The 72,089-nt window shown below is 40.1% G+C and overlaps 4 protein-coding genes and 1 long non-coding RNA gene across 7 annotated transcripts in view; all 5 read left to right on the top strand.

Moving 5' to 3' along the window:
* Positions 1–35,523: 35,523 nt before the first annotated feature.
* On the top strand, positions 35,524–35,955 carry LOC121808908. The gene has a single exon (XM_042209469.1). The coding sequence runs from the start codon at positions 35,524–35,526 to the stop codon at positions 35,953–35,955; it is 432 nt and encodes a 143-aa protein (XP_042065403.1).
* Positions 35,956–36,847: 892 nt separating this feature from the next.
* Positions 36,848–40,938, top strand: LOC121806579 (protein GRAVITROPIC IN THE LIGHT 1-like). 2 transcript variants are annotated; one of them, XM_042206683.1, is made up of 3 exons: positions 36,848–37,016; positions 37,138–37,195; positions 39,426–40,938. In XM_042206683.1, exon 3 carries the CDS (start codon positions 39,442–39,444, stop codon positions 40,681–40,683), a length of 1,242 nt encoding a protein of 413 aa, XP_042062617.1. In that variant the 5' UTR covers positions 36,848–37,016; positions 37,138–37,195; positions 39,426–39,441; the 3' UTR covers positions 40,684–40,938. The 2 variants fall into 2 exon arrangements, with proteins under 2 accessions (XP_042062617.1, XP_042062616.1); XM_042206682.1 differs by having other exon boundaries at positions 36,849–37,016; positions 37,155–37,195.
* Positions 40,939–54,337: 13,399 nt separating this feature from the next.
* Positions 54,338–56,464, top strand: LOC121807382. 2 transcript variants are annotated; one of them, XR_006051814.1, is made up of 4 exons: positions 54,338–54,746; positions 55,384–55,457; positions 55,539–55,649; positions 55,757–56,464. It is a non-coding gene; the product is annotated as an uncharacterized LOC121807382 (long non-coding RNA). The 2 variants fall into 2 exon arrangements; XR_006051815.1 differs by having other exon boundaries at positions 54,342–54,746; positions 55,574–55,649.
* Positions 56,465–57,363: 899 nt separating this feature from the next.
* On the top strand, positions 57,364–62,820 carry LOC121809747 (anaphase-promoting complex subunit 6-like). The gene is made up of 16 exons (XM_042210522.1): positions 57,364–57,704; positions 57,879–58,013; positions 58,169–58,242; positions 58,358–58,397; positions 58,598–58,643; positions 58,804–58,883; positions 58,998–59,176; positions 59,256–59,381; positions 60,094–60,168; positions 60,300–60,425; positions 61,194–61,263; positions 61,393–61,475; positions 61,552–61,665; positions 62,171–62,270; positions 62,348–62,383; positions 62,480–62,820. Exons 1-16 carry the CDS (start codon positions 57,459–57,461, stop codon positions 62,600–62,602), a joined length of 1,653 nt encoding a protein of 550 aa, XP_042066456.1. The 5' UTR covers positions 57,364–57,458; the 3' UTR covers positions 62,603–62,820.
* A 7,845-nt stretch (positions 62,821–70,665) lies between these two features.
* LOC121806523 (tubby-like F-box protein 7) overlaps positions 70,666–72,089 on the top strand; it is a 3,810-nt gene continuing 2,386 nt past the window's right edge. Inside the window, exons 1-2 of the mRNA XM_042206587.1 lie at positions 70,666–71,120; positions 71,427–71,514. Of these exons, the coding sequence (XP_042062521.1) occupies positions 70,716–71,120; positions 71,427–71,514 (493 nt within the window). The 5' untranslated portion in view covers positions 70,666–70,715. The remainder of the gene's footprint in view (positions 71,121–71,426; positions 71,515–72,089) is intronic.

Below are 72,089 nucleotides of genomic sequence, written 5' to 3'. Positions count from 1 at the left end.
AGTAGAAAAAAAATAAAGTAATGAAAAAATAAAGTATACAAGATAAAATAAGAAAGGGAATACAATATGAAAGAGAAAATTTATTAATTATTAGTATATATATGAAACAACACAATTATGGTAGCACGTCCCAAAATAGACTAATGCTTCAACGATAATGGAATAAAGGGAGTGGTTTTAGACACATTGTCATATGGTGTGTGCAGTCAGTCATAACTGCATAATAATACTCCCTTTGTCCCTATAATGTACTAGAAATATTTCCTTATTAGTTTGTCCTTTAAGAGTATGAATAATAAGGCTCGTTTCATGTATAGTTTTCATGGTAGATAATATACTGAATTGGGGTGATAATATAAAGAAAAGTGCAGTTTTGGTGTGCAGGATTAGAAATTGGCTAAGTGTTGATGCGACTTGATCAAGTGGGAACAGAAGCGAAAAACTGCCTAGAAATGGAGTAAACTGATCAAGCTAGAGAGGACGGAGCGACTGGACCTGGCAGCCGCGCGAGTTGATCAAGGGAAGCCAACATCAATAAGCTGCGAAGGATGGGTCAGAAGAGAGAGAAAGAAAAGTGTCTTCCTATGTAAGGGTATTAATGCCAAATCATGAGGGTTTACCCTAGGGATTGGTGCTGAATCCGACCTATAAATAGAAGGAAGGACTTGGGAGAATTCATCATGGAAACACGGCAAAATCACAAGTCACCGAGAAACACCTCCACTCTTCATCACTTAGGCACATCTACACCACTCCAAACCGAAGAATCATGGGGAAAGGAAGTTAGAAGCATGAAGCAAGTCAGTTTACCGAAGGAATACTCTCTACCTCCTCACTCAGAGGGAGAGAGCGTAGTTTAGAGGAATTTCGTACTCTGTTTTATATTTTAAGCCCCGAGGAGCCGATACACTCTTTATGCTTTCACATATCGTTTGTTTGGAAGTCAGTTTGTTTTGAATCTTTGTTGATATGAGTTTACTCTAGTTTAATTTCTATTTTGCTAGTCTTTGATCGGTAAATTGTCGAATCTGAGTTCCTTTGTTGTTTTGATTTGGATTACTATGAAATGTTTGAAGTTGTGAAGTTTTTGGTTGGATCCAGAGTTGGATCTAGAGTTTGCAAGTCGGGATTTGATGTTTTGCATGGCTGATCACTTTTGAATCTTGCCAATTGCCTAGATCTAGCCTTCTGAGTTTTCATTTATGTTGATCTGGATGTTAGTTTTTAGTTTTGCATGAAATAGATTAGCTATTAGTTACTGTTAGATCTGCTTCGTACGTGATTTAATTGCATGGATTGTGTTTGAATTCAGTGAATCGTTCTTTTTGAGTATATGAGTTGTTTCAGATCTAGAATGACGTTCAAGGCGTGTTTAATTTGGTGTTTTTGGGGAAGAAGAAGAAGAATAGAGTTGGTTAGGAAACAATCTGCATCACTTTTTGTTCTTTTACAGCTTTCTCGTTCGTACGCGGTGGTCCCGCGAGTTTTCTGTTTTAACATCTGCTTAGTTTATCAGTTCAGAATGCCTTCGTTTTACGCATGTTTAGTTTAGTTGATCCATTAGAGTTTTGTGCCTTGATCAGTTCAGTAGAGTAAACTTAACCCACCTTCAAAGCGTGACAGCAGCCTAATTCCAAAATGTCCACAACATATGTTCGAACACATTCATCTCTATGAGATTCGACCCTTACTTTCCTTTATTAATTCATAGTATTGTGGGTTAAGGTCTTGAAAGCCCCTGAATTCCTCAGTTTGCGCACCCAACGACGAGTTTAGTAGCTTGCTTGATCCATCAACCGATGTTTCTTGATCAAGCTACGTGAACCTTTTTTTTGCTTTTACTTGTGCGTTTAGCTGAGACGATCGAGAGTTCTTTCAATGAACTTTATAATTTTGGAATAAACTACACATTAGTTTTACACATCATTTTATTTACAACTTATATCGTTAGACTACACTACTCATTCATGATGGGGATCTCACTTTCCTATAATTTTGTTTATTCTTTATTTATTCTTTCTTTGTTTACTTTTTGTTGTTTTCATAACTATCGTAAATTTTAGTTAAAAATACTAATTTAAGATTATTATATAATAATCTTTGCAATCTAAGAATGAATGTATTAATACATCGTATTGTAATTTTGTTGTTTTCGTCTTCAATATCCACTCATATACTTTATTTTATATTTTCTTAATTCTATAGTAAATTTATGTGAAAAAATTAGTAAGATCAAGAAATAATTATCTTTGCGTTCTAAGAAATAATTAGTGACTACCGAAAATACTCGATAACTAAACTTTTGGCATTTTCACTGGCAGCACTAGAGACAAACAAGTTCCAAAAAATCAAACATAACGAGAACAAAGCTTTGATAATGATATAGATGTAGATCTTTGGTATATGCAAGATGGTGTGTTGAATTACTTTGAATGACTACCCTATTTACCAATCTAGTATTTTTATGTGATTGCGGTAGGTCGGCAAGAAACTAACGAGCTACGATCATGCAAGAATAGAAATGAAAACACACCGGAGCTTATGTGGTTCGGCCGTAAAAAGCCTACATCCACGGAGAAGATGATCCACTTTATTCAATAATACAACTAGATGAAAGATACAACGATCTACGACGATCGATCACACTCAAATCACCAACTCTCTGTAGAAAACCCTCACTCTCGGTTGAATCTAAAAGGAAGAAGATGATTTCACATAGATAGTGTGTTGTTGTAACTTGCTAACTAACTATGATATGCTAAGATGTAGTTATATATACTCTTAGCTCCACGGTTGGAGTCTCGGCCCACGCATGAGCTTTCTGATACAGACCAAATAGGAGAACTCATCCCAAAAGACTAGCCTGTTAAGAGAGAGAGCCCATTTAGTCTATATACCCCACATCAGTTGTTCTCACAACTGATGTGGGAATTGAGTCCGTAACATTCGACCCTCCTTTAAGGGCCAACGTCCTCGTTGGTCACGGCTGGTTCTTTACAAGGCCACCACTCTGTGGGCCACCACTCCGAGTTCTCGTTGGTCACGGCCACGTTGGTCACGGCGGATTCTTTGCCCGGCCACCACTCCGTGGGTCACCACTCCGAGCGGCCCCAAACGTACTCGTTGGTCACGGCGAGTTCGCTGCCCGGCCACCACTCCAAGCCGTTTGGGCTCTCAATGAAAGCACCAATTGATACAGACCAAACAGGAGAACTCATCCCAAAAGACTAGCCTGTTAAGAGCATCTCCAATAACCGGCGTCACCACCGCGACGCCGATTTTTCGCCGACGCCGGTTTGACGCCGAACCATTGGAACCGGCGTCGGCGAAATCGGCGTCGCCATGCCGATTCCCGTGCTGACGCCGGTTCCGACGCCGATCCTCACGGGCGCCATTGTGCGTCCCGGATCGGCGCCAAACCGGCGTCGGATTAAAAAATTTTTTTTTGTTTTTCGAAAACACTATATATACGCGCGTTGAACCTCATTTTCATTCGCACCACTTGTTTTAACGAGTATCTCTCTCTACCTTACTTTCTGTACAAGATCAATTTAAGAAATGAGTAATGCCGGTGGTAGTGGTGGGGATGCGGATGAGTACGAGCGTATGATGAACGAAGAGCTAGATGCCTATACGAGCCGTGAGGTTGATCGATGGATGCAGAGTTATATGCAGCCGGCGGCACCTCGCCCACGACCAGTTGTCCACCGTCGACAAGTGGTGCATCGTGATCATGAAGCTGCACATCAGCGCCTGTTCACAGATTACTTCGCAGAGGAGCCGCGTTTTGACGCCAACCATTTCAGGCGTCGTTTTAGGATGAGGCGGGACTTATTTATGCGTATTGTTAACGCATTGGAGCAGCGATATCTGTATTTCCGCTTCAGGCACGATGCGGCTGGCAGACCCGGCCACACCCCTATTCAAAAGTGCACTGCGGCAATCAGGCAGTTGGCCTACGGCACCGCGGCAGACATGTGGGACGAATACCTCCACATCGGTGAGACGACTGCCATCGAATGTATGAAGTATTTCTGCCAGGGCGTGATCGAAGTATTCGGTGATCAGTATCTCCGAAAGCCTACCCCCGAAGATTGCCGGAATCTGCTGTGGATGCACGGGGATCAGCACGGGTTCCCGGGAATGTTAGGCAGCATAGATTGTATGCATTGGGAATGGAAGAACTGTCCCGCTGCCTGGAAGGGGTTTTACACGACCGGCTACAAGGGAAAAAATCCCATGATGATCCTCGAGGCCGTGGCTGATTACCGGTTGTGGATTTGACATGCGTATTTTAGGATAGCCGGTTCGAACAACGACCTAAACGTCCTCAACTCGTCGCCCCTTTTCAACGAGCAGTGCCAGGGCGTCGGTCCGGCCATCAGTTTTGTCGCCAATGGCAACCAGCATGATATGGGCTACTACTTGGCGGATGGGATATACCCTAGGTGGCCCGTCTTTGTGAAGACGATCCGGTGCGCATCAGATCCGAAGAAGGCCTACTTTGCGACGTGGCAGGAGTCGGCGCGAAAGGACGTGGAGCGCGCATTTAGTGTGCTTCAAGCTCGATGGGCTGCAGTTAAGGGACCAACGCGTTTGTGGCATGTCGACTGCATTGCTGATATAATGTACGCCTGTATTATCATGCACAACATGATCGTCGAAGATGAAGGTGTACAACTGACTGATTGGGCCACCGACGATAATGAAGCAGGTCCAAGCCACGGCGTCACCACCGCCAACGTACGAGGTGGGGTACCGCACGATGAAGAAGCCCTCCTCCAAGCACATGCCGACATGCGTCAGACGGAGGCTCATATTCGACTGCAAAAGGATTTAGTTGAAGAGTTGTGGGCGCGGAGGATTGCAAGGCGTTAGTTTTTATGCAAATTTATGTAATTTTTTAAATGTAATTTTTTTAATTATTGTACTTTTTTTTTAAAAATTAATGTACTTTTTAAATTTTAATATTATTATTCGAATTTTCCGTATTTGTCTCGTAAATTAAATTCCGTATGTTGATACGAGTGTAAATTAAATTATATAATTGTTATTAGTGATGTGGATAGGTAGTGTGAAGGCTATGTGAGGGCTATTTGATGTCCAGTTGATGTGGCAAGCTGATGTGGCAGGAGAATTGTAGTGCTGATGATGTGGCAGTGTGAAGGCTATTTGAGGGCTATTTGACGTCCTAACCTATTGGAGATGCTCTAAGAGAGAGAGCCCATTTAGTCTATATACCCCACATCAGTTGTTCTCACAACCGATGTGGGAATTGAGTCCGTAACACTTTCACACTTCATCCAACCGTTTTAACAACTCCCATAGTTATATGCACATAGGTCCTTGAGCTTCTAATCTTGTTCATTAGCTCCCACCATGCTTCAACATTTTAGACGGGGTTCGTGGAGTACTGTTTCCTTCTAGTATATAGCGTTGAGTATTGACCATAAAAAAATTGAAAACAAAATCTGAGCTGAAAACGAGAACACGTCCAGTGATAAGTCGTATTCTAGACCTTGGTTACTGGTCAGTATGATGAGATTAACATGCATTATCTGCAAGAAAGTTGCAAGTGTGCAGGAAAAAGGGTACAAGCCAGTAGGAGAAGGATCAAACATTTCAAGTGGAAAGGGTGCCAGAAGGGTGCAATACTGATCAGGATGCAATGCCAAAAAGGCTCGAGATGGAGAAGGAGGGATTGCTAGGAACGACCAACTACACACGGGGGCAAAAGAGACAGTTCACGAGGAAAGTCAACCCTAAAAGTTAGGGCAAGCCACCCTATAAATAGAAGGTCACTTGGAGAGAGAAGAGACTACTCATTTTAGACAGCTCTAGTTCGAAAAACACTCTCTCGGATATCCTCAGTTCCAGTAGCAGTAGAGACTAGCTCCTGCACTTCTCATTCCTCGCCACAGCCATGATCACTTGAAGACTCCGGCCACCTACCGGAGAAAGTTCACCACCATTTCGGCTAGTTGTTGTCTTAGCTAAAACACTGTTTCATCGCCCGCGGGGCAAAACAATATTTAATCGCTTTTCTTAGCTTAACTCTAGTTGTTGCATCTTTTGAATATTTCGTAATTTTAGTTGTCTTTTGGATTCTGAAGCAATCTGATCTGGATCTGTTCTAATGAAGTTTGATTTCACTTTTCGTTTATCTTTTGGGTTGCAATGTTTTTATTTTGTCTTGCGTAGTTAGATCCGGAAGTCTAGTGTCGATTTCGCATGTTTAAGTTAGATCTGGTTGGCAGAGTGATTTTCATAATTGTTGATCGGTTAAATCTGAAGATGCATGAAGTAGCAGTCGTAACTTTTCTGTCGTCTTGCATGTCGTGTTAGTCAGCGTAAGTAAGGATTAGCCGTTTAATCGTCTGATTTAGGATTAATTTTTAGTTTATGTTGTTGCATAGTTTCTGTGAATCGTTAATGGAGTTGATGAAGTTGCTGAGATTCTGTGTTACTTGGTGGTGAAGACAATGACCCTTTCTGCTTTTGGGACCACCTTTTACTTTTAGTTGCTTTTTGCTTTTTGTCCTTTACTTTTCCAAAGATCCTGCAGACCTGACAGTGGCTGGCCTGAACCCACCAAATATCTTATGTTATTATGTTTAGCCATTTATAGTAATCTTCCACTTTTCACATGCCCCAGAACCACTTTGTCTTACATATTCACGTACACAGTCACATGTCGATGATTATCTTGCCCACTGGTAAGTAGAGTAGAGGTCTTAAATTCCCTGCCTAGATAAAAACTCAACCCAAGCGTGGTAGCAAACCAAAACCCTTCCAAGACTATCACCACAATCTCTCTAACGTGTCCATCTCTATGGGATTGAACCCTTACATCCACTATACTAACGAGTAGAAGTGGGTTGAGGAATTTTGTTGATACCATGTTTTAGGTCGTCGTGTCAGCGACACAACTAGGTTGGGTATCACCTCCTGATCAGTTGAATACACTAGCCTGCACAAACCTGCTCTTTCAAATGGCGTTTTTATTTGCTTTTGTGTGTGATACTTTGGCGTACATATTGTTCATAATTTTTTCTTTCTTTTATTTTTCAGTTTATGAGAAGGAGCTCAGCCTTTGACAAGTGGAGACCGAAGATACTCCTGCGAGGATCGATACTTGTTACCAGTTGTTCTGGCATGTCGACAGCCCTGTCTGACCTAGGCGTGAGTAGTGACGAGGACAAGGATATCATAGAAAAAGTAGAGCCAGTATCACCAGTCAAGTCAGAAGGGAACCCAAGAAGGATGGCTGATCTAATAGAAGATGACCCGGAGATCGGATCGCTGAACGCACACGCCGATGGAGATCCTCCACAAGCCATAGTTGTCACCCCAGGGAAGACAACCTACGATGTTAAACCACATGTTATAGCAGTTCTACCCACGTTTTACGGGAAGAGCTACGAAGAGCCTTACGAGTTCCTTCATGAATTCTGTAAGATTTGTAAGGCACAGAGGCGGCCAACAGGGTCGAGTGAAGATGATTACAGGTTGAAGGCCTTACCATTCATCTTGAAGGGAGAGGCAAACACTTGGTTTACGGGCCTGCCACCCAACCGCCACAAAACCAGTCCCAAAACCAAAACACCCAAAACCCAAGTTTTAGCTCTGTTTACATACTACCCCACCAGGGAAATTACCAGAATTACCAGAATCAACCTAACCAAGGCCCCCAACACTCACAGAACCAAAACCATTTCCACCAATACCAGCATAACCCTCATACCCAGTACAACCAATATCCACTGATAAGTCGCATTCAAGGTCTTGGTTACTGGTCAGTATAACGTGCGTAATTAGATTATATCTGCAAAACAGTTGCTAAAGTGTGCAGGAAAAAAGTCCCAGTCAGTACGAGAGGGTTCGGATAACTCAGGTGAAAAGAGCGCCAGAAGGGTACAATACTGACCAGGATGCCTGCCAAAAAGGCTCGAGATGGAGAAGAAGGATTACTGGGAAGGATGAATCACAAATGAGGGCAAAAGAGTTATTTCACGCAGAGAGTCTACCCTAAAAAGAAAGGGCAGGCCTCCCTATAAAAGGAAGCCACTTGGAGAGAGAATCATAATCGACTTTTACGCTTAGTTAGGGTTCTCTCTCTCGGTAGATCAATTCCTTCAGCATAATCCAAAATCTTCTTGTTCCTCGCCACAACCATGGTCACCTGAAGTTCCATCAGTCCACCGGAGAATCGCCTTCCATCGTTCCAGCCAGTTCATTTCGTAGTCGTAGCAGTTTCATCGCCCGTAGTGGCAAAACAATCTTATTTCGCTTTCCTAATTAATTGTTACTTGTTTTCTTACGTTGGATCTGTTGCATATTCAGCCTTCGTTAGCTTTTACAGTGTTTTGTTGGGATCCAAACGTTTTATTCAATGAAGTTGTTTTTATGCATCTCTTTCCGTGTGAATTTGTTTCATTCTGCCTAGGTAGCTTAGATCTAGTTGTTACAGTAATTTCTAAGTGTTGAAAGCATGATTTCATTTGGAGTTGCTCGATCTGAGATTGTTAGTTAAACTTGTTGCTTAGATTTATTTTCGAAGGGATTAAGTATGAAATCTGAGTTTACGTGAATTCTGTCACCTTGCATGTGGCCCAGTAAGTGTAATTCTTGTTTTCACTGGATTAATCTTCGAATTTTAGAGTGTTACATTGTGGATCTGAATTGTGAAGTTGTTAATCTGCAATTGTTATCCATGGAATCTGAGTTTGTTTGATTGTGTGCATTTTTGTTGTAGAAGACAACATCCACATCCAAGTTTGGGACCACTTTTGCTTTTTAGTTACTTTTGCTTTTGTCCTTTACTTTTCTGCTGGTACCCTACAGATCTGACAGTGCAGCCACCAACCCACCACTTATTCTCTTATATTCCGTTTATCCTTTTATAGTAACTATCTACTTTCCACATGTCTCTGAAACACCGTGTCCCCCACTCTCACTTACACAGCCACATGTCAATCACTTTCACACCACTCAGTCAGTAGAGTACCACCTTTAATTCCTGTCTAGGTAGAATCTCAACCCAAGCGTGGTAGCTAACCAAACCCCTCCAGATTATCACCACAATTACCCAAAGCGCATCCATCTCTGTGGGATTCGACCCTTACCTCCACTATACTAGCCAGTAGAAGTGGGTTGAGGAATTTATTGATACCAGGTTCAGGTTGGCTCAGAATTCTATCCTGATCAGGTGAATACAACCTTGCTTGACACGACATTGTGAACCTGCACGCATATCAAATGGCGCCGTTGCCGGGGATGGATGGCGTTATTAACTGTTATTGTGTGTGATATTTTGGCGTATATATTATACATAATTTTTCTCTTTTCTTTTATTTCAGTTTATGAGATGCAATTCGGCTCCTGACCATTGGAAGTCGAAGATACTTGAACGAGGGACTATACTCGTGACCACTCGTTCTGGCCTGTCGACAGCCCTGTCTGACCTAGGCACGAGTAATGATGAAGAGCAAGACACCATAGAAGGAAGAATACCAGAACCGGTGCTACAATTGGAAGGTAACCAGAGGAGGATGGCTGCCCACGTAAACGATGACCCAGAGATCGGATCGCTGAACGCGCATGCCAACGGAGAACCGCCACAAGCCATAGTTGTCACCCTGGGACAGACAGCCTGCGATGTGAAGCCCCATGTTATTGCAATTCTACCCACGTACTGTGGGAAGAGTTATGAAGGGCCCTACGAGTTCCTTCATGAGTTCTGTAAGATTTGTAAAGCACAGAGAAGGCCAACAGGGGCTACCGAGGATGAATACAGATTGAAGGCCTTGTCGTTCATCCTAAAGGGGGAGGCCAATACATGGTTCATGCACCTGCCACCCAACTCCATTGAGAGTTGAGCCGATTTCAAGTCAGCCTTCCTAGGCGAATTTTTCCCGTCGTCGAAGACGAGTGCGCTGAAGAGAGAGATAACCAGTGTGAAGCAAGAGTACGATGAACCCCTGAGCGATTATTGGGCGAAATATATGAGCCTTTTGGATGCGTGTCCAAACCATCGCATGACAAATGTAGAGATACATCACACCTTTTATGAGGGGATGAATAAGGCAACAAAGGATCTGGCAAACTCATCGTCATGAAGAAGCTTCACGCAACTAAGGGTCAGTGAAGCGAAAAAGGTCCTAGGGATGTTTTTGAGCGCGAAGAAGGAGTACGACAATTCGAGGGATGGATACAGCAGAGAAAGGATTGCGAGTGCTTCGTCCACTGACCAGGAGCAGAAGATAGAGCAGAAGATGGACTTGAAGATGGAAGAGCTGAAAAAGACGCTCCTGAGCGCGATCGAGAAGAACACGCCACCACCTTCCCCAACTGGGGGCTATAAGGGTGTAGAACAGGGAAATCAAGGGCTAACCTACGATCACCCAAATGACTTGGTCAATATGGAGCAAGTAAATGCTGCAGGATACTATAACTCCAGTGGGAATTGGATTCCGGGGTGACAACGGGACACACCATGGAGGGACCATCCAAATTTTCGATGGGGAGATGGGAACCAAAATCAACACCAAGGTCAAGGTCAGAACCAATACAACCCCCACCAGAACCAAAATCCCAACCGTGGCCCAGCAAACCCCGACCACCAATCCAGCTGGTCAGGGAGGAACCAACAACCCCAAAACCAAAACCCACTGAGCCAAAACTCAAAACCTGTTTATATACCACCCCACCAGAGGAGCTACCAAAATTACCAGAATCAGCATAGTCAAGGTCCACAACACCAGCAGAACCAGAACCAGTTTCAAAACCAGAATCAATATCACCAAGACCCATACAACTCTCTTGCCCAGTATAACCAATATCCACCTAACCAGAACCAGCAAAACTTCCAGAATTACCAGCACAACCAAAACCCCCAGTATAACCAGCACCAAGGACCAAATCAGTTCCAATATCCTAACAGGTCAAAGAGATCTATGGAGGACATGATGGGAGAAATGCTCGCTTCGCAACAGAGTATCAAGGGTGAGTTGCAGTCCAATAATGAAGTAGTGCAGGGGATGCAGAATGACCAGAAGGAGCATAAGGCGAACATGGATATGATGAATAGGCAATTAGCCGAGCTGGCAAGTTCAATGGGTGAATTGAAGGGGAATTCAGGGAAACTCTCATCTACAGTCCATGTACCTGAAAAGGCAAATGTGAGAAAGGTCACATTGCGGTCCGGTACTGCCTATGATGGACCCCAACCGAAGAAGCCCAGTGGAGAGCCCAGTAAAACGAAGGTACTGAGCGACATCGTCTCGGTGGGAGAGCTCAACAGACCTCTGCCTCAGATGCAGGATCCATTTTTCTTGGAAGAAGCGCCATTGGAAAAAGATGAAACCAAAGGCGTACAGCCCAGGGAAGACCCTCCTAAAGAAACGGAACTCACCACAGAGACTCCAACCTAGAATGTGCCCAAGAAAGACTCCAGGAAGGCTGTTGAAGAACCGGTAGAAGAGGCGAAAGGGAAAAAACCATTTCCTTACCGTTTCGTGACAAGGAGGAAGAAGGAGAACCCAGTGGACTACATGTCCATTTTTGAGAAGCTGGATGTCACCATACCATTCCTCCAAGCCGTGAAGCTACCCCCGCTTGAGAAATTCATCAAGGAGTTCATAGCCGGGAAGGCCCAGGAAGATGGAAAAATCATGGTGGAAGGGATAACGTCAACAATTGTGCAGGAGAAGCTACCGCCCAAAAGAGCCGACCCAGGTATGTTCACCTCACCCATAACTATTGGAGAGGTAAAAATCGAGCATGCGATGTGTGATGTGGGAGCATCTATAAATGTTATGCCATTATCTATCTATAATCGGTTGAAGGGAGTAAAGTTGTCAAACACTAGGGTGTTAATCCAACTGGCTGATAGGTCATGCATAAATGACCTATCAGCCAGTTGGAAAATGTATTGGTGAGAGTGCATAATTTTATTTACCCTGCTGACTTTTCTGTGATCAAGATGAGTGAGTCTGAAGCTAGAGAGCCTAGCGGTATATTGTTAGGGAGACCGTTTTTTAGAACAGCTAAGACAATGGTGGACATGGCTGAGGGGACAATTTGCATTGATTTTCATGGAGAGAAATTCACTTTTGATATTAATGAGGCCATGAAGAAGCCTATCAATGAGCCCCTAGTTCAAGATTTTCTTGAGACTGAGTTATTGCAGGAAAAACTCCAAGCGTTGGATGTGTATGGACAGGCTGATGTCGAAGCAGCTGCATGGTGCGATCTGACCAGCAGCCAAGGGTTGACTGATGAAGAGATAGAGGGAGCAATTAAGGACTTTTGTCAGAAATCCGAATTTATTGGCTCCGCAGGGGCTCAACTGCCAGCCAGTACAGATGAATTCTCAGATGATAAATTAGAGAAAGAGGGGGATTTTGCAAAAAACCTTCTACCCGCAGACACACTTCCCCCACAGGTTGATTTAAAGAAACTGCCAGCAAACCTGAAGTATGCCTTCCTTGGGGAAGAAGACTCATATCCTGTGATTATCAGCAACAGCCTTACTGAAGAGCAAGAGGCAAGGCTTCTGACTGTGCTGAGCAAGAACAAAAGAGCAATTGGATGGAGCCTTACAGATTTGGTGGGAATAAGCCCCGATGTCTGTATGCACCATATTAGGTTGGAAGAATGAGCGAAAGCACATCGAGACTTGCAGCGGAAGGTGAACCCTAACATGCGGGAGGAGATATTGAAGGAAATTTTGAAATTGCTGTCATTAGGAATTATCTATTCGGTGCCCGACAGCGAGTGGGTCAGCCTCATTCACATGGTCCCCAAGAAGTCAGGGGTCCAAGTGGTTCAAAATGAGAGGAATGAGCTGATACCAACAAGGCTAGTCATTGGTTGGCGGATGTGCATAGACTACCACAAACTGAACGCCGCAACCAGGAAGGACCACTTTCCCCTGTCGTTCATCGATCAGATGTTGGAGCGACTAGCTGGGAAGAAGTACTTTTGTTTTTTGGATGGGTACATCGGATATTTCCAAATCTACGTGGACCCTGAAGACCAGGACAAAACCACCTTCACCCGCCCATTCGGAACCTACGCGTATAGACGCATGCCGTTCGGTTTGTGCAACGCCGCGGGTACATTTCAACGATGCATAATGAGCATTTTTTTCCGATCTTATCGAGGATTGTATAGAAATATTCATGGATGACTTTACGGTCTACGGAGACTCTTTCGACTCATGCCTACATCACTTGGACGTAGTCCTGGAGAGGTGTCAAGCAAAGAGCCTAGTCTTGAATTTCGAAAAGTGCCATTTTATGGTCAAAGAAGGGATCGTCCTAGGACACGTGGTGTCGGAGAGAGGTATCCAGGTAGATCAAGCCAATGTGGACGTCATATCCAAGCTGCCATTCCCTACTGACCAGAAGGAAGTAAGGGGCTTTCTGGGGCACGCAAGGTTTTATCGACGATTTATTAAGGACTTCGCCAAAATCGCCCAACCCCTTACCAGACTCCTTCAAAACAAGGTAGAGTTCATTTTTGATGAACAGTGCAAGGCCGCTTTCAACCTTCTCAAAGAAAAGCTGATATCCGCACCAATCATCCGGGCTCCTGACTGGGATCATCCTTTCGAAGTGATGTGTGATGCCAGCGACTATGCAGTGGGTCTGGGTCAGAAAATCAAAGGAAAAACGTACGTGATTTTCTATGCATCCAAGATCTTGAATCAAGCTCAACGGAATTATGATACCACTGAGAAGGAGATGCTGGCCGTGGTGTATTCATTCGAGAAGTTCCGGCAGTACTTGTTAGGATCCAAGGTCATCGTCTATATTGACCATGCGGCCATTAAGTACCTGATTTCCAAGAAGGAATCAAAACCCCGACTGATCCGATGGGTACTCCTGCTACAAGAATTCGATTGGGAGGTGGAAGACAAAAAATGAGTCGAGAATAAAGTAGCGGATCACTTGAGCAGAATAGTGCAAGATAGGAGCAGCGAGGAGGTGCACGATCGGAGGAACACTTATGTGAAGTAATTTTTTCCGTTAGAGAAATTGATTGGGAAGAGGTAATGAAGCTCACTGGCCAGGATACAACAGCAAAATGGAAAGAAAAAGTAGTGCATGAGTCATGGTTTGCGGACCTAGCCAACTACCTAGTGACAGGAGAACTTTCAAAAGTGCCAAACGTCACCAAGGCTCAAAGAATAAAGATCAAAAGTGAGTCAAAATACTACTTTTGGGACGACCCATACCTGTGGAAAGTAGGAGCAGATCAAGTGATAAGAAGATGTGTTCCTGACTGGGAGCAGAGGGACGTACTGACACATTGCCACTCCTTGGCATGTGAAGGACACTTCGGTCCCAAGAAAACGGCAAGACAGATTCTGGACAGTGGATTCTATTGGCCAACTCTCAACAAAGATGCTTATGAATTCTGTAGAAGCTGTGAACGTTGCCAACTGACCGGTGGAATCTCTGCACGTGATGAAATGCCACAAGTACCGGTTATTGTTTGTGAGCTGTTCGACATATGGGGGATGGACTTCATGGATCCTTTTCCCTCATCCTATGGAAACCTGTATATTTTAGTCGCAGTTGACTAAAAGCCAAGGCCACGAGCACGTGTGAGGTGAAAGAGGTGGCCAAGTTCCCCAAGAGTAACACTTTCAGCCGTTTCGGGATACCAAGGGCCATCATATCCGATCAGGGAGCCCACTTCTGTAACCGCACTATCGAAGCCTTGATGAAGAAGTACGGTGTTCACCACAGATTATCTAGCCCCTACCACCCACAAGCGAACGGTCAAGCGGAGATCTCTAACCGAGAGATAAAGAGCATTTTGGAAAAAACTGTCAACCCTTCCAGGAAGGACTGGAGTGTGAGGTTAGAAGATGCTCTGTGGGCGTACCGGACAGCCTACAAAATGCCCATAGGAATGTCCCCATATAGAATCATTTTTGGGAAGATGTGTCATTTACCAGTGGGGATCGAACATCGAGCATACTAGGCACTACAACAAGTTAATATGGATGCTAAGTCCTGTGAGGAGGAAAGGAAGCTGCAGCTACAGGAGTTAGAGGAACTTAGATTGGAGTCGTTCAATTTTGGCATGTGGTATAAAGAGAGAACTAAATTGTGGCACGATAGAAATCTAAGGACCAAAGACCTCTATGTTGGCCAGAAAGTACTACTCTTCCAGTCAAGATTAAAGCTAATGCCTGGGAAGCTCAAGTCGAAGTGGACAGGACCATATGTCATAACTGCACTCCGTTCTAATGGAGCGGTGGAGATTTCAGGGAGTACCCCTAATTCTGAACCTTTTATCGTAAATGGACATAGGCTGAAGGTGTTTAGGGATAATACTGATATGTGTGTAGTGGAAGAGATTCCACTACAATCACATACTAAGGTCGCATAATGACCAGTAGAATGGGAATTTGGAGTTCCACTAGGCTAGCTTTCTTTTTGGCAAAGTTTGCATATGCTGGCCAAGTAGAATTCCAAATTACCTAGAGTATATTGTAAATATTGTAAATACTTGGTAGTTAATAGTTAAATTTTTGCATGCAATTGAAAATTAAAATCAAAAAAAATATTTTTCGACCTTAAATATTAATTTGGAGTAGGTACTGACCACAAGAATACCAATTCGGTGAAACTCCAAATTATATTTAAGTGTCATTTTCACTTTATTTCCATACTTAGAAAATATGGGGGGGAAATGTTAAGGGAGAGATTTGAAAAGGAAAGGGTGAAATTTGAATTTAGCGTGTGGTGCAGCTTTGCAGGAAGGGGCAGCGACTGGGAGGATGCGTGGTGCAGAGACAGGACAGGCGACGTCCAATCAGAAGGCAGTGCTCTCAACCGTCTTCCACCCAAAGTGGCACGACCTGAAAACCAACTATTGCCGGTTAAAACCCTCAACTGCTCAATTCCACTCTAAAAGCTCAACCGCCCATTCCCCTTTCACTTCACAAACCCTTACCTGCATTCTCTCACCCAAAGTACCCACCATTATTCCCGAACCCAACATACACACCACCACCAAAAACCACCGACTCAAACCATGGGAAAGAAGAAAATGGCCAGAAAACAAGCCTCGGCGAAACCCTCTTCAAATCTCCGAGATGAAACCCCAGAAATACAATCGCCGACTGAAGAGCGGCCGCCAAACCCACAACCGCAACCACAAGAGCCGATTCCTCAGGCTCCGGCGATGATTCCCTTGAATGAATTGGCGGAGTTTCTCAGACAACAGGACTCGAATAAAGATTGGGCGGCTGCATTGGCGGGGTTTAGCCGAACCAGAGGCGGCATGGCCGGGGGAACACCGGTAATACCAACCCCAGAAACAGATGTTCAGGCTACGGTGAAACCACCAACCTCCGTCCCGACTTCCTCAACACCCCCACTAGAAAAGCCATCTCCCTCGATAACCGCACCATCGGTATCCTCAAAACCCTCCCTGATTCACCAACAAATCGAACCACTGGATGTTAGCCCCCTTTCCGCCTACCATGACTCTGAACTAGGGGAAACTGAGGGGAAAGAAAGCGAAGAGAAGAAGAGCCAGGGGGAGGGGATGAATCAGAGAAGACGCCGGTCGCGGAACCTGTTCCCCAAGAGAAGGAAATAGAGGAGATAGATCTGAACGAGATGGCCAGGAAGCAAGGCCTTATGACTGATGACGAATTCCAGACGCTTTTAGACGAGGTGAACACGATGGATGTGGACACTGCCGAGGTGGCTGAGGGTCTGGACCTCGCATCGAAGGCAGTAGGAGGAGGTAAAGAATCTGGCACAGTGAACGACTCAGACGGCCTAGCCCACCAATCAGCAGACGAGGTGATAGAGAAGCAGACCGAAGAAGAAAAGCCGAAGTCAGTGACCCCCCAACCGGAAGCAGTGGAGGATGATAAACACATCGAGGAGAAGGAGACCAAAGTGCAACCAGAGGAACCAGAGCCAGTAGTACCACCAGTATTGAAACCAAAAGCAGTTAAAAGAAAATTGGTGTTGAAGAATGATCCTAAGGCAGAAAGGCCGAAGCCAAAGAGAGTGTCGCAAAGGTGCCTCGGGAGATGGACATCCAGCGAGGCAGGAGCAAACACGGCAGCAGGCGCAGTGGAGATCTCTAGTGAAGAAGAAAGGACTACTCCTACAAAACCTGGGGAGGAATCCTTGTCAGCTACCAACCTGGAAGACGCCTCGACAACAATAGAGATGATCTCACCCACGCCGAGTGACCAGAGAGAAGAAACTGACGAGATGGCTGAGGGTCTGGACCTCGCATCAAAGTCAGTAGGTCATGAAGAGCCAGTAGATGACAACACCAATATCCGCGTGGAGACCCGGCCTACTGCCCAGAAGGAGCCTTCGACACCAATAGAGGAGAGACTGGAGGAAGACAAAGACGAAGATGAAGATAGATACCTCCAGGAGAAGAAAAGGAAGGGGAAATCCCCTGTTACAAAGAAGCCGAGCAGCAAGAAACAGCGTACGACCAACACCGGCGTCGTCATCAAAGAACCAGAATAGAGAACCCCACCATGCCGACGGGAGCTAAGTGACAGTGAGTACACCGCCAGTGAGGAATCTGAGTCAGACAGCGACGTCTCCCTAGAAGACGAGGAGCTCACGGACCACCGTAAGTTGATACATCCTCCGATGGAAAGGCTGAAGTACAGGCGTTGGAAGGTGGAGCTCACGGACGAGCTGATAGAAGACATGAAGCATTTCAGTACGAAAAAGCTTCAGGATGCATTCGATGATAAAGACGATGGCAGCAAACAGATTAAGAGCGGGAAGGTATTATATTTCCTCTCTCTTGATGAACTGAATGCCCGCAAGCCCTTCTTGTTTCATATGCGTGCGTTGGGTTTCGACTGGTTGCTAGAAAATAGGGACCCGAGTATTCCCATTAGGCTGGCAAAGGAATTTTTCACCACCTTTAGATTCAGGGTGGTGGTCACTACTGACCTGGATGAAGGGTCGATAACCTTTCGGGTATTCGGGAGAGAAGTGAGGATGGGCTTGATAGAGTGGACGGTCTGGTTGGGCATGTGTAGCTTAGAAGAGGCCATAGGGCCAGAATGAAGAAGTAGGGAGAGGGGGATTCCTCGGAGACATGTTGAATTTGACCCCCAGGAAGCGTGGGAGGGACTGACTCATCGAGCTGCTGGGCAGTTTGCGTCTGCCATATCCCGCTCTATTCATTTCAACAACCCCATCTTGTACCTCGTCCAACTGTACCTGGATTTCAATTTACTAGGGCAATCAAACTCTGCCGTCCGGACATCCATGACCGAACTCTACCTACTCTGGTGCGCTAAACGGGGGAGGAGAGTGCATCTTGGGTTTTGGACCGCTTATCAATGCCACCTTATTGACACACACCCTGCAAGGAATCTGTCCCTCTGCCATATATTGGGAGCCTTCGTGAGGAACAACATAACAATTGTGGAGGCCGAAGATTTGTCTCCCTTGTACATAGTGGATCCCCCTGGCCCATTTGATACGTCTTTCTTCGTCCGCACAAACACTGTCTACATTAGGGAAGGAGCCCCGCGTTTTTACGCCATGGGTGAAGAGGCTATCCCTGCTGGGCGAATAGCAACAGGCCAAGGCACACAGGTTCAAGCTCAGAGGCAAGCAAACCTGGAGAGGGCGGTGGCTGAACTAGCAGAGGACAACATGCAAGCAAGAGCAGAGTTGACCCGTCTGACGAAGGTGATGGAGAGCATACTGAAGGAGTTAGCAAAAGGAAGGACAGCTGAGGGAGCTGGAACGAGCGGCCATGGAGGCCACAATGATGAACCACAGGTAACAGAGAAGAAAGAAGAAGAGCTGGAGGAAGAAGGATCCGATGTACCAGCAGAGTCTGAGGAGAATCAATCTGAGTCCGAGGATGAAGAACCCGAGGAACCACCTGCACCCAACCCTACTCCACGGAGGAGTAGGAGGAATATGTGACCACCCACCCTACTGACCAGTTAGTTATATTTTCCAGTTTAAGTTTTTTTTTTATTATTTGTTGTCTTGTTTGTTTTAGGTAGAGTAATTATGTGTCATATGTGTATACAAACCCCATTCACAGCACTTAGACCATGCAATAGTCTAAGTGTGAGAAGTACAAGGTTTGTTACTTTGTTGCATGTGTATATGTCTGTGTTCTTTTCGTGTGCATGTTTACTCACACTTAGCCTATTGCATAGTCTAAGTGTGAGAAGTTTATGTATATATATGTTTGTGTTTGTTGATTTCTATTTAAGTCTTCAACTCTCCCACTTAGCCTATTGCATAGTCTAAGTGTGAGAAGTTTTAGACTAAGAATGTTTTGTTCAAGTTTTGTTAATGCGTCTGTATATCGGCCATACTAGTCATTCCCATTTTCCACTTCACAGCCATATCTGAGGGAAGACACTTGTGACGTGGGAAGGGGGAGACAATGGCCAGTATGCCATGTATATATGTGTGGTATGTGTTAACTGTATGTGCTAGTGTTTGTTTAGGTCTAGGATTTGTATATATGTGTTTATGAATGGGCTTAAAACTCAACTGCCTCGAACTGACGGTGAGGGGAATTGAGGGAGATAAGGCATGCTGGACAATGGAAACCCCCCTAGTATCTCCTAGTCAGTATAAATGATGCAATTATAAGAGAAAAACCCATCCTTAGAGCCAGATACAAAAGCCCTCTTAAATGGTGAGTTATAAGCCTAAGTGGAACCACTTTCCACTAATTTAGAAAAGAAAAGAGTGGCTGCCACATGATGCCTAGGGTAAGGTGACCGCGTGTAGTAAGTCCAAAAGGCAGTAGGAAACCCCCATCCGAAAAAAAACCATCCCTTAGAACCCCTCTTTCTAGCCAAATCTATATCCAGATATAACCCACTAGCCACTGGGACTGTGTGTCTGCGAGGCATAAGGCAAGAAGGTGACTGCCTAGGAGGACATACAGGAAAAATCAACTGGAGAAAGAAGTCGAGGGGCAAGGAGAAAATCGACCAGGAAAAATTCCAGGTCTAAAAAAATAAGAAGGAATAAGGGTGGCGAAGCCACATATAAAAAAATGTTGAAGAAAATGGTCGAAAACACTTGACCACAAAAAAGAGGGAAGACGGAATAAAGGTGGCAAAGCCACAAAAAAGCTACTGACCAGTTGGAGTCCAATATCAGGAAACGTCCAGCCAAAAAGAAGCAACAGCCAAGAGCCCAAATGCACACAGTTCCCCTGCATCAAAATAAAGTAGTAGTTTTTGAACCTTAGAGCCTTAGGAATAGGGATGTCAATCGGGCCAGCCCACCAGGTTTCGGGTCAATCGGGTGCGGGCTAGTCGGGCTGTGATTTTTTCGGGTTATAAAAGTTCAACCCTAACCCTAAAAGCTCGGGTTTCGGGCTAGCCCATCGGGTTAATCGGGTTGCTACCGATAAAATTAACATGCGATCAATCTAATAAATAATGGTTAAAATTAGTTATATTTATAAAATGTAAAATATTTAATTATGATAAATTTGAGAAATATGTTTAAACTCAAACATAAACATGATCAAATACTAATATTTGAGATTTATGCAAAATAAAACATAAACATTAAGAAATTTTAAAGCATGTTTAGAAATTTAAATATATTTTTTAGTGAATTTGAAGTTTCTAATCCATTTATCTATTGTTATATTAATAAAACTTAATATATATAATTTATATATTTAATATATAAAATGGAAAGTTATTTTTTCAGTAATCTATATTATAAAATAATTAATGAAGTGTCGAATTAGAGTCAAACAAATAAAATAATAGAAATTTTATCGGGTTTCCGGGCCAGCCCGTCGGGTATTCGGGTCTGGCCCTAACGGATTGAGGGTTAATCGGGTGCGGGCTAATCGAGCTTTAATTTTATCGAGCTGGAAATTTTCAACCCTAACCCTATAAATTTAGCGGGCTATTCGGGCCAGCCCACGGGTTGCGGGCTAAATTGACATCCCTACTTAGGAACATCCACTCCAAACACTACAAACCAATAGCCCTATTATAAGCCTTATGGCCCTTTAGGAGCCGTACGTGAGATCTGAGTCCGAAGCATCTATGGTTCAGCATTTTGAGAGAAAACAGTCCTAACATCCCCGGTGAGGAATGAGTGACTGAGCGAATCTGGTGTTTGGCCGAGAGTTTGGGTGATCTTGACGAGCAGATATACTGACTGGGAAGGAAAATGGAGGCGGCAGAAGTTCAAGGCTGTCTAAAGCCGGATTGCACCTGATCCCAAGGGGAGGGATGGTTGAAAATATAGCCCGTTCAATGTGTTTAAGTGTTGTGTGTCTGTTTATATGTGTTTGTCCCTCGTTTATGTGTTTTTCTTTGCATCAAAGTTTATGGTATAGTTTAGGATAGAGTCGGTCAGGGGTGTAACCAAAACCAGTTCTACCAATACCAGCATAACCCTCCTACCCAGTACAACCAATATCCACTGATAAGTCGCATTCTAGGCCTTGGTTACTGGTTAGTATAACGTGCGTAATTGGATTATATCTGCAAAACAGTTGCTAAAGTATGCAGGAAAAAGGCCCCAGTCACTACGAGAGGGTTCGGATAACTCAGGTGAAAAGAGCGCCAGAAGGGTACAATACTGACCAGAATGCATGCCAAAAAGGCTCGAGATGAAGAAGAAGGATTGCTGGGAAGGATCAACCACAAATGAGGGCAAAAGAGTCATTTCACGCAGAGAGTCTACCCTTAAAAGCAAGGGCAGGCCTCCCTATAAAAGGAAGCCACTTGGAGAGAGAATCATAATCGACTTTTACGCTTAGTTAGGGTTCTCTCTCTCGGTAGATCAATTCCTTCAGCATAATCCAAAATCTTCTTGTTCCTCGCCACAACCATGGTCACCTGAAGTTCCATCAGTCCACCGGAGAATCTCCTTCCATCGTTCCAGCCAGTTCATTTCGTAGTTGTAGCAGTTTAATCGCCCGTAGTGGCAAAACAATCTTATTTCGCTTTCCCAGTTAGTTAAACTTGTTGCTTAGATTTAGTTTTCGAAGGGATTAAGTATGAAATCTGAGTTTACGTGAATTTTGTCACCTTGCATGTCGCCCAGTAAGTGTAATTCTTATTTTCACTGGATTAATCTTCGAATTTTAGAGTGTTACATTGTCGATCTGAATTGTGAAGTTGTTAATCTGCAATTGTTATCCATGGAATCTGAGTTTGTTTGATTTTGCACATATTTTTTGGAGAAGACAACATCCACATCCAAGTTTGGGACCACTTTTATTTTTTAGTTACTTTTGTTTTTGTCCTTTACTTTTCTGCTGGTACCCTACAGACCTGACAGTGCAGCCACCAACCCACCACTTATTCTCTGATATTCCGTTTAGCCTTTTATAGTAACTATCTACTTTCCACGTGTCTCTGAAACACTGTGTCCCCCACTCTCACGTACACAGCCACATGTCAATCACTTTCACACCACCCAGTCAGTAGAGTACCACCTTTAATTCCTGTCTAGATAGAATCTCAACCCAAGCGTGGTAGCTAACCAAACCCCTCCAGATTATCACCACAATTACCCAAAGCGCATCCATCTCTGTGGGATTCGACCCTTACCTCCACTATACTAGCCAGTAGAAGTGGGTTGAGGAATTTATTGATACCAGGTTCAGGTTGGCTGGGAATTCTATCCTGATCAGGTGGATACACCCTTGCTTGACACGACACTATGAACCTGCACGCATATCATCCACCTAACCAAAACCAATCAAACCCGACTTACCAGCCAAACTCCCAGTACTACCAGTAGATGCTTAATAGCCAGTATAACCCTCACCACCAACAAGGACCGAATCAATTCCAGAATCCTAACAGGTCAAGAAGGTCTATAAAGGACATGATGGGAGAATTGCTCACCTCACAGCAGAATATGAGGAATGATTTGCAGTCAAACAACTAAATGGTGCAGGGGATGCAAAGTGCCCAGAAGAAACATAGGGCTAACATGGATATGATGAACAAGCAATTAGCCCAGCTGGCAAACTCGATGAGTGAGATGAAAGGGAATTCAGGTAAGCTCCCACCTACAATCCACATACCAGAAAAGGCGAACGTGAGTAAAATCATGTTGCTGTCCGGAACTTTGTACAAAGGACCCGAGATGAAGAGACATATGGGAGAACCCAGTAGGGTGGAGGTGTCAGGTGAATATTCGGCCCAACGAGACAACCACATGGGTTTTGGTGACACTGTCTCGCTGGAGGAACTGAAGACGTCGCTGCCTCAAATGGAGGATCCATTTTTCGTGGAAGAAGGGTCTGTCAGAATGTAAGATACGGAAGATATACCACCTAGGAGAGATGGCCCTAAAGAAACAGAACCAACAGCTGAACCTCAAACCCATTAAATGCCAAAAGGAAACTCCACAAAGGTTGCCAAAGAACCTACTGAAGAGATGAAGGGGGAGGAACCATTTCCCTACCGCTTCGTAACAAAGAGAAAGAAGGAGGACCCAGTGGACTATCTATCCATTTTTGGGAAGCTGGACGTCACCATACCATTCCTCCAAGCCGCGAAGCTACCACCACTTAGGAAATTAAATAAAGAGTTCATAGCAGGGAAAGTCCAGGAGTATGGAAAGATCGTGGTGGAAGGAATAGCATCAGCTATTGGCAGGAGAAACTACTGCCCAAGAAAGTCAACCCAGGAATGTTCACTTTGCCCATAACTATTGGAGATGTCAGAATCGAGCATGCGATGTGTGATTTAGGAGCATCTATAAATGTTATGTCATTGTCGATCTATAATCTTTTGTAGGGGGTGAAGTTAGCAAATACTAGGGTCCTGATCCAATTGGCTGATAGGTCGTGCATAAACCCTGAGGGCGTGTTGGAAAATATGTTGGTAAAGGTGCACGATTTTACTTACGAAGCTGATTTTTACGTGATTAGAATGAGTGAACTTGAAGCTAGGGAGTCTAGCGGGATATTGTTTGGGAGACCCTTTTTTAGAACAACTAAGACGATTGTGGATATGGCTGAGGGTACAATATGCATTGATTTTCATGGAGAAAAATTCACTTTTGACATCAATGAAGCCATGAAGAAGCCTATAGATTCTGAAAATCTATGTTATGTTGATGTGATTGACCCCCTCGTCCAAGAATTTATTGAGACATAATTATTGCAGGAAACACTCCAGGCACTGGATTTGTATGAACAGGCCGATGTAGAAGCAGCCGCTTGGTGTGACCTAATTAGCAACCAAGGGCTGACTGACGAGGAAGTTGAGGGAGCCATTAAGGAATTTTGTCTGAAACCAGACAAGTGCTAAGCTACCAGCCAGTACAGAAGGTAATGTTGAGCTAGGAGGCGAGAAAGAAGGAGCACCGATTGTAGAGGCTCCTGCAAGAAGAGAGGCGGAAGAGAGTGCTGTCAAGATGGCTGAGGGTCCAGACCTCGCATCTGAGGCAGTCAGAAGTGAAAGCCAAACGGAACCAACAAAAGTACCAGAAGAAGCACCTTCCGAGCCAGTTGTGAAGACAGAACCGCAAATTCCACCTGCACAGTCTGTGACAGAAGCTTCACCATTGACGAGACCAGAACCGGTGAAGAGGAAGTTAGTATTAAAGGATGAACCGAAGGAATCACGGCAGCCGAAACGTGTATCGCAAAGGTGTCATGGGCGCGGGATGACTAAGAAATTGGGGGCAGCCACTGCATCTGAGGCAGTAGAGATTTCAAGTGACGAGGAGAGGGACAATCCTACAAAACTTGAGGAGAATCCCGACTCGACCATTACCCAGAAGGAAAGCCACCAGATAAATGAACTAGAAACACATGCCCCTAATGGCCAGGAGGAATGGACTTCCACAAGACCTGGAGAGAACCTACCAGCAACTCCATCTAAGCCAGTGGGGGAGGTAATCGTTGAAGCCCAAGAGACTCAACCTACTACCAAGGAAGGACCTTCAGCAGCCAAAAGCCTGAAAAATGAGTTGGAAGAAGAAAGGTATGAGTTAGAACGGAAAGTAAGGGGAAATCCCAAGTGCAGAAGAAACTGAGCAGCAAGAAAGCTCGCGCAACCAACACTGGGGTCGTGATCCCGGAACCAGAGCAGAGAAGCCGAACAACCAGGAAGGAAGAAAATGATGAGGAATACTGCTCAAGTGAGGAGACCGATTCTGAGGACGATGTCTCTTTCGAAAACGAGGACTACCATGAACGTCAGCTGGCGGGAGATCACCGCGAACTCGTCCACCCTCCTTTGGAAAGAATGGAGTACCGGCGTTGGCAAGTGGAGATTGATGATGAGCTAATGGAAGACATGAAACATTATAATACGAAGAAGCTCCAAGATGCCTTTGACGATAAGAAAGATAGCAGCAAGCAGATTAAGTGCGGCAAAGTACTCCATCTCCCTTCTCTGGATGAATTAGTTGTTCGTGAGTCGTTTCTGTCATATGTGAGAGTATTGGGTTTTAAATGGTTGTTGGAGAATAGAGACCCGGATATACCAATCAGGTTAGCCAATGAATTCTTTACCACGTTCAGGTCCAGGTCACAACGGACCTGGATGAGGTTTCTATTTCATTTAGAGTGTTCGCGAGGGAGTTGTCGATGAGTTTGATTGAATGGACCGTGAGGCTAGGGATATATAGCCTAGAAGAGGCCATAGGGCCCGAATGGAGAAGCAGGGAGAGAGGGATACCTAGACGGCATGTGGGATTCAATCCCCAAGCGGCTTGGGAAGAATTGACTCACCCAGCCGCTGGCCAGTTCGCCTCCACGCTATCCAGGTCGATACATTTCAACAATCCCACCCTCTGACTTGTCCAGCTGTATTTGGATTATAACCTACTGGGCCAGACTAATTCGGCCGTTAGAACATCGATGACGGAGCTATACCTGCTATGGTGCGCTAGGCGCGGCAGGAGAGTACACTTGGGATTCTGGACAGCTTACCAATGCCATCTGATCGCCACACACCTAGCCAGGAACTTGTCGCTCTGCCACATCTTGGGATTGTTTGTGCGCAACAACATCGCAATGGTCGGAACAAGGAACATATCCCCGATGTTCATGGTAGATTCCCCTGGTTTGTTCGACGTCCTGTTCTTCACCCGCACCAACACAGTCTATATCAGGGAAGGAGTTCCCCACTTCTATGCTATGGGTGAAGTTGCGCTTCCTGCTGGCAGAGCACAAGCAGGCCAAGAAGAACAGGACGGACAAGCACAGAAGAGGGGGCAAGTTGAGCTGGAGCAGACGGTGGCGAACTTGGCAGTGGAGAATAGAGAGACCAGGGCCAAATTGACAAGGATGGCGAATATGCTGGAGGAGATGTTTAAAGTGTTCGGAAATAAGAAGCAAATGAATGAAGCAGGAACGAGCGGCTAAGGAGGTCGGATAAGTGAACCACAAGTACTGGAGGAAAAAGCTGACGAACTACGGGAGTCCGAGGAGGACGTGTCTGAATCACCCAAGGATGTACTACAAGAATCACCTGCACTGAGCCTGCCCCGAGGAGGAGCAGGAGGAACATATGACCACCCGATCGACCAGTTAGTTTTCTTTTTAGTTTTCAGTTTTCCTTTTATTTTATTTCTGTTTCATTGTAGGTAGAATTAATTGTGTTTCAGTTTCTATGTATACAAACCCTCATTCACAACACTTAGCCTATTCAATAGTCTAAGTGTGAGAAGTAAAGGGTTTGCAACTTTGACCTATGTGTGTATGTTTTCTGTGTTTTTGTCATATCCATGTTATTCTCCCACTTACCCTATTGCATAGTCTAAGTGTGAGAAGATTTAGATATGTAGTATATGTTTGTTGGTGTTTTATTTGTGTTTCTGTGTATTGTCATACTAGCCATCTCATTTTTCACTTCACAGCCATACACGATGGCATGCACTTGTGAAGTGGGAAGGGGGGATAATGGCCAGTACGACTTGTATATATGTGTTAGTTTTATATGTTAGTTTTATGTGTTAGTTTGTCTTTAGAATTTTTGTTCTAGATCCTTTTAGGATAAGTTTTTTTTAGGATATGTGTTTAATGAACGGGCTTAAAACTCAACTGTTTCAAACTGACGGCGAGGGGAATTGATGGAAACAAAGCATGCTAAACAATGGAAACCACCCCTCCTAGTATATCCTAGTCAGTGTAGATGATGCAAGTATGAGAGAAAAGTCCGACCTTAGAGCCAAACACGAAAGCCCTCTTAAATGGTGAGTTAAAGGCCTAAAGTGGAACCACTTTCCACTAAAACATATAAAAAAGAAGAGTTGATGCCACATGATGTCTAGGGTGAAGTGACTGCGTGTGGCAAAACCTGAGGGCATTAGGAAACCCCCCACAAAAAAATCCTTCCCTTCTAGCCCCTCTTTTAACCTCCATATAACCCACTAGCCACTGGAAATGTGTGTATGGAAAGCATGAGGCAGGGAGGCAACTGACCAAGAAGGCGAAACTGAAGAGCCAACTGGAGAAGAAAGGCAAGAAGGAAAGAGAAAATGAACCAAGTGAAACACTCGGTCCCAGAAAGATAAAGAAAAAAAAAAGAAACGGCCAGAAAGACATCCGGCCCCCAAAAAAAGAAGAAAATCAAATAAGTGGCAAAGCCACCAAGAAGCCTACTGACCAGTTGAAGATATCCAATCGAAGAAAGATCAGGCCAAAGAAGGCCGCCCAGCCAAGCGCCTAGGTACACACAACTCCCCCACATCAGAATAAAGTAGTTTAGTTTTGAACCTTAGAGTCTTAGGAACACCCACCCCAAATGTTACAAGCCCACGACCTCGTTACAAACCTGTAAAGACCCTTAGGAGCTATGCGTGAGATCTAGGTCAGAAGCATCTGTGGTCTAGCGTATTGAGAGGAGCTGTCCTAACATCCCTGGTGAGGAATGAGTGACTGAGCGAATCTAGTGTTTGGCTGAGAATTTGGGTAATCTTGACGAGCGGATATACTGGCTAGGAAGGAAAAGAGGGGCGGCAGAAGTTCAAGGCTGCTTAAAGCCGGATTGCATTCGACCCCAAGGGGAGGGATGGTTGAAAATATATCTTGTTCAATGTGTCTTTACGTGTTTTATTTTTTGTGTTTTTTCTTTCTATGTGTGTCTGTCCATTTTATGTCTTTGTTTTCTACGCGTCGAAATTTTAGAGTATTTGTGTGTCTTGATTTAGTTTAGGGTCGATCGGGAGAGTAACCAGGCTAGAATTCGACTTATTTCTTTTTGTTTGTTCCTTCATGCTTGAGGACAAGCATGTGTTAAGTGTGAGCAGTTTGATAAGTCGTATCCTAAGCCTTGGTTACTGGTCAGTATGATGAGATTAACATGCATTATCTGCAAGAAAGTTGCCTAAGTGTGCAGGAAAAAGGGTACAAGCCAGTAGGAGAAGGATCAGACAGTTCAAGTGGAAATGGCTCCAGAAGGGTGCAATACTGACCAGGATGCAATGCCAAAAAGGCTCGAGATGGAGAATGAGGGATTGCTAGGAAGAACCAACTACACACGGGGCAAAAGAGACAATTCACGAGGAAAGTCAACCCTAAAAGTTAGGGCAAGCGACCCTATAAATAGAAGGTCACTTGGAGAAAGAAGAGACTACTCATTTTAGATAGCTCTAGTTCGAAAAACACTCTCTCGGATCCTCAGTTCCAGAAGCAGCGGAGACTAGCTCCTGCACTTCTCATTCCTCGCCACAGCCATGATCACTTGAACACTCCGGCCACCTGCCGGAGAAAGTTCACCACCGTTCCAGCTAGCTGTTTTCTTAGCTAAAACACTGTTTCATCGCCCGCGGGGCAAAACAATCTTTAATCGCTTTTCTTAGCTTAAATCTAGTTGTTGCATCTTTTGAATATTTCGTAATTTTAGTTGTCTTTTGGATTCTGAAGCATTCTAATATGGATCTGTTCTAATGATGTTTGATTTCACTTTTCGTTTATCTTTTGGGTTGCAATGTTTTCGTTTTATTTTGTGTAGTTAGATCCGGAAGTCTAGTGTCGATTTCACATGTTTAAGTAGGAGTTTTTCGTGATTAAGTTAGATCTGGTTGGCTGAGTAATTTTCATAATTGTTGATCAGTTAAATCTGAAGATGCATGAAGTCGTAGTCGTAACTTTTCTGTCGTCTTGCATGTCGTGTTAGTCAGCGTAAGTAAGGATTAGCCATTTAATCGTCTGATTTAGGATTAATTTTCAGTTTAAGTTGTTGCATAGTTTCTGTGAATCGTTAATAGAGTTGATGAAGTTGTTGAGATTCTGTGTTACTTGGTGGTGAAGACAATGCCACTTTCTGATTTTGGGACCACCTTTTACTTTTAGTTTCTTTTTGCTTTTTGTCCTTTACTGTCACGGCCGCATTTTCTAAGGATAGAAAACACGGTTGATTGCGACTAGGGGATGACTAAAGAAGCAGGGAAGAAAGGGGAAAAGCAACACAACTCGACCATAGCTCCAAACAAATGGGAAAAGCTCGAAATAAAATCAGAGTTTTGAACAAAATAGACTTGAGTCTTTTAAGATGCACAATGGAAGCAAATGAACGCGGTTCCATGTATGAAGACATGAACCTCCAAGAGTCAAAATCTGACTGAATTAAATGTCTTGTCTCAATAGCACTTCCTCCACCACTTCGCTGCTCAACCTGCACATTTAGAAATATATGCAGGGCTGAGTACAAAAAGTACTCAGTGAACACATTGCCGAAAATTACACATATACATTTGAAAATATTGTCATGCCATCATCACAGTAACACTCGGGGGTGTTATTGAAAAGACCCGAGCTTACTAAAAATATCACATTGGGTTGCAACCCCTTTTTCCGGTACTTAGCCATATCTGATCACATTGTGCCGTCGAGATAGTGTTCTCGCACGGTCACCTTCTCTGCCCATCATGTCAGAGGTATTCTTGTGCCGGGAAGGTGGCCACCTTCCACGGTCACCTGCTCTGCCCAACATGTCAGAGGTAGCTTGTGTACACTAGTCCGAGCGGGGACACCACCCTCACTGGGACTCGAATTCGACTTATATCATCATTCATAATTCACTTGGCAGTAGCTAACAGATAGGCATCATACACAAAACATTTATGGCATGACAACATCATTAAAATCACAAACATGTGTTCTTGTTTTCATAAAATACGATTTGTATTTTAGTATTAGAAAGCTCACCTTGTTCGTTTAGTTTCTTTAACTTGAATTTTCCTGACTCCACCCTTAACTCGCGGAGATAGCCTTTTGAAAACAAACAACGTACTAATAAGACTCGAGAATCTCACATACTTATAGGAATGCATGCCCCTACTTTATTTCTTTTATCATTTGTTCACTGTTAGAAAATTTTAGAAACTTGCTTACTAATTAAATTGGGAAATTTAATCAATAGCACTTCTTTATTAAACTTAATTATTTCTGTGACTTGAGAACGTCGTCTCCCTCTTTCTTTCCATTTCCTTAGCGGCCGCCCGAGGCGTCGCGGGGCGATGTCGGTCGGCCGCTTACGCCCATAATTCCTCCGTTGGCTCCTCGTATTTTCCATCATAATATCGAACAATTATAAAAGTGCACAATTGAATTATCGCAACTATTTTCCTTTGTTAAGAAAAATCATATGTTTCCCGAATTTGGGATAAATTATTCATACTTTTCAAAATTAATTAACCAATTCCCCACAATTAATTCAATTATCAACCCAATGATTTATTTACAAAACCCAAATTCTCCACCTTATCTCTCAAATTAATATTCTAAAGCACCAAAACAATTTAAGTGGAGCCCAATTTCCTTAAATAAAGCAAAGGCCCAATTCTTTTTTTTAAGAAAACAAAAGGCCCAATTTTAAATCCCCTCATTCTCCACTCTTCTCTCTCTCATTCCCTATTTCTCTATCTCTCTCTCTCGACCAAACCGAGAATTTCCAGATTCTCCGTCGCCGTCTCGAATCTCACCACAGAATCGACGGCCCAATTCCGCCGAGGGATCCGTTGCGTTGACGTCGCCGCTGCTCACCGATGGTCGCTGATGTGCAGTCGCTGTTGCTCGGCGCCGGGAGACGCTGCTGCCGCGCGTCCAGACCCTCCACCATCGCGTCGACCCCCACGCCGGCGGCCTCTGATCGTCGGTCAGCTACTGCTCGCCCCTCCGTCGCACGCCGTGTGGGGTCACCGCTGACGTACAGCAGCGCCGAGTCCGGTGTCTGCTGTCGCTGCCTGTTGTTGCTGTCCGGTGGCTGCTCGATGGTCCCCGAACAGCTCCGAAACGACACCGCACAGCCCCAAAACCAACCCGAACCACTCAAAAGGTTCTGGACAGCCCCCGATTAACACCGATTCCGCCCCGAACAGCTTCGAACAGCCCCGAAGAGTCCCGATGTAAGTTTCTACTTGGTTTCATGAGTTAAAGTCTGGTTCTTGAACTCAGTTCGCTTTGATTAAAACGATTAAAGATTGATTCCCGATTGTTCATTTAATTCCGAGTTCAGCGTGGGAGTGTTTAATTGTGTTAAATGCTTGAGTTATGCGATTAGTTCGGATGATGGTATGCTTACACATGAATTGATGATTGAAGCTTGAAATTGGGAAGGGATTTTACCTCGATAACTCGATATTGGTTGTGAAATTGTAGGACCGAAAGGATTAGCCCACTGGATTTTGCAGATTCAGTTTCTGTCAAAATTTTGCATAACGTTTGATTTCCAAAAGAAGTGAGCTCTCGGTTTCTTAAATTTTCTTGCTGCGGAAACCGATCAGAAGAAAGAAATGGATTGAAGATTTAATATTGATGGAGAATAGTTAAAGATATGAGAGAGATTTAGGGGTGAGGAGAGTGGGCGGTTTGGACGTGAAAGGAGGAAAATATCTAAGAATTTTTTTATTAAATTAATTTATTGACTTGGTGACCAAGTTAGATAAATTTGATTTTTTTTATTTTTTAAGTAATTAATTGATTATTTATTTATTTATTGGTTTATTTAATTTGGTGTAGGTATAATGGGTTCAAGTTCGTGGCCGTTCGCGTTGAAGTACCCGCTTTCTTAGAACGTATGATGTATTAAATTTTGTTGGACTTTTGTTGGATGTATCGAACATCAAAATTTTGAATTTTAGGATCTTATTTATTTATTCATTTAAATTTATTATATTCATATAGGTGTATTATATATTTGCGTGTTTTATTTACTTGCCTAACGTCAAAACAAACAACAACAAAAATCTATCGTAGCTCGGAGTTAAACGCATAAAAGTTACTTATATAGATAATCAAGCTAAGAATATAGTTTATAATAATTTCGGCTTAGCGGGTCGTTACATTTACTTTTCCAGAGATCCTACAGACCTGACAGTGGCAGCCCTGAACCCTCCAAATATCTTCTGTTATTTTGTTTAGCCATTTATAGTAATCTTCTACTTTTCACATGCCCCATAACCACTTTGTCTTACATATTCACATACACAGTCATGTGTCGATGATTATCTTGCCCACTGGTCAGTAGAGTAGAGGTCTTAAATTCCCTGCCTAGATAAAAACTCAACCCAAGAGTGGTAGCAAACCAATACCCTTCCAAGATTATCACCACAATCGCTCTGACGCGTCCATCTCTGTGGGATTCGACCCTTACATCCACTATACTAACCAGTACAAGTGGGTTGAGGAATTTTGTTGATACTAGGTTTTAGGTAGTCTTGTCAGCGACACAACTAGGTTGGGAATCACCTACTGATCAGTTGAATACACGAGCCTGCACAAACCTGCTCTTTCACTCAGCTACCGCTGGATTGTGCGCAGCAACCGCTCATTTCAGTCCAGAAGCTACGGAATGTTGGCCAGAGACTGCTGAACTTTGTCCAGTAGCCCACTGGGAAAACATGATGCATGGAATTCGCCTTATTTTCTCTCCAAGACTTACCATACTATGCTGAAGAATTGTCATATCATTGTACACGACTTGGAGGCTATAAATAACCCCTAAAGCTTCATCAAATGAACCTTTTGTTGCATATTACACCAGAGAATAATATTTGAGAGTTCATTCCACCGTTCATCGTCGTTTTCAACCATTCAAGGAGTTTGAAGCGTGGATTTAAGAGAAGATCAAGGATACGAGATTCAACCTTTAGGTTTTATTATCTTAGTACTTATGTTTTCTATGTTATCCCTACAAACTATGTGTTTAGTTTATTTGTCAATGAGTAGCTAGATTCATAGAATTATAACGATGTCTTAGTAAGGACTTTGGTTTATACAGTTCCTATTTATTTAATATTCATTTTGTTCATTACTTATTTTAATATCCATTGAGATAATGCTTCATGTGTGAGTGACACATTATGTGATGATTTATTGACTTGCAAAGTATTCGAAAGAGGATTTGCATGTTAGAAGAGTTTAGTTGAAGCTTCAATTAATTCCCCTTAAAACGCTACTTTTAATTGAGAGTGAGAACAATATGAGTCTTATGTGCTTTTGGAAGTTGCAAATCTAGGATTGACGACCCTTGTGTGTAATCTAGTTTTGTGTCGCATGGGCAATATTTATGTGACTCGTTCTAGTAAAGTATGAACTGTGCTAGGGTGTTGTAGTTGAAACTCGTATAAACTATAATTGTAAAAGTACGTCCGTGGAATTCCCTTTTCTCATCTGTTTTATCGCAATTGTTAAATGCTTTCTGTTTTATTTATTGTTTTTCATCAAAACCAATTGTGTCTCCAAATAGTGAAAGAAGCTTAGTAAGAGATAGTCAATCTGTGATCATTTTCATGTGTTTGATATCCGGTAATGACCTTTAGGCATACTAAATCTACTATGCGTACTTGCATATTTATTTAGTGCTAATAAAAAGTGCATCAATTAGCGAAATATTATCTAAACGATCATAACAATCCGCACATACAATTTATCATAATATGACCGTCCACACAAACAAAATACAGATTGATGTAAGTAATGTTGATTCAGTGAATTAAAGTAATGTTGATTCAGTGAAATTAATTCACTTCAACGGTAGTACATTCTAAGACTATTATTCCCTTATTCGGTTTGATCAAATAATAATAATTGAAATCTCCAAATATTAATAGAAATCCAATATAACCATTGCAAAAAATTGTGAAATTCAATCGATTAATATACACCATTATAGTATATACTATAATGACAATTTAATCATGTTATACCCTTATATACTGTTTTAGTACTACGTAAATAGGAGATATAATAATAGCCTTATTAATTTATAAAACTATATCATATCCCATGTAGGTACGAGATCAGCACTGAACTAATTTTAAATACAGTTTTTAAACTTAATAGAAATAGTTCATTATATGACACTATTAATTTATTGTTAGTTCAACATAGGAAATTCATATCTTAAACGACCTAGTTTATTTTTTAGATTTTTTAATCTATTTTAAAATCCAAATTGCCTATAATCAACAACTGATGTTGTAATAACCTAACATGTTGTTTTGATGAGGGGGGTTTGGGCATTCGCCATTTTCGGGAGCTGGCAGTGGCTTTTGGGTTCAAGCTGTGGTGGAGGCTTCTTGCTCAGGACTCTCCCTGGGCTCAGTTCATGACCCAAAAGTACAGTATCATCCCTTGTCATTTACATACATCTCCATGTTGGTTGCATGATAGTCTTACTCGGCGTCGTTTGCGTTGTATTCGGTCATTCATGCATGATTATATTCGCTGGTCCTTGGGTGAGGGGAAGATCAGCTTTTGGGACGATGTCTGGCTTGGGGTTAGCCTCATCCGGAGTCTGTGCGTCCCGGGATATGATCCTCCTCAATCACAGGCCGTTGCATCATATTGGTATGAGCATGCATGGGATAAGGATATGCTGCATGATTTGTCTTTCAGGTTTGTCGTACCTCTTGATACGATCGACCAGATTAGAGTCACGCCGATCGAGTTGGGGGCAAAGGATGTGAAGCGCTGGAGTCTGACTAGCCTTGGCGAGTTCTCTGTGACCTCAGCCTAGGAGAGCATCCGGATGAGACTGCCGAAGTATGAGAGTTTTGGGATGATTTGGAATGGAGGGCTGACCCCCACCATCTATGGTAGGTTGCCGGTGGATAAGAAGTTGCAGAGGCGGGGTATTGTGGTAGCATATAGATGTCAGTGTTGTCGGTCTCCTTCTGTTGAGTCTTTCAGTCATGTCTTTCTTTCGAGTCAGTCGGCGATTTCTGTGTGGGAGTTTTTCGATACCTGGTTCCCTTCCTCGCACACACCAATTCACACGAGAACTGATACTGCCCTTAGACTAGGTCACTGGCGAAGGTCCTCATTTACTAGGGCTCCCGCCATGCATATTAGTTTTATAGTTGCTTGTTTGATCGTTTGGTTCCTTTGGATGGAGAGGAACGACTGCAAGCATCGCGGTCAGCCTTTCCGTAATACTCATGTTATTTGGCAGGTCAATCATCACCTGCATACGTTCGTGCTGGCCGGCAGGATCACCCTATTCACTGGAAGGGATGTTATCCGTCGGTTGATTTCATGCCTTCTTGTCCCATACAGCGGGTTATGCGTTCTCTCATGGTCCTTTGGCATCCCCCTGACGCCCCTATGGTGAAGCTTAACACTGATGAAGCCTTCTCTACATCGACAATGGAGGCGAGAGAGGGAGGATTGGTTCGTGGTTGTAATGGAGGTCTTTTGCGGGCCTTTTGTTCTCCGGTTGCTGCATCTTCGAGCTTTGAGGCAGAGCTTATGGCTCTTATTCGAGGTTTTGAGATGGCTATGGAGTTTTCTACACGTATTTGGATAGAGCTGGACTCAGCGGCTCTGGTTACCTTACTGTCATCTGGACAGCTTGGTTCTGCGGATCTTAGACTTCATATGGCTTTGATTCGGAGTATGACTTCTCAGCGGCAGGTTCGATTCTCACACATCTACAGAGAAGGAAACCGTGCTGCAGATTTTCTTGCGGGTAGGGGATCCAGACCCCTGCCATGATCTATTATGATTCAGTTTCTGCGGCTCGGTACCTGAAGGCGCTTGTTAGGATGGACCAGCTGGGATATCCTAACTTTCGCTTCCGACGCAGAGATATGGATTGACTTTGACCTTAGAGTAGTTCTTATTATTTTACACTTGTCTTTTCCTTTTGTTCATTAAGTTTATATTTTAGATTTGATAGCATGGAGGATCCCGACTTGTGGAACCTTCAGTTTGTTTTTTCATGTTCTTGTTTTGGATCCTAATCACTTTTGAGTTAAGAACATGTTTTGAAATGTTATATTTTGATTTAATTCACGGGTTGGGGTCTACCTGACCCCACCCACTGTGGGTGTTTTTTATTTAAAAAAAACCTTATATGTTGTTTTATAAACGACCTATTTTATTTGGTTCTGCAATTTATATTAAAGGGTGTATAGCTTTTAATCAGTGTGACCATGCAGTATATATATTCAAATATAATTAATAATATGTATGAAATTATAATAATCCTATGATATTTATAAATTTATAATATTTTTAAGGTGTGATATAATAATAATAATAATAATAATAATAATATTAACATTATTGCTATTATCAATATTTTAGGTTGTTTTCTAATCACGTGATTTATAAATCAACATTTACTCCAACTATATAAGTTATTATCCTTAATCAAACTAATCACATTTGTTTTTAAAACCTTGTCCGAATTATTAGTTTTGTGTTGAAGAAAAGGTGAAGGCATAAAAAGCTAGACATAAATAAGAAATAAATAGTTTAAAAGGGAGAGGGCTATTATTTAAATTGCACTATTTGCATAATTAGTTTATTTTTCTTATTAAAACTAGGGAGTAGTATTTTAATTTTAGTTCTCCCAGTTGTACCAAAATAAATAAATATACAGAAAAGGCGCCCTTTGGGAGAAATATTGGGGTATTTATTTGCAAAGTCTTTTTTAATTTCCAATCGTAAGCGTAGACTTTTTTTAACTTCCTTATAATTTCCTCTTCCAATCCGTATCCCATCTTACAGAAAGTGGCGTTTTCACTGTAAATTCCGTTGCTCCGATTCCGGTGAGTGTGTTTTTTTGTCATTATAAATCAACTCTTTATCGATCATAAAAACTTAATCGGAAAAACCTCTCCGTTCTTCACAATCTTCTCTTTCCTGACGATTCGTCGGAATATTTTACGGTTTGTTGGGATTCACAGTGGTCGCCGCAGAGGATTATTTCTGCAGTCTGCTTTGGAAGGTAATGACGTATTTTTTTCACTGAGTAGTAGTTTTATTTAATTTTGTTGATTTCGTGTGGGGAGAAAACTGAACGGGTAAATGGTAAAAATGTTGTGTGAAAGCTTCAATATTGTTTGGGTAACATAACTCATTTGGACATTTCTGGTCACGTGCATCTATAGCAATTGTCCGATCTTATCACGTGACATGGTCCTATTTACATTTTGTAAAATTTTAAATTGAATATTTTTGCGTTGATTGAGTTAAGATGACACATTTTATGGGTTGTTGGTTAAGGTGGTTAATTGGAGAGAGAAAGAATGCGTAGATTATATTAAAATAGAGAAAAATGGTAATGAATTATTTTAATATGACACAACATAAATGATTATTTTATTAAATATGGAAATGAGACACCTTTGATGCGTGAATTTAGAAACGAAAAGAAAAAAATATGTGCATAATTTGTCTCTGGTAAAATTAAATCATTAAGAAATTTTAATTTGTTGTATAATTTACGAAGTTTAGGGACCATGGATTAGTTAATAATAGTATTTTGGGTACTGGATATAAGAAAATGATGTTTAGAGAAATGCTAATAATGCAAAATTAGTTGATTCCATGCTATTCCTATTCCATAAATATTTTATTTAAATATTTAATATCATTTGATTTTATTTTTCAGGTAAAACTAAATGTAATTTTTATACTTACATAGTAATATCAATATATCATTACTAATTAGTCTAAAATTTTTCTAGCCTTAGTAGTATTGCAACATCATAGGAATCCAATTAATTATGAAAATGTTAAATGCTTTTGGAAATTTGATGCAGATTGGGCCCTATGAATCCAATTCATTACTACCTAATTTTTTTTTTATCTAAAGCTGTTTCAATTTTGGTTTTGAAATGTTATTCAACAGTAGATGCATTTCACGTTGAAGGTAGGTTTTAGGAAAGTTGTGACATTTCCATGTCCTACCATGTGATGTGTTGTATCGTGTTATGCAACATTACTACCTAAGTATTGGTCGTCCTTTCCCACTTAAACTGATAGCCGTTTAAGTTTTCTTCCAATTGTTGAGATCCTATTTTATTTTGGTATGAAGATTTAACAAAAAATATTTAGTTAGTTAAGTTGAGTGAGGATATAATAGAAAAAAGTATATTACTACAATAATAGTTAAATTTTGTCATTTTAGTTTGTCCCATAATATGAGTAACATTTTACTTTTACCATAAATGGTAAGTAGGTCTCACATTCCACTAACCACTTCATTCATATTTTATTATAAAATTAATATTATATAAAAAATAGGCCTCATATTCCACTAACTTTTTAAACCCACTATTATTTATATTTCTTAAAACTCGTGACTACACTAAATGTGACTCATATTGTGGGACAGAGGTAGTAGGAAATAAAATAAAATAAAATAAATAATTAAAAAGAGAATAAGTACTACTCCATCCGTTCAACATTTAAAAAGTCATTTTGACTCGACACGAGTTTTAAGAAATTGTTTGACTTTGTGAAGAAAAGTAAAGGAAGAAAGTAAGTGGAATGTTGGACCCATTTTTTATACTACCCCAGTCCAAAAAAAAGACCAATTTTACAATTTAGGGTCGTCCACTAAAATTAGACTAATTTCAAAATATGAAAAGTTTTTGACATTAAATACTAATGTTTTCTCTTCGCTTAATTTACTAATTGCACATTAAAACTCGTATTCTACACAGCTATGTCTATTTTTTATGGATGGGGTTATATTAGTTAATAGATTGTGAGCGTAAAAAGTTAGTGGAATATGTGATTTGTATAACAACCATTGAAAAAAGAAAATAGTTCTTTAAATCGTGGATAATTTAATATATTAAAATGATTGTTTAAATGGTGGGCAAAGCTAGTATATTTATAAAGAATGGTCTTTGGCTTTAGACGTGCCTAAATTGAACATTGCAACGACTCCTTAGTTAAAAATGATGGTATCATATTCCTCGCATGATTGCATAACCGTTGTGAAAAATAATTAAATTCAAATAAATAAAACGGCCACATTGTTGAAAAATCATGAGATTTGAGATCTACAGAAATAGAAAGTGGGAATTCTGCTCTCATGAACTTGCAGATTGCAGCTCGCTTTACTGAAACCACGCTCACTATCCATAGTTATACTATTTCTAATCATTGCCTTTCATATTCGTCTCTATTTAACCATTCTCCCCCAATTCCGCTCAAATCCCCAGTTATTTCCACATCTCCATGGATTCCGTCACGCCGAAGAAGAGCCGCCTCGCGCGCACCTTCGCCAAGGTCCTGCACGAGGATATCAGGAAGGCCAAATCTCGCGAGAAGACGAAGAAGGATCGAGACAAGGCTGCCGGAGAAGCTTTTGTGGCGAAGCTCTTTGCCGGATTATCGTCGATTAAGGCGTCGTATGCTCAATTACAGTACGCGCAGTCGCCGTACGACGCCGACGGTATTCAATCGGCGGATCGGACGATTGTTGCTGAGCTGAAGAAATTGTCGGAGCTGAGGCAGCGATTTTTGAAGAAGGAGCTCGGTGAGGCGTCTCCGGCGACGGCGCTGCTCGTCGCCGAGGCTCAGGAGCAGAGCAGTGTTGTGAAGATGTACGAGATCACGAGCCGGAAGCTCGATTCGCAGGTGAAGCTGAAGGAATCGGAGATCCTGTTTTTGAAGGAGAAGCTGGCGGAGATCGACGGAGACTGCAAGCTGCTCGACAAAAGGCTCCACTCGAGCGGAGGAGGAGGAGAACAGCTGTCGTTTCGAGATCGAAGGGAGCTGAGACCGAGCCATTTCGTATCGCTGCTTCGGCAGGCGGTGAAGTCGGTTCGGAGCTTCGTTCGGTTGCTCGTCGACGAGATGGAGTCGGAGGATTGGGATCTGGACGCCGCCGCGGCCTCGATCCAGCCTGGCGTCTCGTTTTGGGAGCGGAATCACATTTGCTTCGCCTTCGAGTCATTCCTTTGCAGAGAGATGTTTGATTGCTTCGATCGCCCCTGTTTCTCTGATGAAAACGCGGCGGAGAAGGAGGATCGCCGCCGCGAGTTCTTCGAGAGATTCACGGAGCTGAAATCCTCGAGGCCAGCGGATTATCTAAATCGGAAGCCGAAATCGAAATTCGCGGAATTCTGCAAAGCAAAGTACCTACGTGTAATTCATCCGAAGATGGAGGCGTCGCTTTTCGGCAATCTAAATCAGAGGAGTCTGGTGAGCTCCGGCGTGATGCCGGAGAACGCGTTCTTCGCCACCTTCTGTGAGATGGCGAAGCGCGTGTGGATGCTGCATTGCCTCGCCTTCGCATTGGACCCTGACGTGGCGGTTTTTCGGGTGAGCAATGGGAGCCGGTTCTCGGAGGTGTACATGGAGAGCGTGAACGACGAGGCTTTCGACGCCTCCCCGGAGCCAGTGGTGGCGTTCACTGTCGTTCCGGGGTTTAGGGTCGCGAGTGTCGTCGTTCAATCGCAAGTGTATTTAAAGTGATCGTCTCCGATGGCAAAAGGCAGGCTTGGAACCTCTTTTTTTTTGGTGGTGATTGCCTTGGCTTAATTAGAATTAGGATTGTTTATTTATGGAGATTTACATATGGTAATGTTGTGTATCAATATAGATTAATACTATATCTGCAAAATTATTTAGTGAAAGTTGCAGCTGTACATTGTATGATTAAGCTAGTTGGCATTTGTATTTTCTTGAATGATTTTTTGTAATATGATTATATTAATCAATTTGTACTAATATGCAAATATATGTAGATACTCCCATTTAAGAGTAATAAAAGTAAAAGATACTAAATCAATAAAGAGGAATATGTAATGATAGGGGTAGGGCCGATTAGAATAGAGTGGGCGGTTAAGTTTGACCGAGAATTGAATAGAAATGCAGGCATTAATAAAGGAGCAACCAAATTCCGATCATAATTGAATATGCTCTATAACCTATACATGATCTGAAATGCACCACTTTCAAAGTTGGTAATTAAAGTAGAAGAAGACATAGGATTAAAATAATGAAAAGCACATCAATTAAATGAAATAATAAAATTTAATGAAGATGTATAATTTAATATACAAAAATAATAATACTATACCGCAAGTGATTTATTGGTTAATAGTTACGGGAAAAAAAATATTGATCCCTAAAATCATTAATTTTGGCCAAAATTTAATAATAGAATATTACAAATTTTGCATTTTATTTTTATTTCTTAAACTAACTCAAATAAGATATTTTTATCAAAATTTTATTTTATGTAGACAACTGCTATAAGTTTCGTGATATTTTAAACAACATTTTAAGTTTATAACAAGTACTACTATGATAAAAAGTCAAGTAGAAAAATACATTTGTGTGAAGTATGATAAAAAAAAAGCCTTGTAAATTAGTTAAATATGGTGATAGACATACCCTAGAAAATACATCCAAACAAAATGCATAGTTTGTGATATTCTAGATAAATTTTAAAATTCGTCTAAAATATTAAATTTTAGCTATAGTTTATAGTGTTAGAGACTAATATTTCAAAAACAATAACGTAGTCATTGTGTTTATTTTTGTCTATTAACCAGAAACACGTGTAATATATTTTCGGGCTCTACTGAACAAAAATCTATTGTCGATTTCAATTTAGTCAAATATTTTATACAAATATCATTATTGGATCCGTCACTTACAAAATAATATGGATTTTTTTTATTTCACAGGCAGTCGATCAAAATTATCAACACATATGTCAATAAACATTAGCATGTTGTTTGTTAATGAGTAGTGCGTTGTTGATATTCTGTAATGATTGGGTTATACCGCAAATGATATGCTTATCCGATTAGTATTTTTATATTCGGTACTTTAAATTGTCGATTCTCATTTAAAGAGAAGGAAACATATTAATTCAAATAAAAAGGCTATTCGGTACTTTAAATTGTCGATTCTCATTTAAAGAGAAGGAAAAATATTGATTCAAATAAAAAGGCAATTGACATGGGACTCGTTCATTCTTAATCAAATGGTAAGAGGATCGATCTCTGCCTTTGGGTATGGAGCAGCTTTAAATCATTTGGCCAACTGTCTCACCCATTGAGGTGCCTACAAATCTGTGCGGGGAATAGTCACTGAGCAGCTTTAAATAGTCACTGAGCAGCTTTAAATCATTTGGCCAACTGTCTCACCCATTGAGGTGCCTACAAATCAGTGCGAGGAATAGTCACTGGGCCCACCGGTGCGGGGAATAGTCACTGAGCAGCTTTAAATCCTTTGGCCAACTGTCTCACTCATTGAGGTGCCTACAAATCAGTGCGGGCACCAGTGGATACCCTTGATAATTACCCAAAAAAAAGGTAAAATCAACTTGATAAAAGTTAAGTTATTCACAATCAAAAGTAATTGAAATTGTGAACGGTAACTAGAAGCACTAACAAAAATAAACTTATTTTACAATTAGGAATACTCGAAGTTGTGAATCGTAGCAAAAATCCACCAATTCACAATACCAGTGCCAAAATTCACAGTCACAACCAAGTGATAAAACAGCAATTGTAAAAAAAATACTTCCACCGTCTCTAAAAGTTTGTCACACTTCTTTTCCGTACTCGTTTTATAAAATAATAGAGTAACTATATAGTTAAAGTGGAGAGAGTGTAAAGTAAGAGATAATAATTTAGTTAAGACTTTTCTCTATATTATTCTCTCTCTTACTTTACCCTCGATCCACTTTAACTATTTATTATTATTTTTATAAAATAAGTGCAGAAAAAAAGTGTGACAAACTTCCAGAGACGGAGGGAGTATTTCTTATATTACCAGATATTTTTACTTTTTTGGATATAATTAGTCGCATACTCTTGTTAATACTACTATTTTTTAGTTTATTATGGTTAATGTTTTAATCGAATAATAAATTAAAACGCTATCGATTTGATTAGAATACATCTAGTATCCATTTGTTCAATTTTTGTGGGTACACCTCTTACAAATTGTAGTGATATCCGAATGTGGAATATACACTATCAAATATCATTTGAAGTTTGTTGGATATTTGTTAAAAATTGATGGAACAATCCAACAGAAAAGAAAGAGAAGGGCGTCATAAGAAGTTAAGTAAAATTTGATAATATGACACATAAAAAATACTTATTTTCCCTATAAGTTTTATTAAAAAAAGGTCAAACTTGGAAAATTGGGATATTAGTCATCTCTCTATCCTTGTAACTCTCTGCCCTTCTAAAATTAACTGCGCTATTCCTACGGGAAATCTCTCTATGTTTTCAATTTATGGTAGCAAGACCTTAAGCTTAGTGGAGGAATATTAATTCTATTTATAAAAGATTAGAATGGGTTTATTTAATATTAATCCATTTATATGAAACGAATGTAACGAGAGAGAAATCAATCATTATACTTATTTATTTAATAATCCATTATTCGTCTAAAGTACATTTTTCAAGACGTCTCACTCTAAATAATGTAGGGATTGGCAGCGAAAGCGTGCATAAAATTGATCACATAAATCTATTCGTGTATTTCTCATATGTATCATGCTCATAACTTGAATTTAATCGTGCTTTAGCGTAATTGAAACCTAAAACATGCTTATTACGGAATTAACCAATTTACCTCGTTGATTCTCCAAAGAATCGAGTTGGCGGGCGCCTTCTCCACGTGAAGATCTTGAGTACTAAACCACGGATCTTCTGACTGGTTCCCGGACTGTATACTGAAATCAGTGTGGGCTGATCTCACCAGAATACTAGGACTTAAATAAAGAAGACAGAAATTCTATCTCACGGAGGAGAGCTGAGGAGAAAAAAAATTTCCTCTACAGTATATGGGGGGACGAAAATTTCAGATAAAATTAAGTCTATTTTCTGTCTCATTTATTCTCCTATTTATATTAAGTCACATATTGGCACAGTCAGGGATCTATGGAAGAATTTGGATATGGCCTCCTCCAATTAGCTTCTTACTAATTAAATTGAACCCACAATTTAATATAAGTTTATATTGGAATATTACGAACAGCCACTACAGAAGTAATATTGCACTGCCCATCTAAATCTGAAATTACAAGTATTCCGAGTTTCTATTTGTTTGTCGTTCATTTCCCGTGCTTAAGATAGAAACGTCCATTGATTAATTAATGTCTGCTATGAACTTAATTAATTAACATATTATTAACTCCAAGAGTGGACTTATCAAGAAACGCTTATTTATTATTCATAGAGTAATCAAACCCCAACTAGCTAGGTTCCGAATAACAAAACCTTGTTTCGAGCTCCTCTTGTGGACGTTATCAAACGAGACTCACCTCGCGCACGTTTCAATATAATAGCAATCCTAGCACCGCTAGATATTAATCACCACTACCCAATATACCAGGATTCTTGGGTTGCGAAAAACCCGCACCATTTGGTAAGTTAAAGTAGTGCATAATCAATACCGTATGCTCAATGCTAACGTACATTGATTAAGAAATTAATTATCAAGACCTCGTCTTTCAGTAGATAGCATAAAAACTCTTCTTGCTTTAAGGATTAGAAAAGCAGACTGGCATTGCAACCTTTCACGATAGGTAGTCTAGACCTATCTAGGTTGTGAAATTCTTATTTTTCTTTGTTCAGAACTGACCGTGTTACCTTAAAGTGGATGACGCCCATAACCGGTCTACTAAAACAAAGACTTAGACTTTGTTACATTGCTTATACATTTAAATATGCAATAAATTATCATTAAATGTAAAACATAATAACATTATGACAAAAATAATCTGTTACATCCATTGGAAAATAAAATATAGAGTTTTACAGTATTGAATCACTCGAAAGGTGATTTCTAGTATACAAACTCTAACAATCTCCCACTTATATTCAAAACAGCTTTCAAGTATAAAAAATAAATGTGCACTACGTCTAATTCTCCCACTTATACTGAAAGCGAGTTGAGGTCTTGAATGAGTCGAACTCTCATCCCTTCAACATGGCGTTCGAACGGTTTCACCGCCAATGCCTTTGTAAAAGGATCTGGCAGATTGTTCTCTGACGCAATCTTGACCACTTGTATGTCTCATCTGTGCATTATATCTCTAATGATATGATACTTCCTCTCTATGTGTTTGCTCGCTTTGTGAGCCCGTGGTTCTTTCGATTTTGCCACTGCACCAGAATTGTCACTATAAATGGTGATGCTCTTGGGCAGATTCATAACCACACCTAAGTCCATAAGGAAGTTCTTAAACCATACAGCCTCGTTTGCAGCCTCCAAAGCGGCTACATATTCGGCTTCCATGGTAGAGTCTGCGATGCATTTCTGCTTCACACTCTTCCAAATTACGGCTCCACCTCCTAAGGTGAACACATATCCAGAAGTAGATTTTCTCGAGTCTTGATCAATTTGAAAATCTGAGTCACTATATCCCAAAGGACAGAGCTCGACTGCATTGTAAACTAGAGCATAGTCCTTAGTCCGTTTAAGGTACTTGAGTATGTTCTTAACGGCAGTCCAATGTCCTTGGCCTGGATTCGACTGATATCTTGCCACCATGCCAACAGCAAAGCAAATATCAAGTCTTGTACAAAGCATAGCATACATGAGACTTCCAACTGGCGAAGCATATGGCATCCTTCTCATCTCTTTTTCTATCTCAGATGGCGTTTTGGGACACATCTCTTGAGATAGATGGATGCCATGTCTAAAAGGTAAGAAACCTTTCTTGGCATCTTCCATGCTAAAGAGACTAAGTACAGTGTCGATGTAACGTTCTTGAGATAAGCACAACGTCCTCTTCTCACGATTCCGAAGAACCTTGATTCCGAGGATGTGTCCCGCGTCTCCCATATCCTTCATCTCGAACTAGTTCGACAACCAAGTTCGTACTGATAACAACATCTTTTTATTGTTTCCAATTAGAAGAATGTCATCTACATATAAAACTAAGAATACAACATTCTCATTTTCAACCTTCTTGTAAACGCAGCTTTCATTTGGGCACTTTTCAAATCCAAACTTATTGACAGTCTGATCGAAACACTAGTTCAATGATCTAGATGCTTGCTTGAGGCCATAAATGACCTTCTTAAGCTTCCAAACCAGGTGTTCCTTGCCCTTCATAGCATATCCTTCGGGTTGTTCCATGTAGATGGTCTCCTCAAGACTCCCGTTCAAGAACGCAGTCTTAATGTCCATCTGCCACACATCCCAATCCATGTAAGCTGCTATAGACAAAAGTACCCGGATCGATTTGAGCATGGCCACCGGGGAGAAGGTCTCGTCTTAATCGACTCCTTCCCTTTGGGTATACCCCTTGGCCACTAGTCTTGCTTTAAAGACTTTAACTCGTCCATCGGGTCCACGTTTACGCTTGTATATCCACTTGCTCCCAATGGCAGTACAGCCTTCGGGTAGGATGGACAAATCGTAGACGTCTTTGTTTATCATAGATTGTAGTTCCGAATCCATTGCTTTCACTCATTCACAATGATCGACATCTGTCTGCGCCTCTGCAAAGTTCCAGGGATCTAATACATTGATGTCCGAGGAGTGATCCATAGATTCCCCCAAACCAATGTATCTATCGGGCTCATGAGAGACCCTTTCACTGCAGCACGGTACAACAATACTTGGAGTAGAAGTTGAAATTTTGGGAATTGTTTGTACACTAGGTATGGGTTCTTGGTTAATGGAACTTGTGACAGAAGTTAGCTCGTCAAGAGCCACTTCACTGCTGGGCTTATGATTCATTACAAAGTCTTCATCTAAGAATGTCGCGTGAGTACTCACAATGACTTTATTGTCCCGGAGACTATAGAATTCATAAGCTTTCGATCCTCTAGGGTACCGCATAAACACACATACCTCCGTCCTTGATCCCAGCTTAGTTGGATCCTTTTCCAATACATGAGCCGGGCAACCCCAAATCTTGAGATGTGCTAGATTGGGCTTGCGCCCAGTCCACAACTCATAAGGAGTAGTAGGCACGGATTTTGAAGGTAAGTTGTCTAAAATATGACTCACAGAAAGCAAGGCATGTCCCCAAAACCAAATAGGTAGTCGTGCATAACTCATCATCAACCGGACCATGTTCAACAAGGTCCTATTCCTTCTTTCAGCCACGCCATTCTGCAGGGGCGTGTCCGGCGCGGTCAGTTGGGATTCAATTCCCGCCACCTATAAGTAGTCCAAAAACTCGGCACTGAAGTACTCGCCTCCGCCATCAGATTGCAGGCTTTTGATACTCTTTCCATGATACGTCTCCACATATGCCTTAAACAATTTGAACTTGTCAAAAGATTCAGACTTGTGGCGCATCAAATAGACATATCAAATTTTCGAGAAGTCATCAATAAAGGTAATGAAGTATCGAAAACCGCCTCTTGCCTCTGTTGACATTGGTCCACACACATCGGTATGAACGAGCTCAAGTACTTCCTTGGCCATATTACCCTTAGCCTTAAAAGGCCAATTGGTCATCTTGCCTTCCAAGTAGGATTCGCACGTATGAAACGGCTCCTTCTCTAGACCTTTGATAAGGTCCCACAAGAGAATGAATCCTTCTTTCATTGGCATGACCAAGTCTAAGGTGCCATAAGTATGTTTCGTTCATTGAACTTGAAGGTTCTTTTTTCCTTAAAATTTTCAATGTTGTATTGAGTTCTTATTTGAGATTCTTAAACTGTGTAGATGTGATTGTGTACAGATTGTTTTCCATGATACCACGACATATATAAGAACCATCTTTCTTAACAACGCAATTGTCATTAAAAGAAATCGAATATCTATCAAAAACCAATTTAGAAACTAAAATTAAAATTCTTCAAAAAGAAGGTATCAACAAAACATTATTCAAAATAAAAAATCTATCACTACTAAAACGCAAATAAATGTCTCTCACTACAACGGCCGCCACTTTAGTAGCGTCGCCCAGCTGGACCTCGATCTCACCGTCATATAGCCGTCTTGTCACATGTATTTAGTCAGGATCAAAACAAATATGATCAGTAGCTCCAGTGTCAGTAACCCAAGTATGGGTAGATGTCGAAGCCAAACATGACTCGACCACTAGAGCTTGGTGCATACCTGTAGCCTTGCCTTTTTTAGGACAGTCTGGCTTCAAATGCCCATTCTCTCCACACTTGAAACACTTCCCCGAAGGCTTCTTGTTAGCCTTCTTTTTCTTTCCCTTAGCATTCTTAGCCACAACCGGGTTCGGTGCCCTCTTCTTTCCTACGCCAGGCTTAGAGCCAGAGGAATGAAGCGCCAAACTCAGCATAGCTACCTTAGCTTGAACCATAAGGTCCTCCGCCGACTGAAGTTCAGTCAACAACTCTGCCAAGGTGTAATTCATTTTGTTCATCTTGAAGTTGAGCTTGAATTGCTGGAAGCTAGGGGGAAGACTCTGAAGGATAATAGTCACTTGGGACTCGGGATCGATCGTCCCTCCCAAAACCTCAATTTGGTTGAGGTGGCTCATCATCTCGAGGACATGGTCCCGCACAGCCGTGCCTTCCTTTATTGTCTTCATCATGATACTCCGAAAGTCTTGAGACTTAGCCGCTTGATTCTGAGTACCAAAAAGATTGGTGAGATTTTGCATAATCTCGGCGGCATTCGCCATGGCAGAATGCTGATGCTAGAGCACTGAAGGCATAGAAGCCAACATATATCACTTATCCATCTCATTCTCCTTATGCCACCGTCTATGCGCATCTCTAACTCCTGCCGCGGCATTTGCCGCCGGCACTGGAGGCTGTGGAGTAGTGAGCACAAATTTGTACTCTTCAGCTGTGAGAACGATGTCCAAATTTTGTTTCCATTCTATGTAATTTTGGTCCTCGAGTTTGTTTTCTTTAAGAATTGCAGAAAGAGGATTGAGTGACATTTTGACGATTTAGTTTGCACTGCAAAACAGAAGATTTACTATTTGTCATAAACTTATGTAAGAAATTTGAGTAGATTAACCATAAAACTTTTCAAAATCTTACAACTGTAAAATTAAAATTTTGTACCCTTCGTAAGAGGTCAATACGCATTAAAATTTCAGCATTTTACTGGTCACAACACCGACGAATAGTCCAGAAACCACATAATGACATGGCCGCCTAATGTTGCCTAAGCAAGACCACCAGATTTAGCATTACAGAATTTCATTTCTACAACACACTCCCATAACATTGTTCATGTGCTCCTAATAAAATCAAGCTATCTCATAAATTCTGTGTGAACTCCTGAATCTCGCAGTTTCTTGGGATTATTGTCCCCACATAATGGGTGGCGATAATATTAGAAACCACATTCTTGTTCATACTATTTATGTTTGAGAAGTCCACCCACATGAACTTACTATTTCTTAGGATTATTGTCCCCACATAATGGGTGATGATAATATTAGAAATTAGCTTCACAAATTGCAGACCAATCGATGGAGACCATATACAAACATTAAGTTCGTATTTATAGCTTAGATATTTTGGTTATGGTTTTTCTTTAATTATCCTTAGCATTAAGGCAGAAAAATGCTTAATTAAATTCTGTTGACATTTAATTGACTGGATAATTAAATCTTTTATTATCTTTTAGAATCGTACTTTAGGAAATTAATTATTCTAGAATTTAATTCTTATTCTCGTCTACTATAAGATATTTTTAAAATAAACGAATTATTTAAATCTTAATTAGACATGAAAAATTAAATTCAAATTATTTCCATGTTCAAGATTAGGAAGAGAAATTATATTATTTAATGTATTCCTACATATCTAATTAGGATTCTAGATATATAATAATTAGGAAACTATTAAATTATTCTTGTCCATATCATCTAGGAATCAAAAGAATATTATTTATTTCCATAGATATAGTCAATAATTTAAAATATTCCTAAATTCTAGGGAAATCTTCCCAAAATATTTTATTTCCATTAAATAATAATACTTTAATGATATCTTTTAATTAAGGAATTAAATAATCATTAAAATAATCCACATCGATATCTCATCGCACGAGCTTTGCACGAACGATGAACGACGAAATATTTCGATGAGTTTGTCATCGGAAAACGGTTGAGCCAGCTGCCCGCACGTCTTGGCCGGCAGCCTACGCACGCGGCGCCGCTGCTCTCAGCCACGCACGGCGGCCCCGGAGCTGGAGATTTCCGAACAGCAGCTCGCGGCTGCGCGCGACCGCAGCCAGCCTTCTCCGCCCGTCGTCGCGCCTGGTGGCGCGCCTCCCCACAGCTCCCACTCTTCCGGCCAGCAACCGCGCTGGCACGCGGTAGCCTTTTCGTCGCTGGAGCTGACGCCGGGGACTCCTCCGCCTAGGGTTCGGGGCTGGGCGGCTCACGGTGTCTCGGCATGTTCTCGGACGAACCGCCACACCGAGCTGCCCCTTTCGACGAAGCGGTTCCGGAATCCGCATGGGCTGTGCGGTCTTGGTCGGCGCCGCGCACGAGCCATCGCTCGTCTTGCGCGTCGCCCCGTGATCACTGCCCGTTGCTCCCACTGTTTCGACATCCCCGCTTCGTGCGCACGTCTCGTGTGCTCGAATAATTCAAGTTCTTTGATTCGATTGTTCTTGAGTTCAACATGCATAAAATATAAACAAAAACACCAAGAACATGCTTCGCAATCAAATAACACATGCATACATGAATTTCGCGAAATTTAAATCCAAATAATCAGAGCCAAAGACGGGCTCTGATACCAATTGTAGGGGTTGGCAGCGGAAGCGTACATAAAATTGATCACATAATATCTTGATCTATTTAGCAGATTATTTAGACAAAATCTATTCGTGAAATTCTCACATGTATCATGCTCATAACTTGAATTTAATCATGCTTTAGCGTAAATTGAAACCTAAAACATGCTTACTACGGAATTAGCCAATTTACCTCGTTGATTCTCCAAATAATCGAAGTTGGCTGGCGCCTTCTCCACGGGAAGATCTTGAGTACTAAACCACAGATCTTCTGACTGGTTCTCGGACTGTATACTGATATCAGTGTGAGCTGATCTCACCAGAATAATAGGACTTAAATAAAGAAGACAGAAATTCTATCTCACGGAGGAGAAGTGAGGAGAAAATTTTCATCCTCTACAGTATATGGGGGGGACGAAAATTTCAGATAAAATTAAGTCTATTTTCTGTCTCCTTTATTCTCCTATTTATATTAAGTCGCATATTGGGCCCAGTCAGGGATCTATGGAAGAATTTGGATATGACCTCCCCCAATTAGCTTCTTACTAATTAAATTGAACCCACAATTTAATATAAGTTTATATTGGAATATTACGAGCAGCCACTACAGAAGTAATATTACACTGCCCATCCAAATCCGAAATTACCAGTATTTCGGGTTTCCATTTGTTTGTCGTTCATTTCACGTGCTTAAGATAGAAATGTCCATTAATTAATTAATGCCTGCTATGAACTTAATTAATTAACATATTATTAACTCCAAGAGTTGACTTAGCAAGAAACACTTATTTATTATTCATAGAGTAATCAAACTCCAACTAGCTAGGTTCTGAATTATAAAACCTTGTTTCAAGCTCCTCTTGTGGACGTTATCAAACGAGACTCACCTCGCGCACGATTCAATATAATAGCAATCCTAGCACTGCTAGATATTAATCAACACTACCCAATATACCAGGATTCTTGGGTTGCGAAAAACCCGCACCATTTGGTAAGTCAAAGTAGTGCATAATCAATACCGTATGCTCAATGCTAACGTACATTGATTAAGAAATTAATTATCAAGACCTCGTCTTTTAGTAGATAGCATAAAGACTCGTCTTGCTGTTAGATCCAATTCAGTGTTATACTACACCAATGTCATCTTATTTCAGTAAGCCTTAGAAATATGCGGACTGGCATTGCAACTTTTCACGATAGGTAGTCTAGGCCTATCTAGGTTGTGAAATTTTTATTTTTCTTTGTTCAGAACTGACTGTGTTACCTTAAAGTGGACGACGCCCACAACCGGTCTACTAAAACAACGACTTAGACTTTGTTACGCTGCTTATACATTTAAATATTCAATAAACATTCATTAAATGTAAAACATAACAACATTATGACAAAAATAATCTGTTGCATCCATTGAAAAATAAAATATAGAGTTTTACAGTATTCAATCACTCGAAAGATGATTTCTAGTATACAAACTCTAACAAATAATACATTTCTAAATATAAAAACATCACTCTCTGTACTTTTCGTTGAAATAGAATTATTAAAATATAATTAGTAGCTTTTAATTAGTTAGTTTAGCATTAACCAAGTCTATATATAAGGCATATTATTGTAAGTTGTAGTCAACACTTTCCAAAATGTAGTCAATGAAGAAAATTCCGCTATTTTCTCTCCTCTCTCACAATAGACGGTTTCTCCAATTCCATTGCCGGTTCTTCCTCCTCCTTCAATGGAGTGTTTCTCTTTCAATTTGATTCACCATTTTTAATATTTTCCCAGCTCTTATTTTATTCTCTATACTTTATTCACCAAAACAAAACTACATAAAATCTCGTACTAAATTAGAAATGGTCCACACAAGTGCGTAACTAAACAAGTATAGTATCTTCTTTCCATGCAGAAACTGGATAGTATAAATTTCCATCAAGAAAAAAAACAAAACAATAATGCATCATAGTATGATTATTGATCAGATCTCTTTTTCTCATCTATCTATCTATCTATGGCCAACACCTGGACTTGGAACAGACTGCACTAATGCTCGACCCTCATTTTGATGCATAAACACTTTTCCAATATGAATATCACCCATTTTTCTCGCTTCAAATCCATCACACAATAATAAACACATCAAAACAGCAACCAATAACATCAACCCATTCAATCGCTTCATTGCTAAATTATTTGCAACTATCAATTTAGTATATTGGACACAATCAATTCACACACACATATATATATATATAGATGGTTTGAAATTTTAAACAGTTATGTTGTCGTTTCTAGGATTAGAATTTGGAGATATATGCTGCTGCCGCCGGCTAATATTTTTAACAAAAATCAAATTACTTGACTTTGATCAAGCATGATTTTGTTTTTTATATATAATCACGACAAACAAAACAGACAAAATAGTAGGCAGCGAAAAATAAGCTTACGTTAATTAAATTTGTTGACTATTATTCTCTGGCTAAATCTTAGTTTTGCGAATAATCCAAAAAGAATTGAATTTACAGTGTTGGACTCAATAGTCCCACGACAGTTATGAGAATAATAAATATGAAGTTATATAGATTAAATGTGTTCTATCTTAACACATTAATTTTTTGGACTGAATTCTCCTATTTGGTCTGTACTAGAGACACTTGAAATTTTTTCAATATAATTTATTTTATTTGACATTCGATTATAATAGGCAAAGTATTGCGTAGTAAGAAACGGCCAATACCAACAGCATAAAATATGTAGATTTGGTCAATTTAATGCAATGCAACTCATAATATATTAATAAGGCGTGCCCGAGTTGTGTAAATTATTTTATAATCAATCAAGAGCCTCTAGGAATTCGTACTGTATATGTTATATTTTTATTTAATAGCTTCATTAGTGTATGATATATACACATTTCAATAACACTTGGATCTTTTAGAAAATACTGTGGTATGCCGAAACCGAAGGCCAGCATTTATAATTTGCCTTTTCAAAAGTAAGCTACGGATGTGTTTGAGAGCATGGATTTGGAGGTGTAGAATTAGAATTTGAGCCTTTAATTCCAAATCTAATGTTTGGTACCATAAAAATATTTGGATTTGAAATTAAATTGCAATTTCAAATCTTCCAACTCCACAATTTGAATTCTATATCAAAAGTAGAACATTGGAATTCCAAATAGTCATAAAATTAGATAGATTCACTATATATCCACACTTCACACACTACACACATTTCACGCACCTCACGCATTTCACACACAACACACACTACACACATTTCACATATTTCATCCACTACACACATTTCACTCGCTACACACATTTCACACACTTTACACATATAAAAAAGCGTTGTTAAAGGTTTCCACATCTAAGACATTACCGCTAAAAGTGTGTCTAGTTTTAAAAGCAAATCACAAGATACGAATTAAGTAAATATTATTATGGAGTACGAATTAATTTTAACTAGGAGTAGTAGTATAATTTTTTATTAGGCAAATCAGAAATAAAATCTGCTCCTCTTCACGCTACTTTTTATAGTTCGATTCTCCGTTGCAGAAAAAAAAATTTGGTTCAATTCAAAGTATATGTTCTTCGATTTCAATTGTAGATAAAAAATTGGTTTGATTTCACAACTTTTCACGTCGTCTTCTTGTTCTTCGATTTCAATTGTAGACTGAAATCGGTTCAATTCTGAGTTTCTGTTCTTTGATTTAATTGTACAAAGAAATTGGTTCAATTTCACAACTCTTCACACCTTCTTCTTGTTCTTCGATTTTCCATTGCAGATGGAAATTCGTTCAATTCAGAGTTTTCGCAATCATTCACGGCCTCTTGTAGTTTCCACGAATCAGATGCATTTGTAAGGTAATTGGTTTGTGTGTGTGAAGATTTGGTTGCAGTAATTCTGATAGGAAAATGCCTATTGAAGGAGATTTTAGGGTTTACGCAACTCTGAGTTCCTTCTAACTAAAACATATAAGTCTCACAACATCGCATTTTCCCCAGGTTTTCTGTCAGCGGTTAGCATTTCCTCTAGTTTCGTCTAACTTGTTCTTCTTCTTTTTTCAATTGATTTACACTTAATATGAGATCATATGAAACTGATATGCGTTTGCTTTCAGCATTTTTTGGTTATTTTTTTTATAAAATGCAGAAACGAAATAGAGTTTTATCATTATGTTGTTGAATGATGGAAAATTTTGAAGATGATTTAAATTGACCAGATATAATATTTCTGCTACTGCTATGCTATATGACTGAATGACAGACTTACTGCTTCTGGCTGGATTCACTAGGAAGGAATACTACTTCTTATTGTAAATGAAAAATGTAGTATCATGTTACATATAAGAACCTAATGTTTAGGCTTAGTTATAAAAGTTACTTATTATTGATTTTATCATCCCCCGACAGTAGAACACTCATTCAGGATTCAACCAAATCTTCCATTGTGATGTTATTCACTTGGATGATATCCCTAAGTATTAATGTTTGTTCTCAGATTAAACAGAAACTCTACAATGATATAGTGAAGTTTCTTTTCACAACTGTAAGCATTGGAAGACCATTTCAGAGGTTAGTTTGGTTTATAAATACTTATTATATTGTATGAAGCATCTCTCACGTTGCTTTATTAATATCCGTGAGGTTGTGAAGTAATGCAAGATTGGTGTGTGCGGATATTTTTACAGCAAAACATCTTGCTGATTGTTGAAAATGGACAAGTCCATAGCACTATGTGGCCTTATTCGAGAAGAAGTTAATTTGGTAATTCTGTTTTAATAAAAACTTAAGTTATAGAATTAAGAATTCTACCTTTATGTGAATCTTCAACTGAACTGATTAATATAGGATAATACTTCTTGTTTATGCAGAATAATCCATCGAATCCTCATTCATTACAACATCAACTCCACCATCAGTTTTATCAAGGAGAACAACACTGCAACTATCCTTATGCCTACATTGGCTCCACAAGCCAAGGTTTGCTAAACTGTTTCTGCCATCTTGATGCATGAAACATGATAGGTTATTCATAATGAAAGTATCACAAAGGCATTAAAAATTATAAGTTCATTTTGTTAGTCAGGGTTGGGGCCATAAATATAGTTATATGGGTAGAGGTTATAAACTATTCAATTGTTTCTCGGCTATTAGATTTGGGTATTGTAATGGTGTATGAGTTTCTGCTTATAATTGTAATCTTGAGATATTTGTAGTTGTGGCTCTTCTAATCATCCTTCAACTTGATCCAATATTTTCCCTATGTTCTAATAGGATATCCTGATAACTTTACTCGACTGATATAAAGACTTTTCTAACTCCCTAACTCCCCTGTGATTTGTCTTCTTGATTTTGTGAACTCTTGTTTTCTATTTGTGTGTGTGGGGTGGAGTGGGGAATTGTGTGCATGAAATGGAATGGAATGGTCATTCCTTAGCTAAATTGAAGGAATGACTATTTTCATGTGGAATGGAATGGTGATTCCAAATGGAATGGTGATTACTAAGGAAGAAAAATGCCAAGCAAAGGAAAGCAAAGGAATGGAGGTAGGAACGTCATTCCATTCCACCATACCAAGTAGCCCCTTAGACTTTTACTTTATTCCGGAAGGGAGATGATATTCTCTCTGTATATTTATTAAGCTTATTTATGTTTTATTATTAGTTGTTATGATTTTATTTACTTTCCCTAGTGGTTAGGATTTGATTTGCTTTCTTAGTTTATAAGAAATCTTTTTGTAAGTCTTTAATTATTATTAAGCACAATCAATGATTAAATTATTAATCTTATTCTCTCACTCTCGTGTGAAACACCCCAGCACTTCAACTAGGGATGTTCTCTTTTTCTCTCTACAAATTTACTCAAACAATTCCTCTAGGTAAAACCCTATCAGTTTACATGGACAATGTATTTGAAAATGCCACATTTATATGCAATATTATTCTCAATGTAAGTTACAAAATTACAAATAGAATGGATAAACAAAAAAGACAGTACAAAATCATTTTTGGCAAATCATCACATATATTTTGAGGCCTAATGACACAGTACAAATTAAAGCCCAAATTCAGCCCAATTTAATATTTCAAAATTTACTTGCATCAAGAAAACTAAAAATAAAAGAATAAATTTTTAAATAAATTATAAAAGATGATCAAATTTTGGTGATCCGTCCTATACTTTTTAAAAATTTATAAAGATAAATTATTACTCCTATGAAGTTTAAGAATTTTGCAAATTTTCCATTGTTCCCCTTTTTAATGTACTTCAAACTTTATTATCCATGTATTTTAAACAACTTTCACAATTCCAAAAAAAGAAAAAACATTGAGATCATTGCGAAAAACTTCAAAATTCATGATTTATTCTATCAGATTTTAAAAAGTCCGATTTACCAAAATTTAATTATTTTTTAGTGATTTGTATTGCAAATTATCAAAAAAAACAAAATATTGTTCCCGCTCTTTAACTGTTTAGAAACTCTCAAATCTAAACCGCTAAACCCCAATCTTCCTCCCGAAGCCCTAATTTCAATTTCAACCCCTCAATTTGAGCCGATTTGCAGCGGACGAAATGAGGGAAGAGCAAATCGAGAAGCTTCGAGGCGTTGTCCGCGACTGCGTGAGCAAGCATCTCTACTCGTCGGCGATCTTCTTCGCCGACAAGGTGGCCGCGGTGACGGCTGACCCTGCCGACATATATATGCAGGCGCAGGCGCTCTACCTTGGCCGACACTACCGCCGTGCATTCCACCTCCTCAACGCCTCGCAAATCGTCCTACGCGACCTTCGTTTCCGTTACCTAGCTGCCAAATGCCTCGTATTACTTCACTTCCTTCTCCACTCTCCAGCTACTAGTGATAACTTCTATTTCAACATTTACCCTACAACTTCGAATTTTTCCACTGCTATTCCATTTCTGTGTGAAATTGAGTTTTTGTGTTAATTATGCTACATTTATCGTAGTTAATTGAGAGCCATGTTATTCAATTAGGAAGAACTGAAGGAGTGGGATCAATGCCTGTTGATGCTTGGTGATGGTAATGTGGATGAGCATGGTAATATTATTGACACCAAGGAGTGCAGTAGCATGTACCTGGATAAAGATGGCGAAGATCGTGAAATCAATGTAAGTTAGTTTGGATCGAACACAGTCAAATGTGGTATTTACTGCTTGCGGTGTCTATGTTGGTGTATTGAAATAAAATAAATTACTCATTAGTCGTTTATAACTTTTCCTGATAGTGGTCGTAGTGAAGAATGATAGTTACATTTCTCTGACAGATTATATCGGCAATATGCTTTTTAAGAGGCAAGGCGTATGAGGCCTTGGAAAATCGCTCAGAAGCTCGTTTATGGTGAGTGATATTTTAGATAAGAATTTGCTCTGTTTTGTTGTTCAGATTTAGGTAGAGTAGACTTGGTTAGCTTATAGAGCTCAATCTATTTATCTTTTTCTCATGAAACGTGAAGGTACAAAGCCGCCATTAAAGCTGATCCTCTATGTTATGAGGTATGGCTATTAACTGCCTGTATTGCAGCCTGATTTTCATCTATTATTTGAAACCATTACGCAGAGCTTTAATGTTCCAAGGCCGTAAATAAACACTTTCTGTATCTCAGAATCAGATGCTTAAATCATTTCATCCTGCTAAATACGTTCTTTGATTGACTGCATGTTTCTTGGATCACGTGTCATCTTTCTTTTCTCAGGCCTTGGAGTGTCTTATAGAGGGTGATATGCTCAGTTGCGAAGAAGGTGAGGAATATGTTTTCAGTAAAAGTTCAACCCTTCTCAGACAAACATAGATTTCCCGTTTTTCTACTCATCTGGTATCTCATTTATTGGAACCAAGATTGCTGTAATTGATCTATTTGACAAATATAACCTGACTCAATGCTCTTTGCTTTATTTCTAGAGACCAATCTACTTGCAACCTTGCAATTTTCTCCTAAAGATGGATGGCTCTCTTCATTTTATTCATGCTTGGTAAAGAAGGTAAGATTTCCAAGTTTGTGAAACTAGTCTCCATATCTTTTTGTAAATACCGTGTCTGTTCACATCTGTAGAAATGACGATCAACATTAGATTAACATGTGGCTTAATTTCCAGTATGAGAAAGAAAATGTTGTTGAAACCAAATTTAAAGAGCTCGAGGTCGAAGTTGCTAATACAAAGACGCCTGGGAAATCATTATGTACTCTGAAGAACAACACTGATCTCTTAGCCTGCAAAGCTGAATACTACCACCAGTGTGGTGAATACCAAAAGTGTTTTGAACTAACGTCTATGTGGGTTTGTCTATGATTCTCTGAGCAGAACTCTCTTCGATAATTATTCCAATTGTTTATTGACATGCATTTAATTCAGATTGCTTGAGAAGGACCCTTTTCACCTGAAGTGCACCCTAGTGCATTTAGCAGCAGCAATGGAGCTTGGGCATTCTAATGAACTCTATCTGATGTCTTGCAATTTAGTCAAGGACTACCCTCAAAAGTGAGAACTTTACACTCTTTTTCACCACTTATGAAAAACCATCATCTACCTGGAAAGGAAATTTTTTTACTTGTTTTACTTTTCTTTTATAGTATTTGTTTTTTTCATTTTTCTCTCATAGCAAGAACCATATGTACTGTGTGCTCCTTAAAGTACCCTGACAAGTTCTTTGTGCCAACAATGTAACAATCGAATATCAATAGATAGGTTTAACATTATTTTCAGTGTTATTATGATTTGATCAACAGGTCCAGTTTTTATGTTCTAAAACTCCTAGGTAGCTTCCTAGTGGCTTTGATGATTAAATATTGCAAACAACGTTTCATCTAAAAGAATCTGAGATGATAATTGAAGGAAACATTGTAATCTTGAAATGCATCATAAGGCAACTTTTTAGTAGTCTTTTGAGTTTAAAGCTTTCAGACATGGTCCATTATAAGCAAACATCATCACAAAAAATATTGTCTAAAACTGTTAACTTTTAGTGACATTTAGGCTTTAAAATTATATAGTTAATCCGAATAAATAGACAAAATACTGAATACTTGTATGCATTTCTTTTTTATTTTGTTTGTCAAATTTAGCAATAGCATAGACATCAGTTCATCCACTAATATTCTTTATTCTGTATATGATCAGCTTTCGTGTGCTTCCAAATTTCCAGATTTATGTCTCATTGACAGTATTGACTTCACGTGGCATGTTTATTCAGAGCTTTGTCATGGTTTGCTGTGGGTTGCTACTACTACTGCATAAAAAAGTATGACCAGTCACGTCGTTATTTCAGGTATATATCTTGTATGAAGTTCTAGTTTTGAGCTCCCTATCAAACAAGATCACATTATATTGATTTGCGATTTGCTATCTATTTTGCAATTCCTGTTTATCTCTGATTCAATTCCTGGTCATCCTCCCCAGCAAGGCAACAAGTTTAGATGGAACATTTGCTCCGGCTTGGATTGGATATGGGAATGCATATGCAGCCCAAGAGGAAGGAGATCAAGCAATGTCAGCTTACCGCACTGCTGCGCGTTTATTTCCTGGGTAAGTGTTCAATACTGTCCACCATCTGTGCATTTGCATTCGTTCCCTTTGACTTCTTATCCATATACTCCTCCGTCCCAAGGAAGATGACCCCTTCCTTGGGCTGCACGGGATTTTGTGCAAAATAATTTTGTGTGTTGAGTGGAGAGAATAAAGTAGAGATAAAAGGTGTTTCTAGTTTTAGTAATGAATCATCTTGATTGGGACTAACCAAAAAGGAAAGGGGGTCATCTTCGGTGGGACGGAGGCAGTACATTCTACAATTGGTATTATTTGTTTGAATTGGCTTGGTCAATTCAGGTGTAGGGGTGGTTTTTTGCTGTCAAAATCCAAAAAAATAGTGTCAAATCTGACTTTTCCATAGAATCCAATGTGGTCCTACATTGCTGCAGATTTTGTTCAAATGATTATGAGTTGTAACATCTTTTATGGTTAATTAGTGGACAAGGAATTACCTTCGTGCCCCCAGGTCTTATGCCAGTAGGAGTTCTGAACTTCTGATCTCGGGGACGTCGATAGGAAATCCCAATATTAATATTTTTCGATCTTGGGGATGCTGGTGGCTGGCGCTAAACCTCATTTTAGGAATTTTCCTTGATGGCGATGCCTTCCTTCCCTGTTTTTTTTTCTCATGCTCTTCTTTACACTTTGCATAGTATCAAAAGTTCAGTTTGCTTAATGAGGCTGCTAGTTTCTGCTGATTAGTATCATGAATGATTCTTGATGTTCTATTTTTTTCTCTTTTTCTTTTCCCCCCTTTTATACCAGGTGCCACTTGCCTTCACTATACATTGGAATGGAATACATGCGAACCCATAGTTTTAAACTTGCTGAGCAGGTAACTGCCACATATCTCGGCTGAAGAAATTGGTTAGCTGTAGAGAACTAGATATAAAGCTCATTTGATGCATAAGTAACTAGTGCTATTTGACCAAGTTCATAAGTCTGAAAGGAAATTTGCATTCAGTTTTTCATGCAGGCCCAAGCCATATGTCATTCGGATCCACTTGTGTATAATGAGCTTGGAGTTGTGGCTTATCATATGAAGGAGTAAGATATTTGCCTCGTGAATTTACATGAGAATGATCCCCTTTTAGTATGGTCCTGAACTTCTGCCATATTTCAGGTATAAGAATGCTGTGTGGTGGTTTGAGAATACACTGGCTAATGTACCGTCATCTTTAAGTGAGATGTGGGAGCCAACTTTAGTCAACCTTGCTCATGCGTTGCGAAAATTGAAGTATGTTTCTTTTCTTATATTACAATCTATGAATGATGCTTGATTACATCAACTGGCTTCATTGAGTCTTCTGATACATGGCTTTGTGTTCCTTGTACCCTGTGATTGAGAACCTTACATTTTTATTGGTGTTATCAAAGACGTCCTAGCGTTGGTTAGGTATTTATCCACCTGTTCTCCTTTGTGTGCGTCTTATTTTTGAGAAAAATCACTAAATCCTCTTATCAGCTGTGGGAAGGTCAAAATCCGTGCACATTATATGTTGGAACCTGTATATTACAAGTTCAGTGAACTTTTTGCAAGTCTTTTTTTATCCATATCACCATATGCAGTATGTCCATATATTATCCAGTTGAGTCCAGTCAAATATCCGATCGAAATTTTAATATGATGCTCGAGGGAACTCTTCTTTTTCAGCCATGAACATGAACTAAAGAATGTCATTCTGATTATTTTGTTACGATATGTTTTGGTTACGTAATCAATACATTGTTATAACCATCAGGAGGTACATTGAGGCAATTGCGTACTATGAGAAAGCACTCGCATTATCAACAAGAAGTTTGAGTACATACGCTGGCCTTGCATACACTTATCATCTACAGGTCTGCTTCTATAAATCATCTTTTGTCCTAAACTCGAGGCTGGGGCTCTCTGTCTTACAGATCTTTCCCTTTTACAGGACAATTTCACAGCAGCAATTACACACTATCACAAGGTATGATGTTCGTTCAGTTCAGAAGCTGATTTACCAAGCTCTTGTATTTACAATCACATTGGCCACGTTTATATATGAATGTTGTTATGTTGGCAGGCATTATGGATCAAATCCGACGATCAATTCTGCACGGAGATGCTGACACTGGCCCTTCAAGACGAATGCCAACTTGGTACAAACCCTAAAGCTGGGACAGTTAGAAGCCAGTTGTTTACTTGAATGGATTATCAATCTTTGTAGTCGTTTCAATATGTAAACATACGCAATCATAGAGAGAATAATAGCTCGAACTGTAACATAAGGCCATATTTAATTTGTGGTTATCCTTTTTTTTGTAGCAATAGTATTAGTAGTTATTGGGTGGCTTTGCTTTTGTTAGATCTAAACACAATTTCTATAGCTCATTGTGAAATGGAGTATATAAGTTTAATAGCCAATTCATATTTGCAAGCAATATGGAAAGTTTGCACAATATAAATCAATCGTTGCATATTTCACCTTTTAACAGAACACAATTAAATACATGATTTCAAACATTAAATAGAATTCAACCACCCAGAGCCTTACGTGACAAACCCTGTTCGCACAAGAACAAATAGTCTATGAGTTTTGATTTTTAAAAAATCTTACTCTTTCCGTCTCAATAAATATGAAACATTTAGTTTCCGGCATGAAATTTATGCAGTGAGAAAGTAAAGTAAATATGATTTGATTTCTATTTTAGGAAATGTTTCGTTTTTAATTGAATAATCTAAAAGGAAAAACGTTTTATATTTAATGGGACATATGAATATTCAATTGTGTGCACAGACACACACACATAGTGACATAACTATTGTCTGATCTCAACGCATGCATATGTAGCCATTGTCTGATCTCAGAATTTGATGATCAGTGAAATTGTATGACAATGAGAAGAAAAAAAAACAAAATCAGATAGCAAACAACATACATATATCGGGGAGCATTAGGACGCATCCTTAATTAGAATCACAACGTACTTCCAACCCCGTGATACGTAGCATGCAACATTTTAAACACAACCATGCAATATACATTTGTGAAGTTGTAGATGAATTTCCGTATATTGCATTATAGTTACACGCAGATTGCATTTTATGTTCTTTAGTTTTGTATTATATACATAAATTGTTAACACTAAAATGCAATATACATTTGTGGAAGTTGTAGATGGATTTCCGCATATTGCATTTTTTTATTGTTATGTTGACAATGTGTTGACATCAACCGTTGATGTTGTGTTGACATTTTTTTGTCGTTGTTATTTTGTCATATGTTGACATATTCTAACGGTCCGAATCATAGTTTGGAGTTTGTACCATATTTAAATTTGACATTTGATTACATCTATAGATAGATAGATAGATAGATAGATAGATAGATATATTATATTCCATGTTTCCCGTATATACCATATTCACGGTATATACCGTAATTTACGGTATGCCTCGATATAATGCGTTATATACCGGTTTGCCCCGGTATATAATATATTTACATTTTATGGTATATACTGCAAATTTGGTATATATCGCATATATGGTACATTCTACATTGCCGGTATATACCATGATATATCAGTATGCCCCGGTATATAAAAATTCATATTGTTATCTTACTGAAAGATTTCAGTAAGGTATCATATCGTATCAAAAATTACGGTATATCGAATTTTTGGTATTTTTCTAATATGATAAGACCAGTATTTTGGTATTTTCCCCACCCCTAGGTAAGAGAACTTCAAAATGGGAAATATACATGTTTGTGTACTATTCATATGACTTGATTTTCTATTTACCGTGTTCGTTCCCCATTAAATGTCTCATATTTCTTTATTTGAATGGACCCCAATACATATCTCATTTGATTTTTAGGAGTACTATTTTTAATAAGTGGACCTCATATGCCACTAATTTATTTTATTAGCAATTATTGTGAATGAAACAGTTCTTTCACGTGTTCTAGGAAAATAATAATAAATAGTTAAAGTAGAGAGCAAGTAAAGTAAGAGAGAGCTAGTCCAAGTGTGGTTAGCAAAAACACAACTCACACACACAAGAATTTAGTAAGAGCTTACTTCCCAATTGGTAATACCACCCTCCAATTCACTCACCAATATCACTTGGAACAAGGCTTAGAATATAGTGAGGGTTGGGTTCACTCGCTCTCAATATCCAACTTCCCAAATGTAAATGCTAAGAAAAATCAATCAAGGTATACATGTAGCAAATATAACCAAGTAAGTAAAGCCAATCAAGCATGTGAAAGTAAGGTTCAATGCCTAAGGAAGCTAACAAACAAACTTAGTTGAGCTGAAAATTTATGTAACTCTTGACTGATCTTTAGAAATTGTTTTGATATTGATACTCAACCCCAAAATTGATGAAACTTGGTAGATAACAAGATTGAAGTTTAGAACGTGAGAAAAATATTCCCAATATAGCATATTTTTTAGATGAACCTCGATTTCAAGTTTTTCCCAAATAGCTAGGGCACAAAATAGTGCAACAACTTCACCCATTAATTTGACCTATGAAAAGATGGGATTTTTGGATGTAATTTTGTAGGTAAATAGTTCATATATCAAGGATAATGCACACCAAAATTTAGGTCAATCCAATAAAAATAGACCAATAAATAAATATAGGCTAAAATAAGGAAATAACAAGGAAAAGGAAAGAGAAAATTTCATAAAGGCGAGTAATCAACACATACTAGGAACCTAGGCTGTAGATACCAAATGATGAAGATTTTTATGATTGAACCTCCCAAGATATGACCTAATTAGTGTTTGATTCCTATTTTAACCCAACTAAAAAGGATAAGGTGGGTCTAGCCATAAAATCTAGATCCCAAAAGGATTTGATGGGAGGATAGAAATAGAAAGGTGTAAAGAGTGAGGAATCCTTCTTGCGACCTAAGACCTCCCACAAGAAATGAGGGCTACTTTCACCAAGACAAACACTCTATTGACTCCATAATTTATGGATACAACCATAAATGCATATCTTTGCTTGGCCTAATTTATAAGATAGAATCAAGCAACCAACTAGTAGGAATTGGATAAAATCTCACAAAAGAAATGCTCCATAGGAGTCCTTCTAACATTCAACTTTCATAATCTAGGTTTTAAAATCTCACAAATGAGTATATATAGGTGGGATTGAAACCCAAGAAAAAGCCTTAAAATGGATAAATTTGGGAATGCAATGCAAAACGCTCGCCCGAGCTTTTCCCATGCCCCATTTCGCCTGACCGGGCAAACTCTCAGCCCAAATCGGCCCAAACTATTCAAAACGCATGCTCGAGCATCTTCCGTGCCTCATTTCGCCCGATCGCGCGAATTCTCTAGACTCGTCCTCTCTTTTGCTCGGCTTTAATAAATTAGCCACAACTTTCTCCACCAGACTCCGATTGAAGCATGAAAGATACTCACGGGAACCTATTTCGAAGACAAAGACATTGGTGGTCTTCACACTGCCACATCATCAGCACTACAATTCTCCTGCCACATCAGCTTGCCACATCAACTGGACATCAAATAGCCCTCACATAGCCTTCACACTACCTATCCACATCACTAATAACAATTATATAATTTAATTTACACTTGTATCAACATACGGAATTTAATTTACGAGACAAATACGGAAAATTCGAATAATAATATTAAAATTTAAAAAGTACATTACTTTTAAAAAAAAGTACAATAATATAAAAAAAGTACAAAAATTAAAAAGTACATTAATTTAAAAAAGTAAAACAAAATCACTCATCGCCGCCGTCCTCGTCTCCGTCGTCGCCCAGCGCTTCTTCACCGTCGTCGCCGCCGCCTCCGTCGCCACCTACGCCGCGGCTATTCCCCCCGGTGTCCCTCCTCATCGCCTCCAATTATTCACGCTGGCTCTGGAGCAATACACGAAGAAAATCCTTCACCTCGGGGTCCACCGCCGCTTGGAAGTCGGCTAAGGTCTTCACCATTTGAGCGCGCGAAGAATTTGAGCTGCTCGGTAGACCTGCCGAGGGGGGATGCCGAATGGACGTCCTGGGAACTCGGGTTGCCCCCCCCTCGCAACCTGCTGCGCCCGCCTTTGCCCAACCGGGAGAGGTCGGCGACCGAACGACCGAGGAGTCGGGACCTCCTGGGCCGTCTCAGGGAGGTCTGACGAACCACCGCTGCTGCCGCTATAATCTCCGGTATAGTTCAGTCTCTGCCTCTTCGGCCAGCCAGTGTCGACGCCTGCCCGGAATTTCTCCGACTCGTTGAGCACAACGTAGCAGTTCCAGTAGGTGAACTCATAGTACTTCTTATCCGGATCGGGGTAGGCTCTCTCCGCAATCCTCCTGCAGTCTTCCTCTGTTTGGCCACTGGTCTGCATGCGGAGGGCGTTGGCGTACAAACCCGAAAATCGAGAGACGCCAGCCGTGATTCGGTCCCAGCACTTCCGGACCTCCTCCCCGGTGCACGGTCTCCCTTCAGGGCAAAATGCCCTGTAGGCTGCGGCTATCTTGGCCCACAAGTTGACGATCCTCTGGTTGTTCGAAACCAGAGGATCGTCGCAGATACTCACCCACGCCTTGGCAACCGCAACGTTCTCCGCGTCTGTCCACTTCCTCCGACCCCGGATTTCGGCTTGGGGCTGCGACGACTCGCCGACCTTCTTCGCCTTGCCCTTCTTCTTACCCCGCCCTACTCCCTGGCTTTGAATGAGAGTTTCCGAAACCTCGTTAATATCAAAACCCAAGTCCGCTAAGGAGAAGGTCTTCGTATACTGTGCATCCGTTGGGGTCGATGTGTGCGAAGAACCGGTGGAAAAATCAAAAGTCGGCCGATAGGCGTTGTCCCCCCCGTGCGTCCCCTGCGCCGGGGGAATCATCTGTTGCGCCGGTGGCATCATCTGCTGCGCCGGTGGCTGCATGCCGGGTGCCCACCCCGGCATCATCTGCATAGGGGGCTGCATGCCGGGTGCCCACCCCGGAATCATATGCTGCCACGGGTACATGTTGTAGTACCCGCTCATCGGAGGCCAACCACCTCCCCCAGGAGCCGGGGAAGTATGGGACCCTGCCCCGGGAGTCGGGGGCGTCTGAGACCCTACACCGGGAGGCGGGGGAGTCTGAGACCATCCCCCGGGATTAACTGGAGTACCTTCGTAGTTGTTCTCCATTGCTCGTTATTGATCTTGTATAGAAAGTAAGGTAGAGAGAGAGTACTCGTTAAAACAAGTGGTGCGAATGAAAATGAGGTTCAACGCGCGTATATATAGTGTTTTCGAAAAACAAAAAAAAAACAAAAAATTTAAATCCGACGCCGGTTTGGCGCCGATCCGGGACGCACAATGGCGCCCGTGAGGATCGGCGTCGGAACCGGCGTCAGCGCGGGAATCGGCATGGCGACGCCGATTTTGACGCCGATTTCGCCCACGCCGGTTCCAATGGTTCGGCGTCAAACCGGCGTGAGCAAAAAATCGGCGTCGCGGTGGTGATGCCGGTTATTGGAGATGCTCTGAAGACCACTTGGACATCATTTCAATAGGCTTATTACTCTTGAAATCCAGCTACGGCTGAAACGTTTGACACACGGTTCCCATGATTTGTATCACCTAGGGTTGTTTGACCTAAACCTAATACATCTCGAGAAAGAACCAACAAAAAAACCCGAAGTAGAGCTTATAGATATGCTCGACTCGACAGAATAATAACTAATTAACTAATTCCATAACTAAATATCCAAAAAGAGAATAAATAATTAAATATAATAACTATTTCAGTTAGTGTACCCAATTTATGTTTTCATTTTTGAAACATTCTCAATTTTATTATTTTTCTGTTTAGTATTCGTATTTTCTATAATAAACTAGTACTCATTTAGTCCTAATAAATATTCCATTCATCCCTAAAAAATATACATTCTTTCCTTTTTAGTCCGTCCCACAAGAATATGCACTTTCTAATTTTGAAAGTCTTTTCTCTCTAATAAGGTGAGATTCATTCTCCACTAACAATATTTTATTTACTTTTTCTCTCTACATCTCTCTTACTTCAATAGGGACGAAGGAAGTATGAAATATTTAATTTTCAGCACGAGATTTTATGTAGTGTTATTTTGTGAGTAATGAAGAGAGATAAAAAAGTAGACATAAAGTTATTTCTATTTTAAGAAACGTTTCATTTCTAATAAAACAACAGAAAAAGAAAATGTTTCATTTCTAATATGGGGAGAGAAGAACTATTATATTCTAGTTAATAGTAATTTTTAAGAAGTCCACCCTCAAGTTTGAACGACTCTTTGTTCTCTTCTAAAAGCAATCATCCGATAGACCAAGATATACCGCACAAATTTGGTTTGACCTTTTTCTTATCGGAGGGATCATGATAGACTTCCATGATACAAAACCGTTGAACGTTGTTTTAACTAAAATCTATATACGTATATGTTTATACGCGTTTAGCAATAATATAATAACAAACTTATATAACTGATGCTTTAAGAATATAGTGAACCATATAAATGATACCTAATTTTTTACTTTTACATATAAATGACACTTGATCTTTATTTTATATCATTTTTGGTATTACATGATAAAAATAATCCTAGATACAGAACATGTGATATTTTGATTATGGATGACATTTTTGAAAATTTCAATTAAGTAATACCAAACATGAGAATTATTTTTTCTTCCTTTCTTATTTATTTTTCTTCTTTTGTTTCTTCTTCTTTCTTTTTTTTTCATTTTCTTCTTTCTTTTTAGTATTTTATATTCTTTTTTCTTTCTTTTTTTCTCCTTAATTTATGTTTCATCTTTTTTCTTTTCTCTTCTTTTTCTACTTTCTTTTTAGTGTTTTATACATACATCTAATTGCATTCATAATATAAATCAAGAACAAAACACCTAATTAAATTAATTATTTAAAGTAATTAAATCAATTGAATATTTGTTATTAAATTATTTTATACTGAAACACCTAACTAAAAATATTTAACTCTTTATGAATACAACTCACAATTTTAAATTTTTATCAAGACTATATTAATTAATTATCATTTAGTGGATTATAAAATAATAATAATAATTATATAATATTATATGATTATTTAAATAATTATACTAAAATTATTTATTAGTTACTACTAACTTTTATTATTATAAAAATAATATTATTTTAATAATTAAATATAGTTATAGGAATATGATCAAATGCAAACTCTAAATATTGTACAAACTCCAAAACTATGATCTGGACAGTTAAAAAATGTCAACAAATTATAAAATAATAGCAACAGAAAATATCAACACCGTGTCAACGGTTGACACCGTGCTGACATTGTGTTGATATTGTATTGACATTGTGTTGACATCAAAATCTTGAAATTTTACACTATGTTGATATTATGTTGAAGTTGTGTTGACACTGTGTTAAAAAGTTTGGAGTTTGTACAATATGCGTTTGCATTTTATTTAGTTATAACTATAAATATAATTAAGTCTATTTGAATGATATTAAAAAATAAATTAATTATTAATTTATAACATCAAAATAATAATATTAATATTGATTAATAATAATAGTATTAAGAATGAGGACAATTGGTACTAGTTTTATGCATGCGTGTAAAAGTCTCATTTAAACAGTCATTTTTAACAATAAATAAATCTCTACAGTTCTTTACTTCAGCTATTCTATAGTATAAAAGTTCATCATACGTGACAGCATAAGTATAAATACTTTTATTTTGACAAAATTAGGATACCAAAGCATAGCTGGGGTTCGGCCCCCTACTAATAGAGGTTACAACATGAGTTGTAAACGACGACGTAGAGGACTAACTAGGGATATCAATCCGGCCAATCCGTTCGGATTGTCTGGCCATTCGGGTACGGACTATTCGGGATATGATTTTTTCAGGTTATAAAAGTTCAACCCTAACCCTTCTGGTTACGGGCTTTCCCATCGGGTTATTCGTGTCAATGCTTATTGAAAAAATAAAGCTGAGAAAGATATTGCCCCTAATTGAACTCAAATCTGGGCATTTCAAGTAAAGTGAACGGGTCCTTATACAACAACCTATTTCGTTACGCATCTGTCCCACACTATAACACACAGACCACTTAAAAAGTCACACGTACCTGACTTTTCAATATTGATGTAAGTTTAGCTTACGACCATTGGTCAGTTATGTAACAGTAGTGTACCTCTATTATTATTACCCAATTTATCCGCCATATTCTGTCAACCTTCATCACATGGTTGCTTTTTCTCTGTCCTCTCTCTAAATATCTCTCTCTCTCTCTCCGGAATCGACATGTCACTCAGGCGGAAAATCAATCATCGTTCCTTCTTCTCACTTTCGAAATCTTATAAAGAATCTAAATCAACAGAAATCACATCCATCACTAGTAGTAGTAATCATGAGGAAGAGAAGCCAAGGGGGGAAAATCAGCTGCGGCATCAGCTGCGAAACGGCGTCGTGTCGCCTGGGGAATCGGAATCGGAATCGGAATCGGGGCCGTGGACGGGGATGCTTCCCGAGCTTCTGGCTGATATAATCAATAGAGTGGAATCGAGCGAGAATCAATGGCCACAGCGCCGAAACGTCGTCGCATGCGCCTGCGTCTGCAAGCGGTGGAGGGACGCCACCGCTGAGGCAGTCCAGACCGCCTCCCTCCGCCGCCTCGGCACAATTACCTTTCCCTCTTCTCTCAAAAAGGTCCATATTTGCAGTTTTCGTCTCTAATTGTTATGCTATTCAACGATTTTATCTTAGATTGTGTTGGTGCGTTCGTGTGGACGATTACGGTATTGTTGCAATAGAAGCGGAGGAGATAATTATAGCTAAATTCAACTTCTGTATTTCTCTAAAGTTGGGCATTTTTCATGGGGTATTATTGTGAAAATGATATTGGAGAAATCAATAGCCTTCGCCATCTCTTTCTCCTTGTAATTAGTATTTGGTATTTTTACTAATGAATGTGGGTAGAATTCATTTTCTGGAAATCCGATGTTATAATTGCAGCCAGGGCCTCGGGACGGTCCACTTCAATGCCTCATAAAACGCGACAAGAAGAATTCAACGTTTTACCTCTCTCTTGCTCTCACACCATGTTAGTAGCCTGCTTCTCAACTTTGATGTTTTAAAGATAACTGCCAAGTAATTATTATGACGAACCATGAAACACTTAATTTACATTTTGATTGGGAAATTGCCTTTCCCATATTATATCTCTCAGGGAATTGTACTTTTAGGCTCAAGGCAAGTTTGGGGGTTGGCTAAAGAATTTTTTCTGGTCTAGTTTAGTTAATCTCTAGAGTTGGTCAGAGAGGGACCATTATGAAATTTCTAAGTCAGCGTTGGTTGGTCAGGACTAATGCCAGTCTCTCTACTTAATATTTAAGTGCTTGTTGATTTAGTCAAACTTGAATATAGACGTCTACTGCTGAGAGTGGTTCTGTATTAGCTTCTTGTTTTCATTCTTTGATATCTCCTACTAGTTACCTCAAGTTTCATTTTATGAATTTCAAATGTGTTATTGTATATCAAATTGTGTGTGGGCTTATTAAGTCATACACAGGCAAAGCGTGCGCCAAAGAAGGGCTTGAAATTATGATACGAGGAGATGTAAACCACCTAGCTGTCCAACCATAAGATCGTCAGATAGCAATACTGAAACTCACTGGA

This window comes from Salvia splendens, chromosome 6, assembly GCF_004379255.2.
Source record: "Salvia splendens isolate huo1 chromosome 6, SspV2, whole genome shotgun sequence".
NCBI classification, from domain to species: domain Eukaryota; kingdom Viridiplantae; phylum Streptophyta; class Magnoliopsida; order Lamiales; family Lamiaceae; genus Salvia; species Salvia splendens.
Note: the sequence above shows the minus strand (reverse complement) of the source record. Positions and strands in the feature narration are given on the sequence as shown.

Excerpts from the sequence above, each read along its gene's own strand:
- LOC121806579 (XM_042206683.1), top strand. The coding sequence starts at position 39,442 with ATGGATTCCGTCACGCCGAAGAAGAGCCGCCTCGCGCGCACCTTCGCC.
- LOC121808908 (XM_042209469.1), top strand. The coding sequence starts at position 35,524 with ATGCGTTCTCTCATGGTCCTTTGGCATCCCCCTGACGCCCCTATGGTG.
- LOC121809747 (XM_042210522.1), top strand. The coding sequence starts at position 57,459 with ATGAGGGAAGAGCAAATCGAGAAGCTTCGAGGCGTTGTCCGCGACTGC. Across the intron at positions 59,382-60,093 it reads GTCAAGGACTACCCTCAAAA|AGCTTTGTCATGGTTTGCTG; the intron begins GTGAGAACTTTA and ends ATGTTTATTCAG. Across the intron at positions 61,264-61,392 it reads GTTTTAAACTTGCTGAGCAG|TTTTTCATGCAGGCCCAAGC; the intron begins GTAACTGCCACA and ends ATTTGCATTCAG.